The 72,089-nt window shown below is 46.0% G+C and overlaps 2 protein-coding genes and 1 long non-coding RNA gene across 3 annotated transcripts; 1 reads left to right on the forward strand and 2 right to left on the reverse strand.

Moving 5' to 3' along the window:
- Window positions 1-33,699: 33,699 nt before the first annotated feature.
- Window positions 33,700-35,455, reverse strand: LOC109786124 (UDP-glucose:p-hydroxymandelonitrile O-glucosyltransferase). The gene has a single exon (XM_020344698.4). The coding sequence runs from the start codon at window positions 35,245-35,247 to the stop codon at window positions 33,835-33,837; it is 1,413 nt and encodes a 470-aa protein (XP_020200287.1). The 5' UTR covers window positions 35,248-35,455; the 3' UTR covers window positions 33,700-33,834.
- Window positions 35,456-37,979: 2,524 nt separating this feature from the next.
- Window positions 37,980-55,093, forward strand: LOC109786089 (uncharacterized). The gene is made up of 5 exons (XM_045228656.1): window positions 37,980-38,070; window positions 38,157-38,257; window positions 38,327-38,540; window positions 39,021-39,244; window positions 54,440-55,093. The coding sequence occupies exons 1-5, from the start codon at window positions 37,980-37,982 to the stop codon at window positions 55,091-55,093; spliced, it is 1,284 nt and encodes a 427-aa protein (XP_045084591.1).
- Window positions 41,269-43,402, reverse strand: LOC141022402 (uncharacterized). Its single transcript, XR_012183700.1, has 3 exons — window positions 42,486-43,402; window positions 42,191-42,394; window positions 41,269-42,098 (listed from the first exon to the last, which is right to left on the reverse strand). It is a non-coding gene; the product is annotated as an uncharacterized lncRNA (long non-coding RNA).
- Window positions 55,094-72,089: the final 16,996 nt, after the last annotated feature.

The following is a 72,089-nucleotide window of genomic DNA, read 5'->3' on the forward strand; positions in this document are numbered from 1 at the left end:
ATGTAGGCATGAGGAATTTGCACACGCTTGTGAAGAAGAAGCATGTCATTGGCATTGAGAATGTCAAATTCCTCAAGGATCACCTATGTGGAGCTTGTGAAGCTGGAAAGATGACCAAGGCTAAGCATCCAGAGAACACTATCATGACCACTACTCGACCATTCGAATTGCTTCACATGGACCTCTTTGGTCCTAACCATTACTCAGCTGTCACTAATGCCGCATCTCTCTATGGGCTTGTTATTGTTGATGATTAGTCTCGTTACACATGGGTACACATTGTTACTTACAAACATGAAGTGCAGGAAGTCTTCAAACGATTTTCCTCGAGGGCTTCAACCAACTTTGGTGTAAAGATCAAGCACATCAGAAGAGACAATGGAACTGAGTTCAAGAACTCTGGTCTTGATGACTATCTTGATGAACTTGGTATTACTCATGAGTTATCTGCTCCTTACACTCCCCAGCAAAATGGCGTCGTGGAGCGCAAGAACAGAACTCTTGTTGAGATGGCTCGCACTATGCTTGATGAGTACAAGACGCCTCGTCACTTCTGGATTGAGGCAATTTATACTGCGTGCCACATCATCAACAGGGTATATCTTCACAAATTCTTCAAGAAGACTGCCTATGAACTCCTCACTGACAAGAAACCCAATGTGAGTTATTTCAAAGTCTTCGGTGCTAAATGTTGGATTAGAGATCCTCATCACAATGCTAAATTTGCACCGAAAGCACATGAAGGTTTTATGCTTGGTTACGGAAAGGACTCGCACACCTACAGAGTCTTCAACACCGTTCTTCACAAGGTTGTTGAAACTGTAGATGTGCGGTTCGATGAAACTAATGGCTCGCAAAGAGAGCACCTACCCTCTGTGATAGATGAACCAGCACCTGAGGAAACTATCAAGTTCAAGGCTACTGAGGATGTCATTCCTACCGAAGAATCTGCTGAAGAATTCATTCCAGAACATGAAGAACGTCGAGCTAATGCACCTGAAGAAATTGCTGAAGAAAATGCTGATCAAATTCCTCGACGACAACCTACTCATCCTCGCGTTGCAAAAGAAGTGCAAGTTGAGAAGATCATCGGTGACATTGAAGCACCAGGTCCTCTCACACGCTCAAAAGCTTCACATTTATCTAACTTTTGTGGGCACTATGCTTTTGTCTCTATCTCAGAGCCCACTAAGGTAGATGAAGCATTTCTGGAACCTGAGTGGATTCAGGCCATGCAAGAAGAATTACATTTGTTCGAGCTCGACAACGTTTGGGAACTGGTCAATCGTCCAGATCCTCGCAAACACAATATCATTGGCACAAAGTGGATCTACCGCAACAAGCAAGATGAAAATGGCCATGTGGTGAGGAATAAGGCACGGCTAGTAGCTCAAGGCTACACACAGTTTGAAGGAATTGATTTCGATGAAACTTTTGCACCTATTGCTAGACTTGAAGCTATTCGCATATTACTTGCTTATGCTAACCATCATGATATCACTTTATATCAAATGGATGTGAAAAGTGCATTCCTCAATGGTAAGCTTGAGGAAGAAGTATATGTTGCTCAACCCCCAGGTTTTGAAGTTCCCAAGCATCCTGACAAAGTCTTCAGACTAAAAAGGCCCTCTATGGCCTCAAGCAGGCCCCTCGGGCGTGGTACGATACTTTGAAGGAATTCCTCATGAAGAAAGGCTTCAAACCCGGTTCACTCGACCCTACTCTTTTCACTAAATCATATGATGATGAATTGTTTGTATGCCAAATATATGTTGATGACATCATCTTTGGCTGTACTGACCAACGTTATAGTGATGAATTTGCCTATATGATGAGTGAAGAATATCAAATGTCTATGATGGGAGAGTTGAAATTCTTCTTAGGTCTTCAAATTCGTCAACAGCACAATGGCATATTCATATCTCAGGAGAAATACCTTAAGGATGTACTGAGGAAATTCGGCATACAAGATTGCAAAGGCGTCAAAATTCCTATGCCCACAAATGGCCATCTGTGCACTGATGAAAATGGTATTGACTTCGATCAAAAGGTATACCGCTCCATGATTGGTTCTTTATTGTACTTATGTGCATCTAGGCCAGATATTATGCTTAGTGTTTGCATGTGTGCCCGATTTCAAGCTACACCGAAGGAATCACACCATAAGGCTGTGAAGCATATTCTTCGATATCTAGTTCACACACCAACACTAGGATTATGGTACCCCAAGGGCTCGGCTTTCGATCTCGTTGGATATTCTGACTCTGACTATGTTGGTGATCGTGTAGATCGCAAGTCAACATCTGGTACATGTCATTTCCTCGGACGATCTTTGGTCTGTTGGTCCTCGAAGAAACAGAATTGCGTATCACTGTCTACTGCTGAAGCTGAGTACATTACTGTTGGTTCTTGCTGTGCTCAATTGCTGTGGATGAAGCAAACTCTCAAGGACTACGGCGTCAACGTGAAGAATGTGCCTCTCTTCTGTGACAATGAGAGTGCCATCAAGATTGCTCACAACCCAGTTCAGCACTCAAAGACAAAGCACATTCAGATTCGTCATCATTTTCTTCGCGATCATGTGTTGAAGGGCGACATTTCTATTGAGCATGTGAAGACTGAAGAACAGCTAGCTGATATCTTCACAAAGCCTTTGGATGAGAAGAGATTTAGCAAGTTGCGGTGTGAGCTAAATATCTTAGAATCTTCGAATGTTCTTTGAAAAGGACACTCATCCTAACACTTATGCAAAATTGATGACTTAGATGTGCAACACATGAAGAAACGTTTTTCTTCAATCAATGAAGAATAACACTCTAAGTGTGAAGAAATTAATGAAGAATTTGATTCTCACAACCCTACGACAATTGTACGCGGTGTCTGAAATCATCATTCTTATACGGTGGGTCACGCCACCACAAAAGTTGAAAATCTTCAATTTGAGTTTTTCCTCAGTTTTGAAATTCCTCAGTTGTTCATATTCTTCAACTTTGCAAAATCTTCACTGTTTCCATCATTTCTCTTCATTGGCTATATATATATATATATATATATATATATATATATATATATATATATATATATATATGAGTTTATGTCCTCTACAGCATTCACTTATGGCTAATTCTCCAAGTTGGTTTTTCTGCTAAGTGAATGTGATCGGACCCTTCCCCCTCTATACTATACTCAACCCAATCTATTCACAAATTCTTCATGTGTGTTCTATTTGAAACTCATTCAAAATCTTCACTGCGTCCTTGTCAGCTGAAGAATTTGCGAACGGAACTTTTAACTTATCTTATCCAAATTTTCGGCTTTGCCGCTCAAACCGTTCCGCTTCCCATGATATACTTATCTATTCACCCACGATCTAACACGATCTCCACTTCTCAGTACGTGGGTGACACATGTCATGCGAATGAGAAGGGTCAGGGGCACGTTCGTCCAATTTCTTCGGGCGAACCGTTTTTCACCGTGGCTATAAATACCCCCTCTCCCCTTCCTCACTTCTTTTACTCCGCTCGACCTCTCTCCAAGCTCGAGCTTCTCAAACCCTAGCGCCGCCGCTACATCATCGTCGCCGGTGAGGAAGAGCTTCACTGCCTCGACCTCGTCGCCGCCGTACTCACGCCGGCCGCGGAAATCTTCACTCCACCGCCGCCGTAGCCATCTTCCTCCGCCAAGTTAGGGCGTGGAAGATCTGCACAGACGAGCTTCACTTCTCCACATCCCAGTTCATCGTGTTCTTCGTTCAGGGTAATTAAAAGTTACTTTTACTGCCCACTTTGATTCAAATGTTTACTACAAAATCTTCAAAGGTGTTTTTCTTCAAATCTTCACACACTAAACACCTCACATGTCATTTGCTCTTGATTCGTTTCTCTAAGCATCACTTTTCTTCAAGATTCCTCAATTGTGTGGATCTTCGATCTATACAACTCTGGAACCTAAGACAAAGAATGCTTAGTGAAATTCTTCAAGACTCATCTGGTCAAATTCCTCAAACTTGTTCTTATTGAAAAACCTTCTGAGAACGCATATGACCTCTCCAAATTCCTCGCAACTATACTCTGTTCACAGGTACTCATGTCCGCTGCTGAATCACTAGGTTCTCATCAACTTAACTCATTTGCAGCGTTCCTTGAAGAAAAGTTGCATACTTCTTCAGAGAGTTCAATTGTTCAAATTCCTCAACTAAAGAAAATGGCTAATGAAAAGAGGCCACAGAAAGGAGGAAAGAGGCCTGAGTTCAATACTGCCTTTGAAATCCCTGAGGACATTTATGCTGGGTACTGCACACCCCCTGAGGAAGATAAAAATCAGCGCAAGGTGCGCATTCAGAGGATAGAAAGGAGATGGGCAAAAGAGTGGAGGGAGTACAGGTATGTGACTCCAAAATACATGAAGAAATTCGCTGTTACTCCTCCATGCTCAAGACCTCCATTGGCACCTGGCCAAGAGGCAGATCCCACTAGCATCAAGCATTGTGAGGATTTTCCTGAAGAATGGCCCAAGCGCCAGGCCAAGTTGGCCAAACAGGCAAAAGATGCAGTGAGGAAATTCAACAAAGATTCCACTGCTGCTGCTGCTGAGGCCTCTGTAAGGCCGAAGAAATCCATGGCAAAGAAGCCTGCGCACAAGCCAAGTGCCTCTTCTTCAATGCCCTCACAGCCAATTTCCTCAGCTAAGCCCTCATGGCCAATTCTGCAAGCCGCTCCTGCTCCTCCAAAGTCCTCAGCTGCTCCGACAAAATCCTCAGCACCTGTGCATCTTGCCACGTGCCAAAGGACTACATGCATCTCCATTGCCTCAGGAGCTTCAGCTAGTTCCTCAGCTGCACCATATTCTTCAACAGGACCCTCTCTGCTGAAGACTAAGACCACTGCAGGACGAGGCTCTCGCCCAAGTCCTTAGAAGAAGCAGGTCGCCTTCCAAGTACCGTCTGAAGATGATGAAGGTGATGATGAAGAACTTGCTAAGATCATCAGAGACAGGCAAGTCAGGGCCGCTAGAGCCAAGGGCACAGAAGTGCCACTGCTTTTGGATCCAAAGCTGACCCTCGACTATACTGATCTCTGGCACAAGGACCCAAACACTCCTATGCCTGATTTCAAGTTGACACCTGGCCAAAGTCACATGCTGACCCATTTCATCAGTGAAGAAAAATGGAAATATGAGAAGGCCAGGCAACTCAAGAAAGCACAATACAGGAAGGAGAAGTTTTTGAAGAACAACGTTGTCTCTATGACAACTGATGAACTCGTAAAGCTCCAGTCTGAAATCAAAGTCCTCAGCGATGATTTCAACGCTTACTATGCTGATTGGAAAGGAGCCAAGGTCAGGTTCGTCAATTTGATGAAGACACTCACTTCAAGTGCCGCTGCCCCTGTGCATATTGAAGTCACTCCGGCTGATGCATCTGCTCAGCAAACTGAAGAACATGCCAGCACCGCTGATGACAATCAGGCTGCTGAAGATAATGTGAGTTCCAGGGCTGATGACTGCATTCCAGCCGCTGATGAAATTCCCAGGGCACCCACTTGTGGTGCGCCTGAAGAAAATGAAGAGGTCAGGGCAACTGCATCAGTTGTGCCTGAAGAAACTGCACCAAATCCCTCTGCTCCACCTGCGCCTACTCCAACTCCAATCCTTCCATCTGCATCAGATGTGAAGAAGACCAAGGCTGCAGAGCGTGCAACAGTGAAGAAAAGGAAAGCATCAGCTTCTTCAGATTCTTCTGCTCCGAAGAAAATGAAGCCTATGACCAGCTCTTTTGCAAACCCGATTGATGTTGTTCCAATCTCAACCATGCCATCAAAGGACCTTGTTCCTTTTGATGAAGAATATGTGATCCCTAGCGGATCTGATGAAGAAACTCCTTCTGCTGCTATGTCAGAGCAGATGGATGAAGAAATTGAAGTGGATGAAATCCCTTCAACCCTAGTTGTTTCCTCGCCTGTGCCTCAGTTTACTGCTGAAGAGGCCGGCGTTGAAGAAATTGAAGATGAAGATGTGGACATTGGCTGTACCACACCTGTGATGAATGATGACTTTTGGGAAAGTCAGCACCCCAATTCTCCACTCTTCACTCCACTGCAGCAAATTCCTCAGTCCCCGGTCACTACAGTTCAAATGGGATCTGATGAAGCTCATGAAGACATTCCAGCCGCTAGTGCTGAAGAAACTGAAAATGAAGAATTCAAGAACCAGGCTGCCACTGAAGAGGAACCAGAAATTCCTCAGCCTGAAGAACCTGAGATTGCGATTCCTGAGGTTGTGATGCGACTCACTGACACACCTCTGCCCAAACCAAAGGATCCATTCTCCAGGAAGCAAAAATTCAACACTGATGCCTTCTTTGGCGAGCATGTATTCTTCACTGATTACAACCCTTATGACTCTACTCGCATAAGGAAGAGGCATTTCTGGACTGCCAGCCAGGCAAATTTCTATTCCTCAGTGCTGTTTGACAAAGACAAAGTCTTCGATCATGAGCACATTCCTCACGTGGACATGGAATCTCTGCCGTGCTTCGAGCCAGTCCTCAGTGTTCTTCACGACGCTGGACTGTTAAATTTCTGCACTGACATCTGTGATTGGAATGAAGAACTTATTCTTCAATTCTATGCAACGCTACACATCACCGGAAATTCTGAAGATGTGAATTCATGGGTGCTGGACTGGATGTCTGAAAACACTCACTACAAGGCACCAGCTACTGAATTGCTTCGCGCCTTACCTCTCAGTCTGCCCCTTGAAGGTGCTTGTTGCGTCTACAATGAACCTGAGCTAACCGATCACTACATGCAAGTGCTGATGAAGCCTTTGAAGCCAGGTCAGACCTCAAGAACAAAATTCCTTGTGAAGGAATTGCTGTATGTGCCTCGGACTGTCTATCGCATTCTGACGAAGACATTGAGTCCAATCAAGGGCCACTACTCAAATGAAGAAGAAGTCGTTGGGATCATGAAGAATCTGCTTTTCAATATCATTCATGGCATTCCCATCAACTTCCATGATTTCTTCATGAGGACTCTGGCTAATGTCGCCATGTCACCATTCGAGTTGAAGCCTTATGCACCTTGGATTATGAGATTCATCAGGACAAGGTCTTCACTCAACTATAAAGCTGATACACTGAACCATTGCAGCTACTTGCCCCCAATTGAAGTCCTCAAACGGACATTTTCCTCAGTTGATGAAAAGGGCAAGGCTACTGCTGTAATTGATGAAGGCATTCATCCATTGGATGGACAATTTCGCAAGGCTGCATCCTACTCCACCAATGATGACTCTGCCGCCAACGCACCCAAGCAAAATCCTCAAGGCACAGCACCCAGGGTGATGACTGACCGTGAGCTTCTCCTCAGTCTTCACCAGAAGGTTGATCGCAATCATAAAAGGGTCAAGCATCAGTTTGATTCAATTCTTCACAACATGACTGCTACCCACAATGCAGTGAAGAAAAACCACTACTACCTTCATGAAATCCTCAACCGCACCTGGGCTGTTCTGTCTCAAGTCTATAGTGAAGAAGATCTGAAGACAATGGGTCTCAAGGACGATCTTGACTGGGCTGCACCTCCTCCGAAGAAGTACAAGAAGGTCAAGGTTCCTTCCTTGGTGGCCAGCTCCTATTCTTCATCACGTGACACTGATGAACATGAAGATTTGGACGACACTGCGGCAGGCCCTACTCCAACAACCGACCCCAACAACGCTGACGCTCCTTCATCACCTTGATATTCTTCAGGGGCGTTAGTCCTCATTTTCAACCCTTTTGGTCATTTGATGACAAAGGGGGAGAAATTTGAGTTAGTCTTCAAGCGGGTCTATCTTAAATGGGCGTTTTTTTAATTTGCAACTCTCGTTCTTTTGAAGACTTTGCTAGATCGAGTTGTAAACTTAAACTCTATGGTGACCTGATACTTTTGCTGTTTCTTCTGCATTCCTCGTTAATGTTATTGCACGCATGCTGAATTACATCAGTCACCATATTTCATCATGCAGTTCAAATTCTTCATATATTATGTCAAATGCGTGTATGAATTACAAGATATATTGGGAGATCTCCATGATTCAACTCTTCAAGTGTGCATTGCTTCAAAAGCAAATTCCTCACCATGCACATCTTCAGGGGGAGTTCTTCTATATCTTGCAATCAAATTCCTTAATATCAGTATTTACACTTCATATGTTTATCCACTGAAAACTTAACCTATATTGTCATCAATCACCAAAAAGGGGGAGATTGTAAGTGCATCTAGCGCCCCTTAGTGATTTTGGTGTATTGAAGACTTATAGGTTAAGGGACTAATGCATTTGTGAGTGTACACAGATCTATAAGTCTATGAGGAGTTTGATAATTACAGAGAAAGTCGACCCCTAAAAATGAAGTTCTTCGACTGAAGACTTTGGATTTCTGAAGACGTTGAAGGTGAAGAAATTGGTGTGACCTTGAAGACTTGGTATTAATTTGAGGAATATGAAGCGTGAAGACTTTTGTTTTAGTAGTTTCATTTTCTCTTTCTTGAGTCATAGGAAACACCATACTGTTAAAGGGGGTCGAGGAAATACTAGGGAAAAATTTCCATGTGATGCTCAACTCAAAATCCTACACCTACCAATCCCTTCGAGTGAAACCATTGGAAATCTCATACAGTTCAGTCATATTCTTCAGTGACAGAGACGAAGTTCTTCTGGTCTCTAAGGAATTTGTTCTGACTGAGGAGTTAGGAATTCGCCAGTGCGGATTGCCTACACAGTGAGGAACATGATAGCCCTGAGGAATTTGAACCTCAAATTTCCGACCGTTGCTGTGCTATGCGCCAGCTGTCACAAAATATCTACCCACCTAACGGTCATATCATTGAAGGGCATTTATGTCTTATCATGCGGGCTGCTCCCTAGGCTATAAATAGCCGCCCCCTACAACCACTAGCTGGTTGGCTGCTCCGAGAGAAACTGACACTTGTCATTTGAGAGCATCCCATCCTCCGAGGACTTTGAGCGAAAATCATCATGTGAGGAAAAACCCCAAACCCAAACACCTACAAACCCAAAGTGATTGAGCATCACTGAAGAGATTGATCCTGCGTGGATCCGACGCTTGTTACCTTTGAAGACTGTGCTTCTTCCAGACGGTTAGGCGTCATGGTCTAGAGCATCAGAGAGGAAATTGTGGATCGCCGAGTGACCGAGTTTGTGAAGGTTCGGAAGTCACCTGAAGACTTACCACGAGTGATTGGACGAGGTCTGTGTGACCTTAGTTCAAGGATAATACGGTGAGGACCGTGTGTCCGGGACTGGGTGTCCTCAGATTTAAATACCTAGCCACTCCAACCAGACGTACAACTGAGACAACAGTTGGAACTGGTCTACCAAATCATTGTCTTCACCAAGCCAACTGGTTCTATTTCCTCAACTCTTTCATTTCCTCATTCCTGTGTTGTGCAATTGTTCATATCTGTGTTTGAAGACTTTGACTGAAGACTTTCTCAATTTCCTCAGTTCAATTTCCTCAGTCTGTTTGTCTTCATCCTGTGTTATCCTGTGTTTACGCTTTCTGTACTCTGTGCTTGTCTTCATTTCATCATGATGACTATGCTTGTGTTCTGCTATGCATACTTTTGAGTGCTTATTCCACTGCAAGTAGTTCTTCGCTAAGGAATTTCCTCACCCACAAATTCCTCAGTGAAGAATTTATAAAAATCGCCTATTCACCCCCCCTCTAGTCGATATAGCGCACTTTCAGAAGATGATCCAAGTAGAACACTTTAAGTGGATCCATACCAATAGATTTTTAGCAAGCAAATAGAAGGCACATGGTAACACAAGCAAATAATAGATCTGGCGAAAAAAGGCAAACGAAAAAGAAGGCGAATAAAACGGCAAAGGTGAAGTGGGGGAGAGGAAAACGAGAGGCAAACGGCATATAATGTAATGCGAGGGATAAGGGTTTGTGATGGGTACTTGGTATGTCTTGACTTGACTTGACTTGGCGCGAATCTCCCCGGCAACGGCGCCAGAAATGGCTCGTTGTCGGGAGTCCAAATCTTGACCTTGCGTAAGCCTCCCCGGCAACGGCGCCAGAAATCCTTCTTGCTACCTCTTGAGCACTGCGTTGGTTTTCGCTTGAAGAGGAAAGGGTGATGCAGTAAAGTAGCATAAGTATTTCCCTCAGTTTTTGAGAACCAAGGTATCAATCCAGTAGGAGATCACGCACGAGTCCCTCGTACCTACACAAATAAATAAGAACCTCGCAACCAACGCGATAAAGGGGTTGTCAATCCCTCAACGGTCACTTACGAGAGTGAGATCTGATAGATATGATAAGATAATATTTTTTGTATTTTTATGATAAAGATGCCAAGTAAAATAAAAGGCAAAAGCAATAACTAAGTGTTGGAAGATTAATATGATGGAGAATAGACCCGGGGGGCATAGGTTTCACTAGTGGCTTCTCTCGAGAGCATAAGTATTACGGTGGGTGAACAAATTACTGTTGAGCAATTGATAGAATTCAGCATAGTTATGAGAATATCTAGGTATGATCATGTATATAGGCATCACGTCCGCGACAAGTAGACCGACTCCTGCCTGCATCTACTACTATTACTCCACACATCGACCGCTATCCAACATGCATCTAGATTATTAAGTTCATAAGAACAGAGTAACGCTTTAAGCAACATGACATGATGTAGTGGGATAAACTCATGCAATATGAAATAAACCCCATCTTGTTATCCTCGATGGAAACAATACAATACATGCCTTGCTGCCCCTGCTGTCACTGGGAAAGGACACCGCAAGATTGAACCCAAAGCTAAGCACTTCTCCCATTGCAAGAAAGATCAATCTAGTAGGCCAAACCAAACTGATAATTCGAAGAGACTTACAAAGCTAACCAATCATACATAAAAGAATTCAGAGATGATTCAAATATTGTTCATAGATAAACTTGATCATAAACCCACAATTCATCGGTCTCAACAAACACACCGCAAAAGAAGATTACATCGAATAGATCTCCACGAGAATCGTGGAGAACTTTGTATTGAGATCCAAAGAGAGAGAAGAAGCCATCTAGCTAATAACTATGGACCCGAAGGTCTGAGGTAAACTACTCACACATCATCGGAGAGGCTATGGTGTTGATGTAGAATCCCTCCGTGATCAATGCCCCCTCCGGCGGAGCGCCGGAAAAGGCCCCAAGATGGGATCTCACGGGTACAGAAGGTTGCGGTGGTGGAATTAGGTTGTTGGCTCCGTATCTGGTAGTTTGGGGGTACGTAGGTATATATAGGAGGAAGAAGTACATCGGTGGAGCAATGTGGGCCCCACGAGGGTGGAGGGCGCGCCCAGGGGTGATACGTCTCCAACGTATCTACAATTTTTTATTGTTCCATGCTATATTATATTCTGTTTTGGATGTTTAAAGGGCTTTATTATACACTTCTATATTATTTTTGGGACTAACCTATTAACCGGAGGCCCAACCTAAATTGCTGTTTTTTTCCCTATTTCAGAGTTTCGCAGAAAAAGAATATCAAACGGAGTCCAAACGTAATGAAACCTTCGGGAACGTGATTTTTGGAACGAACGTGATCCAGAGGACTTGGACCCTACGTCAAGAAAGCAACCAGGAGGGCACGAGGTAGGGGGCATGCCTACCACCCTAAGCGCGCCCTACACCCTCGTGGGGCCCATGTTGCTCCACCGACGTACTTCTTCCTCCTATATATACCTACGTACCCCCAAACTACCAGATACGGAGCCAAAAACCTAATTCCACCGCCGCAACCTTCTGTACCCGTGAGATCCCATCTTGGGGCCTTTTCCCGCGCTCCGCCGGAGGGGGCATTGATCACGGAGGGCTTCTACATCAACACCATAGCCTCTCCGATGATGTGTGAGTAGTTTACCTCAGACCTTCGGGTCCATAGTTATTAGCTAGATGGCTTCTTCTCTCTCTTTGGATCTCAATACAAAGTTCTCCACGATTCTCGTGGAGATCTATTCGATGTAATCTTCTTTTGCGGTGTGTTTGTGAGACCGATGAATTGTGGGTTTATGATCAAGTTTATCTATGAACAATATTTGAATCATCTCTGAATTCTTTTATGTATGATTGGTTATCTTTGCAAGTCTCTTCGAATTATCAGTTTGGTTTGGCCTACTAGATTGATCTTTCTTGCAATGGGAGAAGTGCTTAGCTTTGGGTTCAATCTTGCGGTGTCCTTTCCCAGTGACAGCAGGGGCAGCAAGGCACGTATTGTATTGTTGCCATCGAGGAGAAGAAGATGGGGTTTATTTCATATTGCATGAGTTTATTCCTCTACATCATGTCATCATACTTAAAGCATTACTCTGTTCTTATGAACTTAATACTCTAGATGCATGCTGGATAGCGGTCGATGTGTGGAGTAATAGTAGTAGATGCAGGCAGGAGTCGGTCTACTTGTCACAGACGTGATGCCTATATACATGATCATACCTAGATATTCTCATAACTATGCTCAATTCTATCAATTGCTCAACAGTAATTTGTTCACCCACCGTAATACTTATGCTCTTGAGAGAAGCCACTAGTGAAACCTATGGCCCTCGGGTCTATTTTCCATCATATTAATCTTCCAACACTTAGCTATTTTTATTGCCTTTTATTTTACTTTGCATCTCTATCATAAAAATACCAAAAATATTATCTTATCATATCTATCAGATCTCACTTTCGTAAGTGACCGTGAAGGGATTGACAACCCCTTTATTGCGTTGGTTGCGAGGTTTTTATTTGTTTGTGTAGGAGCAAGGGACTCGTGCGTGGCCTCCTACTGGATTGATACCTTGGTTCACAAAAACTGAGGGAAATACTTACGCTACTTTGCTGCATCACCCTTTCCTCTTCAAGGGAAAACCAACGCAGTGCTCAAGAGGTAGCAAGAAGGATTTCTGGCGTCGTTGCCGGGGAGTCTACGCAAAAGTCAACATACCAAGTACCCATCACAAACTCTTATCTCTCGCATTACATTATGGGACATTTACACCTGTGCGCCTAACTCGAACCCACTACTCAGATTTGCCCCTAATTTTCAGGTATGCTCAAATTTGCCCCTCCGCCGTTAGTTCATCTTATAAAAATAGCCTTTTGTGCCGTTACCGTTCGGTCAAAGGGCTTTGACCGTCTAAGGGGCGTTTATCAGACATTTTGCCCCTGCCTCCATGTGTCACTTACACGTGGGACCCACTCAGAAAAAAATAAAAAGGAAAAATTGTTTCCCCCACCCACTCTATCCCTTTCACTTACATGTGGGCCCCTCATGGCCTCTCTCTCTCACCTCCCACCTCTCTCCCTCTACCTCACAGCCTCTCTCTCTCTCAACTCTGGCGACCGCCGGCTGCTCAGAGACCGTGCGCTGCCGCCGCCAGCTCCAAGAGCGCCGCAACCCTCCCTCCATCCATCCCTCCCTCTTCCTCCCCCCCCCCCCGCGGTGTAACACCCCGGATGTAACTTTCCATATTTGTAACTCCAACTCTTGCCATTTCCGGCTATGTGTTATGATATTCCCTTCGTGGTCGGGGTTTGTCTTTCGTTTTGCATTTTGTTCATGTCATGCATTTCATATCATGTCATCATGTGCATCGCATTTGCATACGTGTTCGTCTCATGCATCCGAGCATTTTCCCCGTTGTCCGTTTTGCAATCCGGCACTCCCACCTCCTCCGGCGCACCCCTCTTGTTTCTGTTCGTGAGCGGGTGTTGGACGTTCTTAGAATGGACCGAGTCTTGTCAAATGGCCTTGGTATACCACCGGTAGACCACCGGTCAAGTTTCGTTCCATTTGGAGGTCGTTTGGTGCTCCAACGGTTAACCGGGCAAACGGAAAGTCCGTTTGTGTGTTGCGGCAAAACCCCTCTCTAAACAGCCCAAAACCCCTCTAATTCACCTCCATGCTCTCGGTCATTTGATCACGATCGTGTGGGCGAAAACCGTGCTCCATTTGGAGTCTCCTAGCTACCTTTAGCTATAAATATGTGAGACTCCCCGAAATTTCCGGATCCCCGAAACCCTAAATATCGCCCTCTCCGCGGCCGGACGCGTCCGCCGCCGCCGGACGAACCAGCGCCGCCGCCGGACGAACCAGCGCCGCCGCGCCCGGCCAATCAGGGGCTGCCACGTGGCCCCCGGCCACCGCGCACGCCGCCGGCCCGCCTGGCCCGCAGCAGGCCCCCCGAGCCCGAGGCTCCCCCGCCGCCGCGCACCTCCTTCTTCCTCCGACCGCGCCGCCTCGCGCCTCCACCGCGCCGCCGCCTCGCCGCCACCGCAGGTCGCCGCCGGACCTCGCCGGCGCCGCCTCCGCCCGCGGTCCCACCCGCCGGACCCGAGCGCCGCCGTCCCCGACCGCCGCCGCTAGGTCGCCGCCGGCCCCGTGCGCCCCCATGCCGGATCCGGCCGCCTCCCTCCTCTCCGGACCGAACCCCGGCGACCTTCCCTGTCCCTCCGGCGAACAGCTCCGGCCGTCCTCATTTTCCGCGCCCCGGATCTGGATCTGAGAGATAAAGGGTTGACCTCGTTTTTCCTCCAAGTCTTTTCTGTCACATTATCTTGCTCTGTTCATCGCATCATAACTCTCTGCATATAGCTCCGTTTCATGCGTGTAATATATCAAAATGTTCGCCTCAAGATGCTCTTCATTTTGTTCCATGGCATGATGTTCATTTGAGTCCATTTTTATGCCCAAATCTCTGGTGCAAGAGTGCTAGTTGCTGTTATCTGCTGTTACTTATCAGAACTTGAGGATTTGTTATTTTTTTTGCTGTTGATGTGTGCATCTTATAGGCATGAGCTCTACATGTGTTTTGATGTATGCCATGCCATCTTTACAGAGATTTATGCCATGTATTTTTTGTGACATCTGTGGTGACTAGCACAAGCATGCAAACTAGGCTCCGTAATGTTTCTGATTTCAGGGACTTAGTAATTTACTAAGTCTGTGACTGCTGTTATTTTATTGCTATGTATCCATGTGGTTACAGAGAGATCCATGCTCCTTTTGGAGATGTTCAGTAAGGATGTTTTGTAGATATTGTTGTAGTTGATTCATTAATGCCTTTTTTTGCAATTATGGAGTGCCCTAGTATGACTCAATCTTGCTCTACTTTTGCTATAAAATATTTCTGGCAGATTTTTAACATGATATTCAATTTTGCCAAGCTTGTTGTAGTTCTTTCATACATGCTATGTATTTTCTCTTGCCATGGATAGCTTCATAAACTTGCCATATTGCTGTAGGTATGCTTGTTTTGTCATGCATTGCTTTGTGGTGAGTGCATCAAGCTCACCAAGATGCCTTCATATTATTGTTTCTGCCATGCTCTGTTTTCTGCTAAGTCTGGAACCTGTTAACGAAACTTGCTATGTTTACATGGTTGCCATCATATCTTCTGGTCCTTTTTGTCTTAGGGTCACTAAGGGACGTTTGTCATATGCATTTAGTAGAATAATTCCATGCCTTGTTTTACCATGTTAAGTTCCTGTAGAATGTTGATTTTGTGCTCTGAACATTGCTACCTGATGCTGTTTCAGTCATGTCCAGTAATTTCACTAGGTCTATGAACCTGATATCTTTTGTACTTTTGCCATGCTTGTTTGAACCTGTTGTGTTGTGATCTAGCCGTAGCTCAGTGTTTATCTTTTGTCAAGCATCTCCTGTAGATTACTGCCATATGCTTTGTTGCTATGTTGGAGTGCTGTAGCATTGTTACTTGTTGCATTCTAAGTGCTATCATGCTGTTAATCGCAGATTCGTGTCATTCTTGTTTTGCTTGCCATTTACAAACCGTGCATCCGTTTCCGGTGATCTTTATATCGATTTCGACCGAAATCATCTCATCTTTCCAGTGGCATGCTTGGTTTGCCAAGTTACTGCCTTGTTCATCATTTTTCGTCCGGAGCACGCACATGCATCGCATATCATATCTTGCATATCATTCATGTATTGCATCATGTTGCTTGTGCATTCCCCGTGATTGATTGTGGTTCCGTTGCTTGTGTCCTTGTTTTGGGTAGAGCCGGAAGACGAGTTCGTGAACGAGGAACCTGTTGAGTACGCTTACGAGGATCAAGCTTTCGACAACTCTGAGAACCTTGCAGGCAAGATGACCATACCCTCGAAATCACTTCTATCTTTGCTTTGCTAGTTGTTCGTTCTATTGCCATGCTGCGCTACCTACCACTTGCTATATCATGCCTCTCATATTGCCATGTCAATCCTCTAACCATCTTTTCCTAGCAAACCGTTGTTTGGCTAAGTTACCGCTTTTGCCCGGCCCTTCTTATAGCATTGCTAGTTGCAGGTGAAGTTGAAGTTGGTTCCATGTTGGAACATGGATATGTTGGGATATCACAATATCTCTTATTATATTAATGCATCTATATATATTTGGTAAAGGGTGGAAGGCTCGGCCTTATGCCTGGTGTTTTGTTCCACTCTTGCCGCCCTAGTTTCTGTCATACCGGTATTATGTTCCTTGAGTTTGCGTTCCTTACGCGGTTGGGTGATTTATGGGACCCCTTGACAGTTCGCCTTGAATAAAACTCCTCCAGCAAGGCCCAACTTCGGTTTTACCATTTGCCACCTAAGCCTTTTCCCCCTGGTTTTCGCAAGCCCGAGGGTCATCTTTATTTAAACCCCTGGACCAGTGCTCCTTCGAGTGTTGGCCCAAACCGAGCGATGTCCGGCGCCCCCTGGGCAACCAGGGTCTATGCCAACCCGACGTCTGGCTCATCCGTTGTGCCCTGAGAACGAGATATGTGCAGCTCCTATCGGGATTTGTCGGCACATTCGGGTGGCTTTGCTGGTCTTGTTTTACCATTGTCGAAACGTCTTGTAAACCGGGATTCCGAGACTGATCGGGTCTTTCCGGGAGAAGGTTTATCCTTCGTTGACCGTGAGAGCTTATGATGGGCTAAGTTGGGACACCCCTGCAGGGTTTTATCTTTCAAAAGCCGTGCCCGCGGTTATGAGGCAGATGGGAATTTGTTAATGTCCGGTTGTAGAGAACTTGTCACTTGACCCAATTAAAATACATCAACTGTGTGTGTAGCCGTGATGGTCTCTTCTCGGCGGAGTCTGGGAAGTGAACACGGTTTGAGTTATTCATGAACGTAAGTAGTTTTAGGATCACTTCTTGATCATTGCTAGTTGACGACCGTTCCGTTGCTTCTCTTCTCGCTCTCTTTTGCGTATGTTAGCCACCATAGATGCTTAGTGGCTGCTGCAGTTCCACCTCATTACACCATCCTTTCCTATAAGCTTAAATAGTCTTGATCTCGCGGGTGTGAGATTGCTGAGTCCTCGTGACTCACAGATTCTACCAAAACAGTTGCAGGTGCCGACGATGCCAGTGCAGATGATGCAATCGACCTCAAGTGGGAGTTTGACGAGGAACGTGGTCGTTACTATGTGTCTTTTCCTGATGATCAGTAGTGGAGCCCAGTTGGGACGATCGGGGATCTAGCATTTGGGGTTATCTTATTTTCATTTGGTTTTTGACCGTAGTCGGTCTATGTGTGTATTTTGGATGATGTATGAATTATATTTATGTATTGTGTGAAGTGGCGCTTGTAAGCCAACTCTCATTATCCCATTCTTGTTCATTACATGGGATTGTGTGAAGATGACCCTTCTTGCGACAAAACCACAATGCGGTTATGCCTCTAAGTCGTGCCTCGACACGTGGGAGATATAGCCGCATCGTGGGCGTTACACGCGGCCTCTCCCTCTCTCACCTCTGAAGAGCGGCATCATCGCCGCTGCCTTCGTCTCCGCGCGGCCAACGGCAACCCCAAGCACCTCCACCTCGCCATGAGCACCGCAGGCCAGCTCTCGTCCAGCCCATGCAGTGAATCAGGCAGGGGACACCCATAGACGACGCCCAGGATCCCATCCGCTGCCACGGTCATCGCCGTTGACCTCCTAGATTCGACCGCCCCAAGCCACCATAGACCTCCCTGACATCCGGTCCGCCATCGCTGTAAGGTAGCGCCCCTAACGCCCTCTTCCCCCTCTCGATTCGGCACCCGTAGCTCCCAGCATGAAACCGCCCGCCATGACCGACCTCGGATGGTCGCGCGCGCGTTACCACCTATCACCTATCGCTGCGGCGCCCAACTCGCTTGGCGTGCGTTGCGCAGATACACTGCGCGCCTCGGGCCCTCCTCTCGCGGTCGTCTGGCCACCAACGGCGAGCCGCAGGCAAGCGAGCCACTCACGGCCAGGCATGTCTCACCGTGGACCAATTTTGACCTTGACGGTGTGTCCCGTGGACCAATTTTATTTTTTAATTTCTGTTTTATTTTTTCCAGGGGCAAAAATGTCCAGTAGACGCCCAGAAAACAGTCAACGCCCTTTGACTGGACGGTAACGGCTCGGATGGGTATTTCTATAAGTGGCACTAACGACAGAGGGGCAAAACTGAGCATACCCGAAAATTAGGGGCAAAACTGAGTGGTGGGTTCGAGTTAGGGGGAGAACTGGAATTGGCCCTTACATTATTTGCCATTTGCCTCTCGTTTTCCTCTCCCCCACTTCACCCTTGTCGTTTTATTCGCCCTCTCTTTCCGTTCACTTCCTTTTTGCTTGCTTCTTGTTTGCTCGTGTGTTGGATTGCTTGCTTGTCACTATGGCTCAAGACAATACTAAATTGTGTGACTTTACCAATACCAACAACAATGATTTTCTTAGCACTCCGATTGCTCCTCTTACCGATACTGAATCTTGTGAAAAAAATGCTGCTTTATTGAATCTTGTCATGAAAGATCAATTCGCCGGTCTTCCTAGTGAAGATGCCGCTACCCATCTAAATAGCTTCGTTGATTTGTGTGATATGCAAAAGAAGAAAGATGTGGACACTGATATTGTTAAATTGAAGCTATTTCCTTTTTCGCTTAGAGATCGTGCTAAAGCTTGGTTTTTGTCTTTGCCTAAAAATAGTATTGATTCTTGGAATAAGTGCAAAGATGCTTTTATCTCTAAGTATTTTCCTCCCGCTAAGATCATCTCTCTTAGAAACGATATTATGAATTTTAAGCAACTTGATCATGAACATCTTGCACAAGCTTGGGAGAGGATGAAATTAATGATACGTAATTGCCTTACACATGGTTTGAATTTGTGGATGATTATACAAAAAATTTATGCCGGATTGAATTTTGCTTCTAGAAATCTTTTAGATTCGGCCGCGGGAGGCACTTTTATGGAAATCACTTTAGGATAAGCTACTAAACTCCTAGATAATATTATGGTTAATTATTTTCAATGGCACACTGAAAAATCTACTAATAAAAAAGTGCATGCGATAGAAGAAATTAATGTTTTGAGTGGAAAGATGGATGAACTTATGAAATTGTTTGCTACTAAGAGTGTTTCTTCTGATCCTAATGATATGCCTTTGTCTACTTTGATTGAGAATAATAATGAATCTATGGATGTGAATTTTTTTGGTAGGAATAATTTTGGTAACAACGCGTATAGAGGAAACTTTAATCCTAGGCCATACCCTAGTAATTCCTCTAATAATTATGGTAATTCCTACAAGAATCCTTATGGAAATTATAATAAGATGCCCTCTGAATTTGAGACTAGTATTAAAGAATTTATGAATTCGCAAAAGAATTTCAATGCTTTGCTTGAAGAAAAATTGCTTAAGGTTGACGAATTGGCTAGGAACGTTGATAGAATTTCTCTTTATGTTGATTCTTTGAAACTTAGATCTATTCCACCTAAGCATGATATCAATGAGTCTCGCAAGGCCATGAGAATTTCCATTGATGAGTGCAAAGAAAGAACCGCTAGGATGCGTGCTAAGAAAGATTGCTTTGTGAAGGCATGTTCTTCTAGTTTCTATGAAAATAAAGATGAAGATCTAAAAGTTATTGATGTGTCCCCTATTAAATCTTTGTTTTTCAATATGAATCTTGATAATGATGGGACTGAATATGATCCACCTTTACCTAGAAGGCGTTCCAAAAAATCGGAGTTTTTAGATCTTGATGCTAAAATTGATAAAAGTGAGATTGAAGAAGTTAAAAATTTAGATATCAATAATAATTGCTCTTCGATAGATTGTATTTCCTTGTTGCAATCCGTACTAAATTTTCCTCATGCTTATAGCCAAAATAAAGCTTTTACCAAACATATCGTTGATGCTTTGATGCAATCTTATGAAGAAAAACTTGAGTTGGAAGTTTCTATTCCTAGAAAACTTTATGATGAGTGGGAACCTACTATTAAAATTAAAATTAAAGATCATGAATGCTATGCTTTGTGTGATTTGGGTGCTAGTGTTTCCACGATTCCAAAAACTTTGTGTGATTTGTTAGGTTTCCGCGAATTTGATGATTGCTCTTTAAACTTGCACCTTGCGGATTCCACCATTAAGAAACCTATGGGAAAAATTAATGATGTTCTTATTGTTGCAATAGGAACTATGTGCCCGTAGATTTTATCGTTCTTGACATAGATTGCAATCCTTCATGTCCTATTATTCTTGGTAGACCTTTCCTTAGAACGATTGGTGCAATTATTGATATGAAGGAATGGAATATTAGATTCCAATTTCCCTTAAAGAAAGGCATGGGACACTTTCCTAGAAAGAAAATCAAACTACCATATGAATCTATTATGAGAGCCACTTATGGATTGCCTACCAAAGATGGCAATACCTAGATCTATCCTTGCTTTTATGCCTAGATAGGGGCGTTAAACGATAGCGCTTGTTGGGAGGCAACCCAATTTTATTTTAGTTTTTTTTTGCTTTTTGCTTCTGTTTAGGAATAAATATTTGATCTAGCCTCTGGTTAGGTTTGTTTTTATGTTGTAATTAGTGTTTGTGCCAAGTTAAACCTATAGGAACTTCTTGGATGTTAGTTATTTGATCTTGCTGAAAATTCCAGAAACTTTCTGTTCACGAAAACAATTGTTAAAAATCACCAGAACGTGATAAAATATTGATTCCAATTGCAGAAGATCAATAAACAAATTTTCTAGGTCTTCCTATTTTGTCCTAATTTTTGGAGTTCAGAAGATTGCGTTAGTTACAGATTACTACAGTCTGTTCTGTTTTTGACAGATTCTATTTTTCATGTGTTGTTTGCTTATTTTGATGAATCTATGGCTAGTAAAATAGTTTATAAACCATAGAGAAGTTGGAATACAGTAGGTTTAACACCAATTTAAATAAAGAATGAGTTCATTACAGTACCTTGAAGTGGTGTTTTGCTTTCTTTCACTAACGGAGCTCACGAGATTTTCTGCTAAGTTTTGTGTTGTGAAGTTTTCAAGTTTTGGGTAAAAGATTTGATGGATTATGGAACAAGGAGTGGCAAGAGCCTAAGCTTGGGGATGCCCATGGCACCCCAAGATAATCTAAGGACACCAAAAAGCCAAAGCTTGGGGATGCCCCGGAAGGCATCCCCTCTTTCGTCTACTTCCATCGGTAACTTTACTTGGAGCTATATTTTTATTCATCACATGATATGTGTTTTGCTTGGAGCGTCTTGTATTATTTGAGTCTTTATTTGTTATTTTGCCACAATCATCCTTGCTTTACACACCTTTTGAGAGAGACACACATAAATTGGAATTTATTAGAATACTCTATGTGCTTCACTTATATTTTTTGAGGTATATAGTTTCGCTCTAGTGCTTCACTTATATGTTTTAGAGCACGGTGGTGGATTTGTTTTATAGAAACTATTGTTCTATCATGCTTCACTTATATTATTTTGAGAGTCTTAAAACAGCACGACAATTTGCTTTAATTATAATATCATGAAGAAATTTGATGCTTGATAATTGTTTTGAGATATAAAGGTGGTAATATCATGGTTGTGCTAGTTGAGTAATTGTGGAATTGAAAAATACTTGTGTTGGAGTTTGCGATTCTCGTAGCATGCACGTATGGTAACCCGTTATGTAATGAAGTCGGAGCATGAGGTATTTGTTGATTGTCATCCTTTGTGTGGCGGTCGGGATCGCGCGATGGTTAACTCCTACCAACCCTTTCCCTAGGAGCATGCGTAGTAGTACTTTGCTTCGAGGGCTAATAAATTTTTGCAATAAGTATATGAGTTCTTTATGACTAATGTGAGTCCATGGATTATACCCACACGTACCTTTCCGCAATTTTCTAGCCTCTTCGGTACCGTGCATTGCCCTTTCTCACCTTGAGAGTTGGTGCAAACTTCGCCGGTGCATCCAAACCCCGTGATATGATACGCTCTATCAGACATAAACCTCCTTATATCTTCCTCAAAACAGCCACCATAACTACCTATTATGGCATTTTCATCGCCATTCCGAGATACATTGCCATGCAACTTTCCACCGTTTCGTTTATCATGACACGCTCCATCATTGTCATTTTGCTTTGCATGATCATGTAGTTAACATTGTATTTGTGGCAAAGCCACCGTTCATAATTCTTTCATAAATGTCGCTCTTGATTCATTGCATATCCCGGTATTCTGCCGGAGGCATCCACATAGAGTCATATATTGTTCTAAGTATTGAGTTGTAATTCATGAGTTGTAAGTAAATAAAAGTGTGATGATCATCATTTTTAGAGCATTGTCCCAAGTGAGGAAAGGATGATGGAGACTATGATTCCCTCACAAGTCGGGATGAGACTCCGGACTAAATAAAAAAAGGCCATAAAAAAAGAGAAAAGGCCCAAACAAAAAAATGAGAGAAAAAGAGAGAAGGGAAAATGTTACTATCCTTTTACCACACTTGTGCTTCAAAGTAGCACCATGATCTTCATGATAGAGAGTCTCTCATTTTGTCACTTTAAAATACTAGTGGGAAATTTCATTATAGAACTTCGCTTGTACTCCAATGATGGGCTTCCTCAAATGCCCGAGGTCTTCATGAGCAAGCAAGTTGGATGCACACCCACTTAGTTTATTTTGTTTGAGCTTTCATACACTTATAGCTCTAAGTGCATCCGTTGCATGGCAATCCCTACTCCTTGCATTGACATCAATTGATGGGCATCTCCATAGCCCGTTGATTAGCCTCGTTGATGTGAGACTTTCTCCTTTTCTGTCTTCCCACATAACCCCTATCATTATACCTTATTCCACCATAGTGCTATATCCATGGCTTGCGCTCATGTATTGCGTAAAAGTTGAAAAGGCTGAAGCGCGTTAAAAAGTATGAACCAATTGCTTGACTCAAACCGGGGTTGTACATGATATGAATATTTTGTGTGGGGAAGATGGAGCATAGCCAGACTATATGATTTTGTAGGGATAACTTGCTTTGGCTATGTTATTTTGATAATACATAATTGCTTGGTTAGTATGCTTGAAGTATTATTGCTTTTATGTCAACATCAAACTTTTATCTTGAATCATATCAAATCTGAACATTCGTGCCACAATAAGAAGAATTACATAGAAATTATGCTAAGTAGCATTCCACATCAAAAATTCTGTTTTTATCATTTACCTACTCGAGGACGAGCAGGAATTAAGCTTGGGGATGCTTCATACGTCTCCAACGTATCTATAATTTTTGATTGTTCCATGCTACATTATATTCTATTTTGGATGTTTAAAGGGCTTTATTATACACTTTTATATTATTTTTGGGACTAACCTATTAACTGGAGGCCAGCCCAAATTGCTGTTTTTTGCCTATTTCAGAGTTACACAGAAAAAGAATATCAAACGGAGTCCAAACGGAATGAAACCATCGGGAATGTGATTTTTGGAACGAACGTGATCCAGAGGACTTGGACCCTACGTCAAGAAAGCAACCAGGAGGGCCCGAGGTACGGGCGCGCGCCTACCCCCCTGGGCGCGCCCTCCACCCTCGTGGGGCCCACGTTGCTCCACCGACGTACTTCTTCCTCCTATATATACCTACGTACCCCAAACTACCAGATACGGAGCCTAAACCTAATTCCACCGCCGCAACCTTCTGTACCCGTGAGATCACATCTTGGAGCCTTTTCCGGCGTCTTGCCGGAGGGGGCATTGATCACAGAGGGCTTCTACATCAACACCATAGCCTCTCCGATGATGTGTGAGTAGTTTACCTCAGAGCTTCAGGTCCATAGTTATTAGTTAGATGGCTTCTTCTCTCTCTTTGAATCTCAATACAAAGTTCTCCACGATTCTCATGGAGATCTATTCAATGTAATCTTCTTTCGCGGTGTGTTTGTTGAGACCGATGAATTATGGGTTTATGATCAAGTTTATCTTTGAACAATATTTGAATCTTCTCTGAATTCTTTTATGTATGATTGGTTATCTTTGCAAGTCTCTTCGAATTATCAGTTTGGTTTGGCCTACTAGATTGATCTTTCTTGCAATGGGAGAAGTGCTTAGCTTTGGGTTCAATCGTGCGGTGTCCTTTCCCAGTGACAGCAGGGGCAGCAAGGCACGTATTGTATTGTTGCCATCGAGGATAACAAGATGGGGTTTATTTCATATTGCATGAGTTTATCCCTCTACATCATGTCATCATACTTAAAGCATTACTCTGTTCTTATGAACTTAATACTCTAGATGCATGCTAGATAGCGGTCGATGTGTGGAGTAATAGTAGTAGATGCAGGCAGGAGTCGGTCTACTTGTCACGGACGTGATGCCTATATACATGATCATACTTAGATATTCACATAACTATGCTCAATTCTATCAATTGCTCAACAGTAATTTTTTCACCCACCGTAATACTTATGCTCTTGAGAGAAGCCACTAGTGAAACCTATGGCCCCCGGGTCTATTTTCCATCATATTAATCTTCCAACACTTAGCTATTTTTATTGTCTTTTATTTTACTTTGCATCTCTATCATAAAAATACCAAAAATATTATCTTATCATATCTATCAGATCTCACTTTCGTAAGTGACCGTGAAGGGATTGACAACCCCTTTATTGCGTTGGTTGCGAGGTTTTTATTTGTTTGTGTAGGTGCGAGGGACTCGTGCGTGGCCTCCTACTGGATTGATACCTTGGTTCTCAAAAACTGAGGGAAATACTTACGCTACTTTGCTGCATCACCCTTTCCTCTTCAAGGGAAAACCAATGAAGTGCTCAAGAGGTAGCAAGGGGGGGTAGGCGCGCCCCCCTACCTCGTGCCCTCCTGGTTGCTTTCTTGACGTAGGGTCCAAGTCCTCTGGATCACGTTTGTTCCAAAAATCACGTTCCCGAAGGTTTCATTCCGTGTGGACTCCTTTTGATATTACTTTTCTGCGAAACACTGAAATAGGCAAAAAACAGCAATTCTGGGCTGGGCCTCCGGTTAATAGGTTAGTCCCAAAATAATATAAAAGTGTAAAATAAAGCTCGTTAACATCCAAAACAGAATATAATATAGCATGGAACAATCAAAAATTATAGATACGTTGGAGACGTATCAGTCACCCACAAGCACCAATCTATAGTTCCGGTAACAAGATTGAACACAAGAGATGAACTAGGGTTTGAGATGAGATGGTGTTGTTGAAGATGTTGATGGAGATTTCCCTCCCCAAGATGGGAGAGTTGTTGGTGATGATGATGACGATGATTTCCCCCTTCGGGAGGGAAGTTCCCTCGGCGAAATCGCTCCACCGGAGGGCAAAAGTGCTCCTGCCCAAGTTCCGCCTCAAGAGGGCGGTGCTCCGTGCCGAAAGTCCTCTCCTTATTTTTTTTCTAGGTCAAAATGACCTATATACCAGAAGATGCGCACCGAAGGTGGGCCGAGGAGGGCACAACCCACCAGGGCGCCTGGGCTCCCTGGCGCCCAGGTGGGTTGTGCCCACCTGGTGGGCCCCCTCTGGTAGTTATTTGCTCCATTAATTCTGATATATTCCATAAAAATTCCTTGTGAAGTTTCAGCTTGTTTGGAGTTGTGCAGAATAGGTAGCCTGACGTAGCTTTTTCAGGTCCAGATTTCCAGCTTCCGGAATTCTCCCTCTTCGTGTGTACCTTGCAAATTATGAGAGAGAAGGCATTAGAATTACTCCAAAAAGCATTATTATGGATAAAAACATTATAAATAACAGTAAGAAAACATGATGCAAAATGGACGTATCGGTCCAATGAAAATCTTTTGTGACAATACTGGAGCAATAGCCTTGGCGAAGGAATCCAGATTTCACAAGAGAACCAAACACATCGAGAGACGCTTCAATTCCATCCGTGATCAAGTCAAGGAGGGAGACATAGAGATTTGCAAAATAGATACAGATCTGAATGTTGCAGACCCGTTGACTAAGCCGCTTCCACGAGCAAAACATGATCAGCACCAAGACTCCATGGGTGGTAGAATCATTACTATGTAACCTAGATTATTGACTCTAGTGCAAGTGGGAGACTGAAGGAAATATGCCCTAGAGGCAATAATAAAGATGTTATTTATATTTCCTTATATCAAGATAAATGTTTATTATTCATGCTAGAATTGTATTAACCGGAAACTTAGTACATGTGTGAATACATAGACAAAAAGAGTGTCCCTAGTATGCCTCTACTTGACTAGCTCGTTAATCAAAGATGGTTAAGTTTCCTAACCATAGACATGTTTGTCATTTGATGAACGGGATCAGATCATTAGAGAATGATGTGATGGACAAGACCCATCTGTTAGCTTAGCATAATGATCATTTAGTTTTATTGCTATTGCTCTCTTCATGACTTATACATATTCCTCTGACTATGAGATTATGCAACTCCCGAATACCGGAGGAACACTTTGTGTGCTATCAAATGTCACAACGTAACTTGGTGAATATAAAGATGCTCTACAGGTGTCTCTGAAGGTGTTTGTTGAGTTGGCATAGATCAAGATTAGGATTTGTCATTCTGTGTATCGGAGAGGTATCTCTGGGCCCTCTCGGTAATGCACATCACTATAAGCCTTGCAAGCAATGTGACTAATGAGTTAGTTGCGGGATGATGTATTACAGAACGAGTAAAGAGACTTGCCGGTAACAAGATTGAACTAGGTATGAGGATACCGATGATCGAATCTCGGGCAAGTAACATACCGGTGACAAAGGGAATGACGTATGTTGTTATGCGGTTTGACTGATAAAGATCTTCGTAGAATATGTAGGAGCCAATATGAGCATCCAGGTTCCGCTATTGGTTATTGACCGGAGATGTGTCTCGGTCATGTCTACATAGTTCTTGAACCCGTAGGGTCCGCACGCTTAATGTTCGATGACGATTTGTATTATGAGTTATGTGTTTTGGTGACCGAAGTTGTTCGGAGTCCCGGATGATATCACGGACATGACGAGGAGTCTCAAAATGGTCGAGAGGTAAAGATTGATATATTGGAAGGTTATATACGGACACCAGAATGGTTCCGAAGAAGATCGAGGATGTTTCGGAGTACCGGGAGGTTACCGGAACCCCCCCCCCCTCCCGGGAAAGTTATTGGGCCTATTGAGCCATAGTGGAGGAGATGAGGCAGGCCACCGGAGGTGGCGCGCGCCCCCCTTGCCCCAATCCGAATTGGAGAAGGGGAGGAGGCGCGGCCCCCTCTTTCCTTCTCCCTCTCTCTCCCTTCCCCTTTCCCTCTTCGTTGGAAGGAAGGAGGGGGGGCGAATCATACTTGGACTAGGAGTCCAAGTAGGACTCCCCCCTTGCCGCGCCCTCCTTGACCGCCGGCCTCCTCCTCCCCCTCCTTTATATACGTGGCCAGGGGGCACCCCAAAGACGCAACAGTTGTTTCTTAGCCGTGTGCTGTGCCCCCCTCAACAGTTTACCACCTCGGTCATATTGTCGTAGTGCTTAGGCGAAGCCCTGCGCGGATCACATCACCAACACCGTCGCCACACCGTCGTGCTGACGGAACTCTCCCTCGATCCTCTACTGGATCAAGGGCTCGAGGGACGTCATCGTGCTGAACGTGTGCTGAACACGGAGGTGCTGTACGTTCGGTACTAGGATCGGTTGGATCATGAAGCCGTTCGACTACATCAACCGCATTAACTAAACACTTCCACTTTCGGTCTACGAGGGTACGTGGACACACTCTCCCGTCTCGTTGCTATGCATCTCCTAGATAGATCTTGCGTGATCGCAAGAATTTTTTTGAATTACTACATTCCCCAACATTTTCTTGGACCAGAAGACACCCATGAGACTTGGAGTACAAGTCAGAGAAGCTTCGAGGCGGGCACAAGGGTGGAGGGCGCGCCCAGGGGGGTGGGGCGCGCCCCCAACCTTGTGGGCCCCTCAAGGGTCTCCTGATCTAATTCTTCCTCCTATATATACTCTTATACCCCAAAAACATCCAGGAGAGCCACGAAACCACTTTTCCACCGCTGCAACCGTCTGTACCCGTGAGATCCCATCTTGGGGCCTTTTCCGGCGTCCTGTCGGAGGGGGAATCGATCACGGAGGGCTTCTACATCAACACCATTGCCTCTTCGATGAAGCGTGAGTAGTTTACCACAGACCTACAGGTCCATAGCTAGTAGCTAGATGGCTTCTTCTCTCTCTTTGATTCTCAATACAAAATTCTCCTCGATGTTCTTGGAGATCTATTCGATGTAATACTCTTTTGCGGTGTGTTTGCCGAGGTCTGATGAATTGTGGATTTATGATCAATTTTATCTATGAATATTATTTGAATCTTGGGCCATTTGCATTTCTGCCCCTAACTCGAACCACCTACTCACATTTGCCCCTAATTTCAAAGCATGCTCAAATTTGCCCCTCTTCCATTAAGTCACTACTCAGAAATACCCTTCCGTCCAGTCAAAGGCCTTTGACCGTCAAAGGCTCATGTGTATTGTAGCAGACGGAAAGTTCTACAATATTGGACGGAAAGTGCTACAGTACTGTACGGAAGGGCATTTCTGAGTAGTGACTTAACGGCGGAGGGGCAAATTTGAGCATGCTTCAAAATTAGGGGCAAATTTGAGTAGTGGGTTCGAGTTAGGGGCACAGATGTAAATGTCCCTTGAATCTTCTCTGAATTCTTATATGCATGATTTGATATCTTTGCAAGTCTCTTCAAACTATCGATTTGGTTTGGCCAACTAGATTGGTTTTTCTTGCAATGGGAGAAGTGCTTAGCTTTGGGTTCAATCTTGCAGTGTCCTTTCTCAGTGACAGTAGGGGCAGCAAGGCACATATTGTATTGTTGCCATCGTGGATAAAAAGATGGGGTTTTCATCATATTTCTTGAGTTAATTCCTCTACATCATGTCATCTTGCCTAATGCGTTACTCCGTTCTTTATGAACTTAATACTCTAGATGCATGTTGGATAGCGGTCGATGTGTGGGCAATAGTAGTAGATGCAGAATCGTTTTGGTCTACTTGACACGGACGTGATGCCTATATTCATGATCATTGCCTTAGATATCGTCATAACTTTGCACTTTTCTATCAATTGCTCGGCAGTAATTCGTTCACCCACCATAATAATTTCTATCTCGAGAGAAGCCTCTAGTGAAAACTATGGCCCCCGGGTCTATTTTACATCATATAAGTTTCCGATCTATATTTTCAGTTTCCTATTTCTTTTACTTTGCAATCTTTACTTTTCGTTCCATGTACCAAAAATATTACTATACTGTTTATCATCTCTATCAGATCTCACATTGAAAATAACCGTGAAGGGATTGACAACCCCTTATCGCGTTGGGTGCAAGGTTTGTGTTTGTTTGTGCAGGTATTCGGTGACTTGAGTGTAATCTCCTACTGGATTGATACCTTGGTTCTCAAAAACTGAGGGAAATACTTACTCTACTTTGCTGCATCACCCTTTCCTCTTCAAGGGAAAAACCAACGCAAGCTCAAGAGGTAGCAGGCCTCTATGTTGTACACTTCCCAGAGCACGCGCTTTCGTTGATTCTTCGAGGTATGCGTATCGTAGATCATGTACATGTCCTTTACGTCAGTTGGGGCAATGTCCCTCGTCATCATCATGTGGGTTGGGCTTCCCTGAATGGATGCTCCCGGCCTTAGTGACACACCTGAACACCCAGCAATTCTGCTTTGTATGGGTAGTGGGTCACTCCTCCGTCCTGGGGTGTATGGCACACGACTGGCTAAGGATTATGTTCAGCTTATAGATGCCATCATTCAAATCATCCCTGGACACCCACGGGGGGTCTTCCCGTCTTGTGTACTTGTACATGGGGACGACCGGCCCTGTAGAGGGAGCACACGGCGCGGCGCCCCACCCACGTCCCAATGATGTGGCCACCCCTCAGGCTGCGCTTCTTCAGGCGGGCGGTGGACTCCGCCGGGATCTTGGCGTCTCGTGACAACTTCTTCAGCGGAGCCCAGGACCACAACTTCTGCAGGGCTTATTCACAAATGCGGGAAGGTAATCTCCAAGCCCCTTCACGTAGAACCAAATCTTGTGCCACTCCTGAAAGGACGTCGAGAGGTTCGTGGCAACAAACTTGGTGTCGGGCGGAGCTGCAGGATGGCTTCTCCAAGGTCGCAGACGGTGTCCCCATTGGTCTGAACACAAACCCGAAAGAAGTACCAGAACATCTAAAAAAGGGGATGTCCCGAGAAAGCACTTGCAAAAAGGTGATGAAATTTGCGATGTGAAGAACCCCGCTTAGCGGAATGCGGTGCAGCTGGCAGCCGTAGAAGTGCAAAAACCCACGAACGAAGCCATGGAGGGGAAACCCCAGCCCCCTCCCGAAATACTTAATGCAGAGAATATGTTCGCCATCGCGAGGATTTGGCGGAGCGTTGTTCCCCGGGAGACGGCATTCCAGATCCGCCGGCATCAACCATGTTTCCATGAGGGCCTGAAGTTCTAAGATGGGGGCCGAGGAAGGGACCACTTTCCCGTGGTCTTAGGGGCTTTCGGTTGTCGTTTCTCGCCGCCCTTGGAGGCAGCCCTCCTTCTCTTCAGCCTCACCCAGCGGCGGGCGGATCCTGGCTGGGAGCCCGAGGAACCTTCTCGCTCCTGGTTTTGTCCATCTTGATGGCAAGGATGGGGCCAACTAGGGTTACGCAAGCGGGCAGTGAATAGTACGTGACGACGGAGCGCTTTCGGGAGCTGGAGACAGGAAGGCAGAAATGGATGGAGACAAAGGAAGAGGAAAACCCTTCATGTTTTTCCCTCCTTATAGCTAGCTTGAAACCGAATCACTTGACCTTTGCAGCGTGACATGTGCTCTGCACCTTCTGAAGTTCCCAGTTTTGTGAGGTAAGGCGCGTGGAACCAGGAGCCATCATCATCACATCCCTCAATTGGCAGGATACGCGCCAAGCGACCCTTCAATAGACTCTGGATCAGCCAGGTGGGCCGAGTTGACGGCCGTTGAGATTCGTGGAGGTCAGTCAGTACCACCCTAACATGGAGATGCGGCTCGCGGAGGCCTCAGAAATAAATTTCCCGAAGAAGAATCACAAGGACAAGCTCTATTGAGAGAGGAGCCCCCCGGAGGTCTCAAAGACCTGCTCCTATGATCTCCGCCACCCTCGCGGTCTACTGACTGTGTCATACACTGAGGGAGGCTCACCGAGGGGAGCCCGCATAAGGCCTCTTGAAAGGCCCATGAGGCCTAGTGACAAGGAGGAACCCGAATAAGAAGATAAGCATCGTGCGGCCAACTTGATCCCCGAGTTGGTGCCGCGACAACCCTAGATTTATTTCCTCCCTCTGTAAAACCCTAGCCTCCTTGAGTATATAAGGGGAGTCTAGGGAACTTTCATTCCCATCTACTCCTGTAGAAACAACTCTCGACAGTCATCTCATACACACCATTGTAACCCCTCGCACGAGTTATCCCTCCACCATGAATACCAGACATGAGCAGGATGTAGGGTATTACTCTCCGGAGGTCCAAACCTGTGTAAAACTCCCATGCAACCTCCGCTCCGAGACTTCCAGCCACGTCAAGACCCCTACCGAGGGATCTGACAGTTCTCTGCATCATCGGTACCCATCTACAAGATTCAAAGACCACCCGCTGTGCTCTTGTGGGATCGATACTCTTACTTCAAAATAGCTACAACTAAACTATGTACATTTTCAGAACATCAAAATTTTTCTAGCACCGTTGTCGGAGAGCTAAGCACTTTTGGTTTATTTTGTGTACTAAGTTATTTTGCAGATTCTGAGCAACCATGAACGAGTATGAGCATTTGTATCAACTCACCGCAATTAAGATCTTGGGACTGCATACCAAAGATTCCTTCATATCTATAGGCCTGAAACCTAATGGTGAAACTTATGAAATCGACCCAAATTTACTCAACATGCTGCAGAGTAAGCAATTCATAGGGGATGGTACAGAGGATCCGTATCAACATGTGCAACTTTTTTTATGAAATATACGAGCATTTAAATTGAATGCGTTCACTTATGATGAAATGAAATTTAAGTTATTTGGCCAGATCTCCATAATAGTTTGTCAAGTCGGCACACTGAAAGAATATATGCTGGAACAACTCATCTTTATCACAAAAGAAACACTTAATTAGTGCATCGTTGCCAAATTCTTTTTTTCAGATTATCTTTTGCCAGGATTCCCTTGCGATCTAAGTACCACATGAAGATTTATATTTTCATCAGGACTTCCATTTTTCAAATATATTTGTGGTGGAAAATTTTCCCATCATTGATGAGGTCTGAATATATGGATTTGACCGTGAAGGCACCAGAAGTAGTCAACTTTCAAAAGAATGTGTTTGAATCATGTGAAAGGTTAACCGCCATCAACCTTTCAACAAGATTTAACCTGTTGGTCCATTTGTCCCCAATCAGTGGTCTTCGCGAGGCAACACTCAATGGTACCTAGCCCATCACAAAAGCAATAGAGACATCTCCCCCCTACACAATACGATAGAGCCGTGTGTATTGCAAGCCTAGTGGCGATCACTTAGCCATGTATATTGCCAAAACCTATTAGTTAGACCATTGCCTACTACAACGTCCCTGAGTGGAAAATTTCTTTCTGGACCCCATGCGACCTTTCAGAAAGGCGAGTCCGTTTGTTTGGCCTCAACCTCCGCGAGGGTTTTATAACATAGGTACTTATTCCAAAGTAATTCTTGATAACGCCCTCCTCAGTGAGTACCTTGTATAGTCATTTTGTCGACACACACTTATTTTTAATCTCAATGTCTTCCACACCTAGACCTCCTTGGTCTTTAGGGACACATATCGCATCCTATCTCGCGAGACGGTATTTATGTCTATGTTCATTAGACTGCCAGAAAAACCTGGATCTGTAGTAATCCAATCATTTCCTTACCCCTTTAGGTATTTCAAAGAAAGATACCATGAACATAGGTAAACTTGTGAGAAGAACATTGATTAGGATGAGCCTTGCCTCGCTTACTAATTCAACAACCCATTTTTTTCTCAACGCGATCCTCAATACCTTTCCATTCCTTATTAAGAAGTTTACGGAAATGCATTGGAATACCAAGGTATCTAAAAGGAAAAGAGTCAAACTCAGAACCAAATAGTTGTTTGTACTGATTCTTTTTTTTTTGGCCTTTCCAAAGTAGAAGAATTTGCTCTCGTGGAAGTTGATCTTGAAACTAGATAACTGCTCGAAGTATAGTACAGTTGATCTTGGCACGGTAGGGTTTCTTTTATTAGAGAATTAATCCATTGTTAGAGGCACTGATCAACCCCATTAGCCAGTAGACTTCCTTATCAGCTTATTCAGCATTTATATATGTGCAAGTAAAAAAATGAAGCTCAATTTCTCTTCAAATTGCAGATTATTAGAAGCTCATTCATCAGTAGTTCATGCTACTGACTTGTGCTACTTCACTTTATAGGTACAAAACGAATTGATAGAATGAACTATAAACAAGTAAAATAAAATCATAACCCTTTGAGCAGCACATCCTCAACGAACCTATCAAGGTTAGCACAGGACGAGCCCCCTTCTTTGGTAGCATCTTCAGCCAGCCTCTTCCACTCCAACGTCTTCTCCCTCGCCTCAATTCCCTTCTCCCCGACCATCATCTCCCTCACCAGTGCAGCTATTTCATCGCCCCTCGCCTCCTGCGGCAGCTCCGCTCCGATGTTCCACGCCGTGCTTACCTGCCGGCAGTTGGTCGTCTGCTCGGAAACCATCGGCCAACCGAGCACCGGCACCCCCCCGATCACGGTCTCCAAGATGGAGTTCCACCCACAGTGCGTAACAAAAAGCCCCACGGCTGGGTGGGCAAGGACCGCCTCCTGGGCGCACCAAGGCACGACGAGCCCGTTCTTCCCGACCTCAACGCCGGCCGCCAAGTCGGACCGCAGAACCCACAGGTAGGGAGAGCCGCACCTCGCCAGCCCGGACGCGAACTCCTTTATCTTGTCGGCGCCCGCGGCGGCGTGGCTCCCGTAGCTCACGTACACGACGGAGCGAGCCTCTTTCCCGTCCAGCCACGCCATGCACTCCGTGTCCTCCTGAAAGAGGCTCGGCGTGTCCGTGGAGCTCGAGAGGTCGTCGCTTCCCGCCGGGAGCGACGATACGATGCTGGAGAGAGGGCCGACAGTGTAGACGGGCGGGAGGAAGGCAGCGAGCGCGTCGACGACGTCCTTCTCCATGTCGTGGAACGTGTTAATGACGACGGCCTTGGATCCGGCGACGACGCGCATCTGGTGGAGGTGGATGCGCATCAGCGCGCTGTCGGCGTCCGTGGTGTGGCAGAAGGTCGGCATGTCCCCGAGCCGCATGCCCTTCATCCCGGGCACCCAGTCCACCGGGGCGTCGAGGCTGCCGTTGGTCTTGTACCCGGCTCCTTTCAGCGGGACGAGGCCCCTCTTCACCAGCTCCTCGAACTGCATGTACCCCATGAGCCCGGCCGCGGACGCCGTGAAGAACACCACGTCGGGGACGCCGACGTTCCGCGCCCCCGTGGAGGCGAACGACATGGGCGCGTCCACCACGACGCAGCTCACGGGGGGCACGCCGGGCCTGCGCGCCATCGCGCGCAGCAGCTCCTTGAACGGCTCGAGGCAGTTCTGCTCGAGCGCGTCGTGGTGCGCCTCCAGCGACCGCGGCGGCGACTCCAGCGACAGCCCGTCCGGGATGACCTCGACGCCGAGCCACGGCGCGGCGACCGCGGCCGCCTCGGCGCCCTTGGCGAGCACGAGGCGGCGGTGGTGCAGCTCGGTGTGCACGAGCGTGACGCGGAAGCCGCGGGCGTGGAGGAGGCGCGCGAGCTGCGTGTGCGGCGCGACGTGGCCGTGCGCCGGGAACGGCACGAACACCACGTGCGGCTTCTGCTCCGAACCCATGCGACGACGCGAGCGCGCGACGGCCCCGGGAGCTAGCTAGCTAGCTTGATCGTGTATAGTTTGCCTTGGCTTCGCCGACTGATGTGCTGATGGCTTCTCGACGACGTTCCTAGCTACCTTCGTGCGCGAGCATATAAAGGATACTTTTACCGGGGTGGTTTTGCAGGGGTAGCTGCAGCGTGCGGTCGGGCGGGAGCGGAGACAAAAGTGGCACGACAACGCCTGTGAGGTCCATAGGCCGTTCACAAGACCGATCGAACACGTTCACAAGACCCAGATGATTCGAGACCACCCGATCTGCTGGAACGTCCAAAGCCCAAGGTACTGTAGTACGTGGGAGCACACGGTGCATGCAAGCCAACAACTACCTTCCTTTTCGAGGCCTGTCGGACCACTAGGCAACCGCCTATAACTACACTCAAACCAGTCATGTCAAGTTGCCGATTATTCTGGCGAGCAAGTGGCCAGGAGATACCGCTCCTCTTCCGCATGCGCGACCGAAGAAAAACGAGTGAAGTGCATGGCATCTCCAAAACCGTCGGCGACGATCCGGACCGCGGAAGGTATTATCCGGACTGTGCTGTCCGGACCGCGGAATGTATTCAACGTGGTCATGTATGGTTTTTAGTATGTGTTTAACATGGTCATGTATCATTTTACGGGGCGGCCCAGACGTGTTTTTTTTCGACAAATATGGAAAGTTTTACAGGAGTCTGGACAACAGATACGTAGGACTCCGACATCTCCGACCCACCCAAAACCCTTCCCGGACCCACGCTTTCGTCCTCCACATTTTCTCTCCTTCCTTCTTTCTCTATTGCCTTCACCGCCGCTCCATCACCCCAGCCACCACACCACATCCCTGCCAGAACTCCACATCTTCGTCACTTCCAGCATTCCAGCCGGGCTCCACCCCGCTTCTTCTCTGTCGCCGTTCAACCCCTCTCCTCCGATCGCCCCGCCAGGTACCATTTGCTATGCCATACTCACCATGCCCAACACTTGTTCGATGAATTGCCGGAGCTAAAAAAAGTTGTCCCTTCTTTCTACCAATGGATTCTGATTTGGAGTACATATACGAGCACTATGTTGAGTCTCCGACGGCTCATCCGACGAGGAGGAGTACTCGGATGAGACGGCGATGATGCAGGCGGTCCTTGAAGACGTGGAGCGTGCGAAGGAGCATGCCCTTAATTTCAAGGGCTCGATCAAGGGTCATCGAGTGCTCAACCGCAACAGGGTGTGCGGCCATTTGACACTGATGGCTGACTACTTTGCCTCGGATGTACTCTTCGCTACCATTTTTGCCGGTGTTTTCAGATGCGCAAGACTGTCTTCGATCGTTTGTACCATGGCATCCGATCCTATCATAACTACTTCGTCTTAAAGGACGTCATGGGAACGATCACCGTTGTTTTGTGAGGCTAACTGAAGGAAAATCTTCTCCTTGCCACTATGCTGTCAATGGACATGAGTACAACATGGGCTACTATTTGGTTGACGATATCTATCCTTAGTGGGCTACCTTTGTCAGCACCATCTCTAACCCAATTGGCCAGAAAAAGGCTCATTTTGCCCAAAGACAAGAAACAACTAGAAGTGCAGTTACAAAGAAGCGGTTGCCGATAGTGCAACAGACAAAAGCAGGGATTCATCCTTTAATGAAACTAATTAATTAATTCTAAGACCTCCCCCTAATCTATGCTTGTCTTTGTGAATATAAATCATCTTGATAAAGACTCCTCTTTTGTATGTGTTTGCCTTTGAGAATGCTCATCATCTTCATCTTGAGAAATATTCCTCCAAAAATCTCCGTGGGAAAAAATGAGGAGAATAGTACGTGATATGTTGTTAAAACTCTTTTAAACCCAGCAGGGAAAATAAGGAAAAAAATGATACATCATATAATGATTATTGTCTCTTGATAACTCATAAGGAAAAACTTTGAAGAAGAATAAAACTCGTTGAAGAGTTTAAAGGACAATAAATATGCTTTGTATACTTTCAATTAAAAGCACCGATCGGGAAAACCTTTAAAGTATGACACATGATGTTAAAAAGATACTGCCTCACTAAAAACTGTTATGAGGAACTTTGAGAGAAACTCATAAGGAAAATGAGTGGAATCTGATATGTCAGTGAAAACTCCTTTAAATCCCGTAAAAAAATGAAAACTCCTTTAAAACTCAGTGAAGAAAATGATATGACATATGTGAACATTTGTATCTATGTTGTCTCATTATTAAATTTAAATTTATATGGTGACAACTTGTTGTATATTGACTGATTAGGCATGTGAATAAACGAAAAAAGGAAAAAAAGGAAATTCGAACATGAAAAAAAAAGAAAAAAGAAAATGAAAAAAAATAAAAGAAAAAGGAAAACCGAAACAAAGAAAAATGAGTCTGTACCTTTTTTTGAAACTAAAATCAGTCTGTACCTTCCTAAAACCAGAAAAGGGGAACAAGTTGGGCCGGGCCAAGTGATGAAACGGGCTGTAGTACCAACGCCGCCTAATGGGCATGAACACATTTCCGACTCGATCCTCAAAAAAAACACACATTTCCGACTCCTGTCCCGGCTTATTGATTCGATTCCCCAATCGAATCGCCGCCCCCCTCAAACCCTAGCTTAGCTTAGTTTCAAAAAAAAAACCTAGCTTAACTTCTGCCGCCGGCGACGTCGATCGCCGTTGATCATCTCACGCCTTCTTCTTCTTCCTGGGTGGCAAGATGTTGGGCGAGACCCAGCTGCCCGTGACGGCGCTGATCGGTCGGAAGCGGCGCTGGGACAAGGACGACGCCGCCGCCAGCTACGAAGAAGGTTCCCGTCTCCTTCCTCCACCCCCTTTCTCTTTTCTACCTAGTTACCTTCTTCGGTTCACCATGGATTTCTTGATTGTTGTACAGCCAGCGATGGTACCCCGAAGGAGCAAGCCCCTATGGCTATGGAGATCGCGGCCAGCCCAACAACCCGCGACGAGGAGAAGCGGGAGGACGAGGATATGGCTGTTCCGGCCTGCAAGATGGGTGAGCAACCCCTTACGGAAATTGGAAGTTCGACCGTCTCGACTGTGTAGGAGAAGGAAGTGACCGAGGAGCTTGAGATTCCAATGTGGGAGTGGGACAGCGATGATGATGATGGTGAGTTTATGCTCAAGGCAAAGGCAGAGCTCGAGGAGCTTCACATTGCCTGTGTCAAAAGCATCACCGAATTGGATCCTAAGTCGAAACTCTTGGTCCCTACCCGCTTCTGCAGCTTCAATATAGCCGGCTTCGACCTCGATAAAGAGTGTGAGTATGCTTGCAATTGTTTTATCAGCAGTCTGGGTATTGATTGATTGATTGACTGAACATGCAGAGACTGATGAGTGTGGATTTCGCTTCTGTCTCTTCCCTTGGTTAGCTCTGCCACGTGGCATTCCGTGAATCGTTAGCGCTTTTGACGGCGCTGCCCGTTGCCGTCAGGCGAAAAACACGGCCGACGGCTAAACTATGCCGACGGCTGACGCCCGGCCGTCGGCATAGGCCCCTATGCCGACGGCTATACTACGCCGACGGTCTGACAAGACTACGCTGACGTGATCTACGCCGACGGGGATATGCCGACGGCAGCCGTAGGCATAGATCTATGCCGACGGCAAAGGACCTATGCCGACGGCCCTGGGCTGTAGGCATAGTGCCCGAGTCCGGTAGTGTGTATCTATGTGAACAATAAACTAGGCATCTTTTCTTGGCTGGTTCTGACTTGTGTCTCTTGCCCTTGATTTACAGCTAAGTTTGGCCTTGGGCCGCCGCTTGATAGCAATATAACTCCTGAGTTGGAGAGGTACATGGTGACGTCAGCCGTCAACGTCATTTCCGTCAAAGTAATCGAATCTGACCGGGGTTATCCAATAAGCGTATATGGTACTGTTCTTGCAAGGGATAGGATTGACTACAGATGTATCTATCTGTTCAGACGTGGAAGGGAAGACCCCCAGATGATCAGCTCCAAGGTGTGCACTAGTCCATCCCTTTGCTTCGTTAGCTTTTACTTACTCATATATACTAATCAAATCCTAATATTTTTATCCTCTTGATAATAAATCTATTGTGTATACAAGGTGTGTATGCTGAATTTCACCATAATATTATATTATATAATCGCTGGTGCCCTAGTGAGTAGTTTCACAGGTCTGGTATCTGAGCCGAACTTTTTGGACTCAATACAAACTGAAATGCAAGCAGCTCCATACTTCAATATGGTCTGCTAAAATTTGCTAGGTTTATGCCATGTACTCTTCGGCATTTCTTCTATATGTACTTGTTTCCCTATAAGAACAGGTCCTGCTCTGCAATGTTAACTGAAAAATGTCTCTTGTCATTCTGGAAGCTTAGCGTCATACCAGATACACGAATTTCAGTAAAAATAGTTTGTGAGTTACTGAGTTAACATTTTGACTGAAAACATTGATAGCTGTTGCAGCTTACTGTCGGTTCACGTTGTAGCAATCTGAGCTTACTGTCTGTTCACGATGTAGCTATCTGAGCTTACTGTTATGTTACGATGTAGCTATCGTAGCATACTGTTCACTCATGATATAGCTATCTTAGCTTACTGTTCTGTTGTGACCTCCAAGCTATTATTTTTCAATGTAGTTCCCTAGCAACTTGATTGTTATTTTCATACACCACTATTTCATCAGATTTCTCCATTTAGTTCTGGTCACTTGTTCAAAACTTGTTGCCTTTTAACTTCATGTGAGGTTTAGTTGCTTATTTTGTACACTGTGGTCTGATTACTTGTTTAACATGCCCGGTTGTAAAAAGTGGCTCTTCTAATGCTGACATGTTTGTTCCGCGAATAAAATAAGTGTACCTTCTGTTTAACATGCAAGCCACAACACTACCGGAATCGCACCATACGCCGACGGCGAGGGCCGTCGGCATAGCCCTGATATGCCGTCGGGACATGCCTATGCCGACGGCCCCCGTCGGCAACATATCCGTCGGCGCAGCCCGGGAGGCCGTCGGCATAGGATCTATCTCGACGGTGTCCGTACATCTATGCCGACGGCCCTGGCCGTCGGCAACGTTCCCGTCTAACGGCGGCCGCCGTCAAGTGACGACCACCCGCTGCTCGCCACGTGGCTCATTTATGCCGACGGCCTAGCCGTCGGCTTAGTTTAAATCTATGCCGACGGCGAGGCCGTCGGCATAGGCTTACCCATGGAGCGCCCAGTTGCTGACACGTGGCATCTATGCCGATGGCCTGGCCGTCGGCTTAGTTTAAATCTATGCCGACGGCTAAGCCGTCGGCATAGATGCCACGCGTCAGCAACTGGGCACTCAGGCCAGCCCTATGCCGACGCCCTAGCCGTCGGCATAGTTTGTATTTGATTTTTTTTCTTTTTTCTGTTTGTTTTCAAATCAATTCAATTCAGATATACAACACATATCAGCAGATATATATGATGGAAATAGACATATAGAACATATTTAAGTATCATCCGTCACCATCACAACAATATATGCATAAGCATCATCATAATCAGCATAAAGATAAGCATAAGCATATAAAGAAGCACGCAAGTCATCTAAAGGACCATCAAAGACCACAAGTTTATCAACCACACCACACACAAGTCATCTAAAGATACATAAGCATAAGCACACAAGTAACCAAAAGGCTTAAGCGCCAGGACGTCGAGGACCGCGGAGGTTGTCACCGCCAAGACCGCTGAAGCCCAGGTCGTCACTGATAGCGGCAGCGGTACCGCCAAGACCGCCTCCGCCTCCATGGATCGGAGTGGTCGGGCTCCGTGACTCGGGAGTGCTGCGAAGACCACCGTTGATCCACCGGTTACCTGGATGTTGAAAAGACATATTAACGGGATATATGACTGTGTTGAAAGGCATGATATGCTTTGAGTGAATAGATTGGGGATGAACTAACCGGCGAGGGGCCAGCGTTCTGTGCCACAAACTTCTCAAAGGTCAGCAACGTTGGTTGTGCTAGAGGACCCTCTGCTGATGGCCATTGAGGACACCTGCCGGCCGCCATTTCCTGAAAAGCGTGCTGCATCTGGCGATCCCTCTGCTGATGGTATGCATGAAGGCGGTCGTGCCACGCCATGGTCTCCTGGCGTGTGTACTCCATGTAGGCCTACAGTATGACATGATGAAACTCATAAAACTACTAAATGCGGAAAATAAAGTGAGCAATGAAGATAAAAGGGAAAATACTTACAGTTGCTCCTGAAAGAAGGACAGTGACGGTGCACTGCTCATGGGCGTGCTCGTGCGCTGGCTCAGGGTCGGGTCGATCCGACGAAGCTGTGTGTAGGAGATAGTAGGAGTGATCACAGCATCGAGAACCGCCTCCCGACCGTGCTCCTTCGGCCCCATGCCCACCACCACCCTTTCGTCCAGATCCGCCGCAATGGGGTCAGGTGTGTCAGGATGTAACGCCAGATACCCATCGGAGTAGGCCTTCTTCCTATGCGCGGTCTTCTTGCCGTAGTACTTGGGCTCGCCAGGCTTCGGGTCCTTCCGCGTATGGGCGATCTCCCACGCCTGCATGTGTGAGAGCGGCCGCTTCAGTTTCTCCTCCTGCACCACCAAACAGAGGTTAGTCATACATAAGAAAGTAATGGTAAATAGAAGAAGAAGAATGTTTAATGGGGTTAGTCATACATTAACTGCCTTGTGGAGATAGTGGTTTCGGTTTCCCTGAGCATGTACTCCCTCCTTCCCTCGGTTAGCCTTGTTTTTGACTCTCATAGCCGCCCAGGCTCCAGCCTCATCACACCAAAGATCCACCAATGCCGCCCAGGACTCGTCTTTTCCATAACACCAATTTGGTAACACCTACATAATGAAAGCATAATGGCATGTCAACACGAAACGATGAAATGTACCACAAGGTAATGAAAGCATAATGAAAAATCTTTTATACTTACCTTCAAGAACTCGTCCCTCTCCAAGGTAATGCCCATCCTCCGCGCGTCTTCCTTGGTCATCTTCACACCAAGATAGTCGTGATGGTATGTCGAGATGGCCACATAGCGCACCTCGTACTGCATCTGGCGGGCCTTCTTCTTGCATTGGCGCAGCACGATCTGGTCCGCTCTGGCCCTGTGCTCCGGGAGAACTCGATAGAATTTCTACAATCATGCACGAAACAAGAATGAAAGAAGCCATGAGTTAAATCATTCATGAAACTGGAATGGACTTGTGCTTCTAAAGAGAACTCACCCAGAAAGTGGTGATCACGGCCTTGGCATGGGTCCCATGGTCCGCGTGGAGGGCCGCTTCCCAGTGCTCCCAGCTCGTGGCCAAGACCCGATGGTTCGGGTGCCTGACTGGATCCGGACAGTACAACCCCGGCCAGTGTAACTTCAGCAAGACGGTGATGAGGCCGTTGGGAATACGGACCCCTTTAGAATATATCCAGTTGCTGCAAAAGAATGAACTATTAGCATGTGACAAGCAAAATAAATAACAACCGGAATGAGCATGTGACAAGCAAAATAATGAAATTATTATAAAGTGGCACTTACTCTTTCCCCGTAGTCTACTGAATTTTGACCGGGGGTGTACACTCCGGTATTTATAGTTTTGGGATCAGGCCGGATGTTAGGGTGCTCCTCTGTATGGAAGCGATACCCATTCACATCATACTTTTACATGTCATGACGGCAGGGTCAAAACCCATGGAAACCCATCTCAATTCATCATCCATAGATATGTTCGGATCTTTTCCCTACAAGTATAATTGAAATTGTTGCGTGCATTAGTTAACTAATAAATGTTGAACTAGGTATTTAATAGGGGAGTGTGGAAAATTACTTTCTCCATGAACCAAGCAACAAAATTTTTACGTCCAGGGTTTCCATGACGGAGAAGAGTAAGTGCCTCCGCCTCAGTAGGAGGATTCATTCCCGTCCATTCCTCTTGAACGAAATCACTAAAAAAAGAAAAGCGGTGTTAGACCGGGACTAAGTGAACATAAAACATGATGATGTGGAAGACATAAAGGAATGGTGTAGTGGTATTACCTCATCCACACTTCCTCAACTTCCCTGATGTTGTGCAAGATATAGAACATGAGGTCCTCCCACTCTTGTCGTGGCATGTTATAAGGTTTCGAGGCCCCAGCCCTCCCACCTTGCGCGTTGAATAGATGGAGCCTGGGTTTATACTTCGGCTCTTCTATGTTGTATCGAGGCACCTTGTTATGCAGATGGGGAACGTGGTCTGGATAGTATGATGTCCTGAGGTCTGACACCTCCTCTAGGATAACTGCCTCAGCTATGGAAGCATCAATCTTAGCTTTGTTTCCACATTTCTGTCGGAGATGCTTGTTCTGTCTCTCAGGGCCGTACTGCCAGCGATTCTGCACAGGCCCCCCCCAACAATACCTCGTTCGCGAGGTGCAGAATGAGATGTGTCATCGGTGTAAAGAAGCCTGGCGGAAAGATCTTCTCTAGCTTGACTATCAACTCCGGTGCCTTCTTATGCAATTTTTCAATCACGTCTTTACTTACTTCTTTAGCACAGAGCGTGCGGAAGAAATGGCTTAGCTCGGCAAGCACTCGCCAGACATGCTCGGGGACATAACCTCAAACCATCACCGACATTATCCGCTCAATCCATACATGGTAGTCATGACTCTTCAGGCCGGTCACTTTGCCCGTTGAAAGATTGACTCCCTTACTTATATTCGATGCATAACCATCGGTGAACTTCAAAATGTGTTTCAGCCAGATAAGTACTTCCTTTTTTTCTGGCTGTTTAAGGACAAAGTCAGCATCTGGCTTGAACCAGTTTTTTCGACCGCCTGTGGGAGGCTTCATGTTCAGACGTGGTCTATCACAAATTCTCTGTTGATCGGCTCTAGCTTTAACGTTATCCTTCGTCTTATCAGGAATATTGAGGATCGTGTGGAAAAGGGACTCTGCCACATTCTTTTCGGTGTGCATCACATTGATATTGTAAGGAAGTTTGAGGTCCTTGAAATAGGGAAGCTGCGAGAAGGGGGTAATGTGAGTCCAGTTGTGCGTCTCACCATATCCCTCGAAGCCTTTGGCTTTGGCTTTGCCTTTGCCTTCGACTTTAAGCTGCAGAGCTTTTAGCTGAGCAAGAACATCTGCCCCCGAAAATGTTGGAATCTCGGTTACTTCATGAACAACCCGGCCTTTCGTGAAGTTCTTCTTGTCTTCCCTGTCTGGATGGTCTGGAGGGAGGAACTGTCGATGCAGGTCAAAGGCTACATACTTGCCACCCTTACTCAGCCAAATCATTCGCAGAGCCTGCATGCACACTGGGCATGGCATCTTCCCACTTGTACACCATCCGCAGAATAAGCATAGCCGGGAAATTCATGCATGCAATAGTGCAACCAAACTTTCATCAAGAAATTTCTCTGCAGATCCCGGTCGTATGTCAACGTCGGAAAGTACCAAGAATGGTGGAAAGCATCCACCAGCGGCTGCATAAACACACCCAATTGCTTCCCCGGATAATCAGGCCCCGGAATGATGAGCGACAAGAACATGGTCTTGCGTTGCATTAGGGCACCGGGAGGAAGATTGAGCGGAATTACAAACAGGGGCCAGCAGCTGTATGGATTGGACGACATACCATATGGATTCAACCCATCACCTGATATGGCTATTCTGACATTCCCAGCCTCGGCTGCTTCCTCGGGGTATTCTTCATCGAACGACTTCCATGCTTCCCCTTCCGATGGATGTACGATTTTTTTTGGATTGTACCTTATACCTTCCTTGTGCCACTTCATCATTTTGGCAGACTCCTTCGTGATGAAAAGGCGCTGCAGTATTTTTATAAAATCAAGATACCGAAGAACCTTAACGGGGATGGTTAGCTGCTTTTTCTCACCATCCTCACCGACCACCTCAATGTACCGAGACGAATCGCACTGCCTACAGTACTTGTCATCCGCATACTCGTGCCTAAACAAAAGGCAATTCTTCGGGCAAACATCTATTTTCTCATAATCCATAGAGAGTGCCTTCATGATTTTCGTTGTATCGTACATGCTTTTCGGCAGTTCATGACCCTCAGGGAGGCTGTTAGCCCATACTCCCAAGAATGCTTCGAAGCATTTCTGGCTACAGCCGTACTCAGCCTTGACTGCAATCAGTTGCGAGATGGCATCCAGCTGAGATATTTTCGCACCCGCATAAAGAGGTTTCTTCGACGAGGCCAAGACCTCCAAGAAGGCCTTTGCGGTTGCCTCCGGCTCCTCCGGTTCATTCTCTGAAGGTGTCGCATTCGCCGTTTCTGCAACAATGACATCATCTAGCATGTCCCTGACCCCGTCGTCCTCATATCCATCGATGCGTTGTCGCATCACCTCCTCTCTACCACGGTCCTGCTCGGCTATGTTTATCGGCGGCCTGTCAAAGTTTGGCATATATCCGTGCGTGCGAAGGTGCTCAGTCATGTCCATCTGATTTCTACGGTGACGTCTGGCACATCTCGCACAGGGGCATGGTGGGATAATTCTCATTGGACGACGGAATATCTCCTTCAAATACACATCGGTTTTCGCGATCCACTATGATGTTACTCGATTCCGACGGATAAAACCACTGTACATCCACTGATTATCTGCCATCCTCTGCTTTTTTGCAAGCTACACAACATAATTAAGGATTCACTTAAATTAATCACATCAAATTTTCAGTTTCTACCGCGTTGAATCCACCTACATCTCTAATAGGTAAAGATGGGTCCTAATCCCACCCGAGGATGTGTAGATTGGTTATGTTCTCCATGTTCTACCCTGTTCCGAGACAGGATTTCGGAAGCACCTCCCCGTTGTTCTCCAGATACACGTCTCGGCAAATGGCCGTGAGAATGTGCTCCGGAGAACAATGGGGAGGCGCCGCCGAAATCCTGTCTCGGAACAGGGTAGAACATGGAGAACATAACCAATCTACACATCCTCGGGCTGTCCGTGGAAAACGCTGGACAATCCGAAAGAGCTGCGGTGATAAATATGCAATTGAATGCATATTTATCGATGCAACCCTTTCGGATGGGAGACCTAGGTTACGCCAGGTGACTTGAGAATGAAATCTAGTGATATGAAAAAAGGGAGGAGATGGACTTATAGCTCACCCTCGGCTGTAGAGGAAGTAGTCGAACAGCAGAGGGGTGCTCAGGGGGACCAACGCGTCGAACAACGGTCACTCCGATGAAATGCGACACCACAAAGCCTGCAAATTCCATCGCGACAAAAAATTAGAACAACACAACTAATAGAACATCACAATATCATCATCATCGTCTAACAATCGTCGAATCATAAAAAAACATCATCATCATCCAAAAATTATCGAAGCATAGAAAAACATCAGCATCTATCATCAACATCATCATCTACCATCTGTCATCTATCATCATCATCATCTCAAAATCATCGAAGCATAAAAAATCATCATTATCACTTCTCATCTAACAATCATCATCATCATCATCATCATCATCTCAAAACAATCCGTATGAACAAGTTATCTATCTAACTACCATCTATGTGTCTAACTATCACATTTAGCCCTCTTATCCTCTGCAAAATCATGAAAAAAACAAAAAAAAATGTTCTTGGGAGGGAATGGGACCGGACCTAACGGAGAGGAGGTCGAGGCGGCAGCTGCTCCGGGGAGGGAGTGCGGCGACTCCGGGCAGGAGGCCCTCGCCTCACCACCGAGCGGCGGCGGTGTTGGGTGGGGATGAGGTCGACTCGGGGCGGGGTGGCGGCGTTGGGCGGGGACGAGGTCGGGGCGGGGCGGCGGCCAGGTGCCGGCGGTGGCGCCGTCCGTGAGGGGGGCCACACCCTGGAGACGCGTGCCGCCTCTTCGGACATGCCACGACACCACCCTGCATGTATATATGAGGGTCCGGTGCGACGCTCCGGTGGCATTGCTATCCCCCCAGGGCCCCCGTCCCGCCTAACCATGTAGCGTTAGACCACGAGATCTAGCCCTTTGACTTTACACGGACGGGCTTTGACCAGTGGAACTCTCCACCCGGTTGTGTTAGGTCAGCCCATAGGAACACTTTGGAGCAACATCCGGGCCAGACCCACAGCAAGATCCCCTTCGTGTAGACCCTACGCGTCCGTTTATCCCCTCCAGGTGCCGGCGGCGCCGCCGTCCGTGAGGGGGGCACACCCCAGAGACGCGTGTCGCCTCTTCGGACATGGCACCATACCACCCTGCATGTATATATGAGGGCCCGGTGCGACGCTCCGGTGGCATTGCTATCCCCCCAGGGCCCCCGTCCCGCCTAACGATGTAGCGTTAGACCACGGGATCTAGCCCTTTGACTTTACACGGACGGGCTTTGACCAGTGGAACTCTCCACCCGGTTGTGTTAGGTCAGCCCATAGGAACACTTTGGAGCAACATCCGGGCCAGACCCACAGCAAGATCCCCTCCGTGTAGACCCGACGCGTCCGTTTCCCCCCTCCAGGTGTCGGCGGCGCTGCTATTCGTGAGGGAGGGCACACCGCGGAGATGCGCGCCGCCTCTTTGGACATGGCACCACACCACCCCGCATGTATGAGGGCCCGGTGCAACGCTCCGGTGGTATTGCTATCCCCCCAGGGCCCCCGTCCCGCCTCTTTAGACATGGCACCACACCGCCCCGCATGTATGAGGGCCCGGTTAGACGGGACGGTGTACCTGGGGGGGGTAGCAATGCTGCTAGGTGTTGCTTTGGGCCCTCCTACGGTTGTGGAAGCGTGTGGCTGGCGCAGGCACCCGCCACGCAGCTCCGGGGTGTGCCCCCCTCACCGGCGTCGCTGTGGGGCACGGCGGCAGCAACATCCGTGAGGGGGGCAATCGATATACCATCGGGGTATGTTTTTTTGTTAGATAAGGCACATTTATGTTGTGAAAAAAACAGGAAAAAGTAAATAATATAAATATAAAAAATAGAGGTATGCCGACGGTCGGCATACCTGCGCACACGACCACGGATCGATGACGTGGCAAAGGGCGGGGATCGATGACGTGGCAAAGGGCGGGGATCGATGACGTGGCAACATCCATGGGCCAGGCCTATGCCGACGGCCAGGCCGTCGGCATAGATTTGCCACCCCACGGACCGGCGAGCGACGCGGATCGATGATGTGGCGGGCGACGCGGATCGATGACGTGGGGGCTATGCCGACGGCCGCCGTTAGCCCGTCGGCGTAGACTAACGCCGTCAAAAGGCCGTTTCCGCCCGGGTAGCCGGGCCCACGTTCTATGCCGACGGGCTTACCTATGCCGATGGCCGTCGTAGGCATATTTCTCGCGACGCCGACGGGTGAGCTTTGCCGACGGGGGCCGTCGGCATAGATGGATATACGCCGACGACTTTTCTATGCCGACGGCTTGGGCTGGGCCGTCGGGATAGGCTAATCTATGCCGACGGTGGCCGTCGGCATAGGTTCGGCCGTCGGCATCGCCAGTTATTCTGGTAGTGCAAATGCATGGCTATTGGTAGCAATTTATATCATAGGTGATGGATGCTCCCCAGGCTAGTTATACAAGATAATTTTGAAAATTGGTTTGAGTTTATGTGACTAGTCAGTTTGGTTTGGTTAGCATGTCCAGCTACACAGCTTGCTCTACTTACTACGCAGAGACATATTTTGACATTTCCTAAATTACTGTGCGCACCCCCTCTGGCGGCGGATGCGGCGGTCATCTCGGCGGCGCTTGGCCTGCTTTCGGTCCCCATCTTGGAGGCGGAACTCCCCCATCTCTTCGAGGGGGAGTGGGACTGGCAAGTGACGGCGATCGGCGAGAACCTTTTCTCCGTCGTCTTCCCCAACAAGGCCTTGCTGCGGATGGCGACCTGCAGCGGCAAGCTGTTTCTGTCCCTCAACAACATCTTGGCGGAAATAAAGGAATCCCTCCCGGAGGTGCCCAAGGCCGAGATCATGCCAGATGTCTGGGTCAAGCTGTGGGGTGTGCCGCCCAAGAACCGCCGCGAGGATCATCTCTTGGCAGGGACTATGATGATTGGGCGCCCCATGGAGGTGGACAAGGCGTCGCTGGTTGGGCTCGGTCCGGTGCGGATGCGGTTCGCTTGTCGCTCCCCGGCTAAGCTCCGTGGGTACGTCCAATTGTGGTTCAACAGTGAGGGCTTCACAATTCGGATGGAGGCCGAGGCGGACGGTCTGCAGGGTGCTGCGCCCCCTCCCCCTCCACCAACTAGCGTGGACAAGGGCCCAGATGGCAAGGATCAGGAGCGGGACACGAGCATGGGTGATGACTCGATCGATACCGCGACTTGGGACAAGCTGGGGATCAAGGACAAGGAGCCCGAGAATGGACCTTCCGCCGGGGAGGCGGCAAAGGACCAGGAGGAGCGTCAAGGTGTTGTGGGCAGCAATGAAACGGGCTTCGATCAATACGGCTCCAACCTGTCGCTCGGCCTCGACATCGACAAGGGCGTCTCTGCTTCCTGTGTCTCGGAGGGGCGCTCGTTGCTCGTCTCCCCTGCGGCTGCGGGGATGGGTGGGGCACGCGTGGTGGTGCGATCTCCTCCGCCAGCGCTTGGTCAAGGTGGCGGTGGGATTCGGTCCCACAAGAAGACGGCGGGACGCAAGGCAACCCCGGTGGCGCCGGTGAGTCCTCCATCCGTTCGTGCGGGCACGCCTGCCTCGCTTCGGCCGGTGGTGATGGCGCTGGCCTCCCCTGGGGGCTCGGCTGGCGGGTCTTCGATGGCCGTCCCGCCTCCTTCCTCTGACGCGATGCGCGCGGAGGTGTCCAAGACGGCGCCCATCTCCAAGGCCAAGCGCTCCAAGGCGGTGGTGGTGGCCCCGGTGTCGCAGGAGAGGGCCAGCTCGCGCCCAAAAGGCGCCAAGGGCAATCTTCCTGCGATGCAACGCGCTCAACTCCTGGTGGCTCAAAAGAACATGGAAATCGAAGGTAATCCCCTGCCTCGTTTTACAATCTTCGACGATTATTCTGATGCGCGTCTAGGGGGTATCTTAGAAGATAGTGGTGTTGATATGTCCGATGTGGGTGAGTCTCGTGAACTTTTGTCGCTCATTCACTCGAAGGAAATCGCACAGGCCGCGCTCGCTCAGGCAGCGGCGGCACGCGCTGTGCCGGCAGCAGACGAAGTAGGGGCTTCTCTGTTGGCCATTGCGCGGCCCGACCAGGAGGACACAGCAGCAGGGGCTGCGCAGTCCCCCTCAACCTGTCGTCCTGTTAAGACACGGCGTGTGGCCAAAGTGGTTACCGCTCGCGGTATCCGCCTCCGCAATCGTGTTATCTAATGCGTTTTATTTTCTGGAACATTCGCGGCTTCGGCCACGCTGGGAGGCGGACCCAGTTGAAAGAATTCATGCATGAGGAGGGGATCGACGTAGTTGGCTTGCAGGAAACCATCAAGACAGATTTTTCCCATTGGGACCTGCTAGCCGTCGATCCGCTCGAGCGCTTTGCGTGGCACTGGGTGCCTGCGGTGGGTCACTCGGGGGGCCTGCTACTTGGCATCAACCAAGTTTGCTGCGAGGTGGTGGCGTGGGATGCCGGTAGATTCTTCCTATCGGCACACGTTCGTCAGCGCGCGACTCTAAACGAGTGGGAGGTCATTGTGGTGTATGGCCCGGCCGACCACTCACACTCGCAAGAGTTTTTGGGTGAACTACAGGCAAAGGTTGCGGCCCTGAGCGTGCGTAACCTACCAGTGCTGGTGGGTGGCGATTTTAACTTAATCCGCTCGGGAGCGGATAAGAACAATGGTATCATTAACTGGACAAGGGTGTCCCTGTTTAATAACGCGATAGCTTCTATGGCCCTTAGGGAAGTGGCCCGCGTGGGCGCACGCTACACTTGGACCAACAAACAGTTAACACCGGTGCGGTCTGTGCTGGATCGGGTTTTCATGTCCGCCGAGTGGGAAATGCTTTTCCCCATGTGCTCACTCCATGCGGAAACAAGGATTGGTTCGGATCACATTCCCTTAATCCTGTCCTCAGGGGAGGACAAGTTAAAGCGTAGCCCTCGTTTCTATTTTGAAACGGCGTGGTTTGAGGTCCCGGATTTTGAGCAAATTTTCCTCTCCAAATGGGAGACATGCGTAGCTCGGATCAGACAACCGCGCGGGCCAATGGAATTTTGGATTGCCGCAGGGGCGGGAATGCGTGCGGCCCTCAAAGGCTGGGAGGCCAACCAAGCCGAGAGGATAAGCAGCTTCGAGTGCGTCTGACCGCGGACCTCGCCCGTATGGACGCGGTTGCAGATACGCAGAGCTTCTCGGAACTTGAATGGGCCCAGCGCTATGCGGTTGAAGCACAAGTTGAGTCCCTCCTAAGGGCCGAGGAGGAGTACTGGCGTAGACGCGGGGGCATTAAGTGGACGCTCAAGGGTGACGCGAACACTAAGTACTTCCACGCGTACGCTAACGGTAGACGCCGTAAGTGCGCCATCCTGTGTCTGCAATCCGAGCCTTTGCGCCAACAGGACATCGTTCGTCACATTTACGACTTCTATATCCAGCTGATGGGCTCCAGGGAGGAGTCGCGTGCCCGGCTGAGGGCGGACGTTTGGGACCCTGCGCTGCGGGTCACGGACATGGAGAATGAGGGCCTGGGGCTGGCCTTCCTCCCCCAGGAGATTGATGCTGCGGCTCTTGGGATGAAATCGGACACTGCTCCGGGTCCGGATGGGTGGCCGGTGGCGATGTTCAAACGCTTTTGGCAAGTGCTTAAAGGGCCAATTTCGATGTCTGCAATGGGTTCATGCGCGGTACTGTAGATATCTCTCGCCTAAACTTTGGGGTTCTATCTTTGATCCCCAAAGTACAGGGAGCGGACCGTATTAGTTTATTTCGTCCGATCGCGCTCATTAATGTCCCTTTTAAAATTTGCGCTAAGGCTTGTTCCACTCGTTTGTCTCCGATAGCTCAACGAATTATTAGTAGGAACCAATCGGCCTTCATTCGTGGTCGAAACATTCTGGAGGGGCCGTTGGCCCTTCAGGAGATCATTCACTCGCTTAAACGCTCTCGACAACCTGCCGTTCTTTTGAAATTAGACTTGGAGAAGGCGTACGATAGAGTGAACAGGGAGTTTCTCCGACAAGTCCTTCTGGACAGAGGATTTTCGTCGGTCTGGGTTCACCGCATGATGCAATTGGTCTCGGGGGGCCAAACGGTGATTGCGGTGAATGGAGAAGTAGGGAACTTCTTCCGCAACAAGCGTGGGCTGCGTCAAAGGGACCCGGCTTCGCCGTTGCTTTTTAACTTTGTGGCAGACGCCCTGGGCGCCATGCTAGACAAAGCTCGGACTGCGGGCCATATCAGGGGAGTGGTTGGTAATCTGAGCCCGGGAGGCGTGTCACACCTTCAGTACGCTGATGACACCCGTCTCCTCTTCGAGCCGGACCTTCAAAGCATCACAACAATAAAGGCCATTCTGCTTTGTTTCGAGCTCATGTTCGGGCTAAAAATAAATTTTCACAAATGTGAAGTGGTGTCCATAGGGATGGATGCGGCCAAAAGCGTGCGGGTAGCCAATTTGCTTAACTGCAAATTGGGAAAACTGCCTTTCACCTACCTCGGCCTCCTGATCGCTGAGAAAAAATGCTCGATTGCCGATTGGGAACCTCTCAGCACTAAGGTGGCGGGCAGGGTTTGCCCATGGAGAGGTCGGTTTATGTCTTCTGGGGCTAGACTCATCCTAACTAATTCCAGCCTATCGTCCCTGCCCATGTTTGCCATGGGCCTGTTCCTGCTGGCTGACGGGGTCCACACCAAAATGGACACCCCGCGGGCCCGTTTCTTTTGGGAAGGAGCGGGACCAAAGCGTAAATATCACATGGTTAAATGGCAGGCCGTGTGTAGACCTAAAGCCCAGGGGGGCCTCGGGATCATCAACTCTAAGTTGATGAATATTGCACTTATGTGCAAGTGGATTTGGAAGCTGTCTCAGGGAGAGACTGGCCTCTGGATGGATCTCCTGCGTGCCAAATACTTTCCGGAGGGGAATTTCTTCGAGGCAGCGGCACATGGATCGCCGTTCTGGAACTCCATCCAATCCCTAAAACCGTTCTTCGCCAGGGGTGCGAGGTTTTCGGTAAATAACGGACGCTCCACGCGTTTCTGGCTCGACACTTGGATAGGCCAACAACCTCTTTGGTCGGAATTCCGCCAACTATACTCCATCGTTGTCCAGCCCAACCAATTGGTTGCTTCGGCTCTTTGCTCCTCCCCGCCCCTTATCCACTTTAGACGGGAGCTCTCGGGGCCAGAGCGGGAGGATTGGGACCGCCTTCGGGCTATGATTGCCGACGTTCGCTTGTCGAACAGCGCGGAGACGGTGTCCTGGAGACTTTCGGGCTCAGGCAAATTTACTGTCAAGTCCCTTTACAGTGAGTTATCCCGGGGCCATGTCCCTATGGCTGCTGCGGGGCTTTGGAAGGCTCGAATTCCTCTCAAGATCAAGATGTTCCTCTGGCAACTTTGTCAAGACCGCCTTCCTACTTCCATCAATATTGCCAAACGCAATGGCCCGGCCGCTGGGCCTTGTGCGTTGTGTGGCGTTCCGGAAGACGCTGACCATGTGTTCTTCCGTTGCTCCTTGGCGCGCTTTGCCTGGAGCGCGGTCCGGGAGGCCGCGGGGGTGGATTGGGATCCACACTCCCGCCCAGAGCTAGTGTCGTCTTTGTCCTCAGTCCAGGGTTCTTCGCGTCGTGTTATGTGGACAAATGCGGCGGCCATGTTGTGGGCTTTGTGGCACATTCGTAACAAGTTTACTATTGAGGGTGTGTTCCCCTCTCACCCTGCTGACGTAATCTACAAATGCATCTTGTTCTTGCAGCAATGGGCCCCGCTGGGAAGGCAACAGGACTCTGATCTACATCTTCTCGCTCTAGCTCGCCTGCGTTCTGTCTACTCCACGTCGCGAGCCCCGGCGCCTCCTTCCGCTGTCTCATAGGGATGGGTGCCCCTTTTGGAAGTATTTCCTCCGAGCCTGCGTGCTCTTAAGTTGGTTGGACATGCCATGTAATGCTCCTTTCGTTTTGTTTCGGGTATGTCTAAGACTCCGAGAGACTAGGTCTCCTTTTGTTCGTTTGGTTGTTTGGTTGTGCACGCTGCCTGAGTTGAGGGCTTTATTAATTTAAAGCCGGACGTCCCTGACGTCTACGTTCTAAAAAAAAATTACTGTGCAGGATGATATGCTAACATTGACAGGTCCACAACGGGCATTAGTTCCGCCGGATAATATTTACTTTGAGTTCAATATGAGGGTGAAGGGTGATGCCAGCGACGAAGATTTTAGCAAAGGTGTAATACAGCTCCATGTCGTCCCCTATGACCCTGAACCAATCACAAGGGTGCTTAGTAGTTGGCTGAGCAGACTGGAGTTGGTGCTCGCACCTGTTGATGGTCCAGTGGCAGCTAGCCTTGAAGTCAAGATTTTGAAAGGAGCACCACCTTTGATTGACAAAATATGTGCTGGGACTAGTGAAGACCCTGAGACTCAGATGATTGTGTATGATAGTAGAGAGATGAAGAGCGGTTCCTCTGTTGTGTTAAGTCGTAACTTGGTAGCTGTCCCTGACCCGGATGATGAAGAAGATGAAATTATTGCCCATGTTCGCTTCCTTGATGATGGCGATGATGTCGATGACGAGGATGCAGGCACCTTGGTCAGCGTAGCATACCCTGCTGAAGAGCAAGTCTGCAGTCACGGCGCCTGGGAGCTGCAAGTGAACGTTGCCTGGACTGCCATCCTGTGCAAGCCGAGGGCAAAATATATCATGAGAAGAGGGAGGAGTACGCCCAGGGCTTTTACTTGCCCTCAGTATGAGCCTCTCTTCTGATTATTGGTCTCTAGTAGCTTGTTCAGAATTTCTGTCCCCGTCCCTATTACATGTAAGAAGAATGCACGACATCAGTCCTGAGTCTGGGTTCCATATAGGAGGCATCCACAGCTGTGTCCCTCGACTAGGGCACAACTCTGAGATTGTCGAGGCCGCCGGCGAGCCAGCCCCGAGCCATTGCCAGGCAAGCTCACATGACGCTTTGTCCGTGGTCACCAGCGCCCATCCACGCACTGATGAAACGCTAACACGACCACTACCACCGAGCACCATGAAACGCTAACACGACCACTACCACTGAGCACCATACCCATGAGTAGAGCACGAGCACATCTCGGGCCAAGCCTGACCTCTCCTACCTGAAGCACAAGCTTCGGTCCGCCCCGGGCCCTGACCTAGCCCGCCCGAGCACAAACCCTAGCTTTGAACCTGTCGTCGGCATACATCCAAGAGAAAGAGGTCGCCACCGGCACCCCTTGCCGCTTGAAGAACCACAACAGCCACGTCGCTGCAACACATCAAGGCACGCCTCGCTTCCCTGCCCCAACCAAGACCCAGCAGCACGGCATGGCAGAGCCACCCTGCCTGCGAAGACCGAGCCGAGGCAGCCAGCCAAGGCCACCTAGGCATGCGCCACCTGTCGGCCACGACGGTCGCTGTGGCCAGGTGCACACCACCTGGCGTGTTGTCCTCGGCCCGCACCGTGAGCAGCCACCGCCGCTCAGGTCTGGCTCGCCGCCGCAGTCGCCACCGCATGCCCCACCACCAATAGCGCCGCCTAAAGCCTGGCAGAAGCACCGGCGCCCACCATGGCGACAAAGGGGCCGCGCCGCGCCAACCCCGACCACCATGGGAACGAGAAGGCCCCGCCACTGCCGGCTCCGTTGGGCTTTGCCCGGGCGAGCCTCGGGGCGGCGGCGGGAGATGTGGGATAAGGTGGGAAGAGGGCTGGCTGCGGCGGATTTGCCCCCTCCCCCTCCCTCCCGCGTGGAGGGAGAAAGGGGACCTTCAATGTTGTTTTCTCATAAAAAAAACTTGCGAAGAAAAACAGCAGGTGCACCCGTACCAAAAGCAGCACATATTGTTTTAGCTCTAAATCTTAAAACTGCCATGAAATCTGCAACTTAAATACGTTTCAGCTAGAACACTACTTGCAATTTATTTATTTATACTATAAATGACGCCAGGCTACCTGCCATTCTGTGGCAACCGCATGTGCCAAGCCTGTTGGACTGCACGATTCTTTTACTATCGCTCTGTTTTGACCGCTGGCGCTTGGTCAGGCGTTAGTTCATTTTTACATTCATAGCTGCTTCAAGAGTGGATGACGCCGATAGAACTAGTGGTTTCATTTCGAGTTTGCGTACGTGAGAAGTTTTACCGGAGTGGGGTAGATGGAAACGTGGGGTGAATTTCGCGTGCGTTAGCAGTGAAACCCTACAACCAATCCCCACGCACCTCGAGCCCCACATCCAACTCCTCCTTCCCTGCTCTCCACTCCTGAGCGCAGGGAGAATTCAGGTGCTCCCGCACCTCACGTTATACACTGATACGAGAGTTTGTGATCTGTCAGACCAAAGATCCAACGGTTAGTGTTTCAGCCTATGGACCTGCACAAAATTACGGGACTTCTCGGGTTTTTTTTTTGCAAGTTTGCACAAGCTCTTCCTGTGACCACTGGATCTTTGATCCGACGGACCATGAGCTCTCGTATCACCGTATCACGGGAGGTGCGGGAGAGCACAAGAAATTCTCCCTGGCTACATCGTCGTACTCTTCCTCCTAAACCCACTGTTGTCAACTAATAAGGTACACGTGCATTGCACGCATGAGATTTGGCAACCAAATTATGAATAAATACCACTTTATAGCTTGTAAGCTTTGAGTCATATATGCATGATGTAGATGTTCGTTTAATCCTTATAGTTCATCTCATTCAAAATCAATTAGTTTTTATAAAAAAGCTAATCCATTTTAAGATTCATGGAATTGTGCGTCGTAAAGCATAAAGTAAAAAAGAAATAATGGCAATTCATGTAGAAAAAAAATTGAGCAATTATGATACGGAAGATTCAAGAACAAAGGAGAAGTGCTTGTGTTTTAAGGTTTGTGCATTATGCTTAATTTCAACCATGGAGTCTTCTAGATCGTACATGTGGCAAAATCTGATGAAATATAGATAATATCCAACGGCCAGTAGTGCTCCGATTTGCCATCTCTGCACCGTCGGATTGGCTTCATCCAATGACCATCTTTCAAAGTTATTCGCACACTATATAGGGGTATAGATGTAGCAATGGAGATGGTTGCCTACACTTACATACATGGACTTAATCCGCCTGTGGCTGATCGGTCATTAGCCGTGTGAGCTCTAATGACCGATACCATAAACGCCACACATCGGTATCATGTACCACGAACCATACGCAACGCCGTTCTTCTCCAATGGATTTAGCTTCATCGTACCGTATGGACCGCGCGTGGCCACAACCAGGTCGTCTTTTTCGTTTTTCCTCTCCTGAAGAGACCTGGATCGGAGTGGCGGTAGACAACAGAGGAAAGGGAGTGAACCTTGAAGGTGGAGAAAAGGAGCCCCAACGACAACGCCGGTACCACGGGCATATTCCGAAGAGCAAGGAGAGGTTTCTGAACCAGAGAACACGTTGCCCACGCCATCGCTGAAGGGAGACTAACTACGCTGCCGTGCAGTCCTTCCATAATACATAGCGGAGCAGGAATCAATCAGTCCGAGAACACGAGCCAAGATAATAGCTTCACAGCCCAGTTAACAAGAGTGCTCCCAAATCGGTCTCCGGAGCAGCAGCCCGGAAACGTTTGGGTCTGCTGGGTGACGCGTCAGGTGGCAAGTGGAAAGTGCAGTTGTGTTACGGTTGAGCTATCCAGGTCACAAGTGAGTGAATCCGACGGCTGACGAGCTGAAGTCACTGATGACCCACAAGTATAGGGGATCTATCGTAGTCCTTTCGATAAGTAAGAGTGTCGAACCCAACGTGGAGCAGAAGGAAATGACAAGCGGTTTTCAGTAAGGTATTTTCTGCAAGCACTGAAATTATCGGTAACAGATAGTTTTGTGATAAGCTAATTTGTAACGGGTAACAAGTAACAAGAGTAAATAAAGTGCAGCAAGGTGGCCCAATCCTTTTTGTAGCAAAGGACAAGCCTGGACAAACTCTTATATAAAGGAAAACGCTCCCGAGGACACATGGGAATTATCGTCAAGCTAGTTTTCATCACGCTCATATGATTTGCGTTCATTACTTTGATAATTTGATATGTGGGTGGACCGGTGCTTGGGTGCTTCCCTTCCTTGGACAAGCATCCCACTTATGATTAACTCCTATTGCAAGCATCTGCAACTACAAAAGAAGTTTTAAGGTAAACCTAACCATAGCATGAAACATATGGATCCAAATCAGCCCCTTACGAAGCAACGCATAAACTAGGGTTTAAGCTTCTGTCACTCTAGCAACCCATCATCTACTTATTACTTCCCAATGCCTTCCTCTAGGCCCAAATACGTTCACATAACACCAATAGAGGAAAGACAACATACATCTCATCAAAATATCGAACGAATACCAAATTCACAGTACTACTTATAGCAAGACTTCTCCCATGTCCTCAGGAACAAATGTAACTACTCACAAATCATATTCATGTTCATAATCAGAGGGGTATTAATATGCATAAAGGATATGAACATATGATTTTCCACCGAATAAACCAAGTAGCATCAACTACAACGAGTAATCACTACTAGCAACCCACAGGTACCAATATGAGGTTTTGAGACAAAGATGGGATACAAGAGATGAACTAGGGTTTGAGATGAGATGGTGCTGGTGAAGATGTTGATGGAGATTGACCCCCTCCTGATGAGAGGATCGATGGTGATGACGATGGTGATGATTTCCCCCTCCCGGAGGGAAGTTTCCCCGGCAGAACAGCTCCGCCGGAGCCCTAGATTGGTTCCGCCAAGGTTCCGCCTCGAGACGGCGGCGCTTCGTCTCGAAAGCTTCCTGCTTATTTTTTCCAGGACGAAAGAATTCATATAGCCAAAGATGGGCACCGAAGGCCTGCCAGGGGGCCCACGAGACAGGGGGGCGCGCCCAGGGGGTAGGGCTGGGCGCCCGCCACCCTCGTGGCCAGGGTGTGGGCCCCTCTGGTTGATTCTTTCGCCAGTATTTTTTATTAATTCCAAAAAGTGCTCCCGTGAAGTTTCAGGACTTTTGGAGTTGTGCAGAATAGGTCTCTAATATTTGCTCCCTTTCTAGCCCAGAATTCCAGCTGCCGGCATTCTCCCTCTTCGTGTAAACCTTGAAAAATAAGAGAGAATAGGCATAAGTATTGTGACATAAGGTGTAATAACAACCCGTGATGCAATAAATATCGATTTAAAAGCATGATGCAAAATGGACGTATCAACTCCCCCAAGCTTAGACCTCGCTTGTCCTCAAGCGGAAGCCGATAACGAAAAATATGTCCACATGTTTAGAGATAGAGGTGTCGATAAAATAAAATACGGACATGAGGGCATCATGATCATTCTTAAAACAACATATATATATATATATATATATATTGTCATGTGATTTCATATGCTAAAGTAACAACCTATTCACAATGTCAAGTATGAATCAGAAACTTCATTGAAACCTAACAAACTATAATCTCGGTCATTGAAGCAATTGCAATTTATCATAACATTGGAAAGAGTCAATATAAGAGCTTTTCAGCAAGTCCACATACTCAACTATCATTTAGTCTTTCACAATTGCTAACACTCACGCAATACTTATGGGTATGGAGTTTTAATCGGACACAGAGAAAGATAGGGGCTTATAGTGTTGCCTCCCAACCTTTTACCTCAAGGGTAATGTCAACAATAATAGTTCATGATGACTTACATCCAATTGGATATATATATATATATATCAGGATCTTTCCAACACAATGTGCTTGCCAAAGGATAAAATGTAAAAAGGAAAGGTGAAGGTCACCATGACTCTTGTATAAGGCATGAGACAAGAATAAAAGATAGGCCCTTCGCAGAGGGAAGCAGAGGTTGTCGTGTGCTTTTATGGTTGGATGCACAAAATCTTAATGCGAAAGAACGTCACTTTATATTGCCACTTGTGATATGGACCTTTATTATGCAGTCTGTCGCTTTTATTTCTTCCACATCACAAGATCGTATAAAGCTTATTTTCTCCACATGAATAAATCATACATATTTAGAGAGCAATTTTTATTGCATGCAACAATGACAACTTACTTTAAGGATCTTACTCAATCCATAGGTAGATATGGTGGACTCTCATGGCAAAACTGGGTTAAAGGATATTCGGAAGCACAAGTAGTATCTCTACTTGGTGCAAAGAGTTTGGCTAGCATGAGGGGGAAAAGGCAAGCTCAACATGTTGGATGATCCATGACAATATACTTTATTTCGGATATAAGAAAACATAACCCATTACGTTGTCTTCCTTGTCCAACATCAACTTTTAGCATGTCATATTTTAATGAGTGCTCACAATCATAAAAGATGTCCAAGATAGTATATTTATATGTGAAAACCTCTCTTTCTTTATTACTTCCTATTAATTGCAACGATGACCAAAACTATGTTTGTCAACTCTCAACAACTTTTATTCATCATACTCTTTATATGTGAAGTCATTACTCTTCATAAGATCAATATGGTCTCTTTATTTCTTTTTATTCTTTCTTTTTCTTTTATTCCCTCAAGATCATAGCAAGATAATCAAGCCCTTGACTCAAAACTAATCTTTATTATCTATAGCTCACGGACCCGATTACATAGAGGGATCATAAAGCAAAACTCAAAACTAGATCATACTAAAACTTTATTCTACTAGCTGAAGATATTACCAAAAGGATCGAACTAAGAAAAACAATAAAGATAGGAGTGTGATGGTGATACGATACCGGGGCACCTCCCCCAAGCTTGGCAGTTGCCAAGGAGAGTGCCCATACCCATGTGATTAGGTCTCTTTCTTCGGAAGTAGTGATGTGATATTCTTGGTGATGATGCCCTTCAGGATACGATTCTCCTCCTCGAGCTTATTGACTTGCTGCTTGAGGTCCATTATTTCCTTACGCAGCTTACCCGTGACGGCTAAAGCTCCTTTCACCCATGGATGTTGCATAGCTACGGGAGAACAAGTGACACTCTTTTTCATATTTTCATAAGAAAGAAATCTAACATTGGAAGGGATGACCGAGTTTGGAATAGCTGAGCTCTGTAGCTCCCCCATCGTGAATCCGGCTCGGAAACGAGAAGTAACTTCTTGATCCTCCTCCATGGCATCTATCCTTTTCAAGTCGGCCTCCATCTCTTCCTCCGTTGATGGCCCAAAGTGGCCAGCATCGCTGTTTGCTCCTGGTCCCGGTGTCGGATGAGACACCCGACTCTCCCCGACTGACTCTTGAGAAGACATCTTGCTCTAATCTGCGACAGAAACAGCTCAAAACAAAAATAGAGGATATTTGCGTGATACGGTGGTCAAAAACTTTGGGAGATTATATAATGAATTTTTACCGACCAAAAGAAGTATCGTGCAAGAAAACGGAGTCCGGAGAGCACACGAGGTGCCTATGAGGCAGGGGGCGTGCCCAGGGGGTTAGGGCGTGCCCTCCACCCTTGTGGACGCCCAAAACGGAGAAAAATTACAATTAGAACTGTTCCTTATACCTATTCCTTTTCGGAGTCTGAAACGTTCTGGAAAGTGTCCCTTATGTATTCCTCCGGGGTTATGGTTTCAATAACATTAGTTTCAACATTTATGGGATTACCTGAGATATAATGTTTGATTCTTTGACCGTTCACCACCTTCGGATTTGTGCCTTCGAAGTTGTTGATTTTTATGGCACCGGAACGATAGACCTCCTCGATAACGTAAGGTCCTTCCCATTTAGACAGAAGTTTTCCTGCAAAAAATCTTAAACGAGAGTTGAATAGCAACACATAATCACCTACATTAAACTCACGCTTTTGTATCGTTTTGTCATGCCATCTTTTAACTTTTTCTTTAAACGGTTTGGCATTCACATAAGTTTGGGTTCTCCATTCATCAAGTGAGCTAATGTCAAATAGTCTCTTCTCACCGGCAAGTTTGAAATCATAATTGAGCTCTTTAATGGCCCAATGTGCCTTATGTTCTAGTTCGAGAGGTAAGTGACATGCTTTTCCATAAACCATTTTATACGGAGACATACCCGTAGGATTTTTATATGCAGTTCTATAGGCCCATAATGCATCATCAAGTTTCTTGGACCAATTCTTCCTAGATCTATTACCAGTCTTTTGCAAAATTAATTTAATCTCTCTATTGCTCAATTCTACCTTACCACTAGACTGTGGGTGGTATGGAGATGCAATTCTATGATTAACGTCATACTTAGCAAGCATTTTACGGAAGGCACCATGAATAAAATGTGAACCACCATCAGTCATTAAGTATCTAGGGACTCCAAACCTCGGAAAAATAACTTCTTTAAGCATCTTAATAGAGGTGTTATGATCAGCACTACTAGTTCGAATAGCTTCTACCCACTTAGTAACGTAATCAACAGCAACTAAAATATGCGTATGCCCATTAGAGGAAGGAAACGGTCCCATATAGTCAAAGCCCCAAACATCAAATGGTCCAATAACAAGTGAATAATTCATAGGCATTTCTTGACGTCTACTAATATTACCAATTCTTTGACATTCATCACAAGACAAGAAAAACTTACGGGCATCTTTGAAGAGAGTAGGCCAATAAAAACTGGATTGCAATACCTTATGTGCAGTTCTATCTCCAGCGAGGTGTCCTCCATAAGCCTCGGAGTGACACTTGTGTAGGATATGTTCATGTTCATGCTCAGGTACATAACATCTAATAACACCATCTACTCCTTTATAAAGGTGTGGGTCATCCCAGAAGTAATGTCTTAAATCATAGATTTTTTTCTTCTGCTGGTATGTGAAACTAGGTGGTATAAATTTAGCAACAATGTAATTAGCATAATCAGCATACCATGTAGCAGTACGAGAAGCATTTATGACAGCTAATTGTTCATCAGGAAAGCTATCATCAATAGGTAGTGGGTCATCAAGAACATTCTCTAACCTAGACAGGTTGTCTGCAACGGGGTTCTCAGCTCCCTTTCTATCAATAATATGCAAATCAAATTCTTGTAGTAAGAGAACCCATCTAATAAGTCTAGGTTTAGCATCTTTCTTTTCCATAAGATATTTAATAGCAGGATGATCAGTGTGAACAGTTACATTAGAATCAACAATATAAGGTCTGAACTTATCACAAGCAAATACAACTGTTAAAAATTCTTTTTCAGTAGTGGCATAATTTCTCTGGGCACTGCCTAGAGTTTTACTAGCATATTGGATCACATTTAATTTCTTATCAACTCTTTGTCCTAGAACAGCACCTACAGCATAATCACTAGCATCGCACATAATGTCAAAGGATAAATTCCAATCAGGTGGCTAAACAATAGGTGCAGAGATCAAGGCTTTCTTAAGTATTTCAAATGCTTCTACACAATCATCATCAAAGACAAAAGGAACATCTTTTTGTAAGAGATTAGTCAGAGGCCTAGAAATTTTTGAGAAGTCTTTAATGAACCTCCTATAAAAACCGACATAACCAAGGAAACTTCTTATTCCTTTGATGTCCTTAGGACACGGCATCTTTTCAATAGCATCAACTTTAGCTTTATCAACTTCAATACCTCTTTCAGAAATTTTATGCCCCAAGACAATACCTTCATTAAGCATGAAGTGGCACTTCTCCCAATTCAAGACAAGATTAGTTTCTTCACATCTTTGCAAAACTCGATCAAGGTTGCTCAAGCAATCATCAAAAGAAGTTCCATATACGAAAAAATCATCCATGAAAACCTCAACAATCTTTTCACAAAAGTCAGAGAATATAGCCATCATGCATCTTTGAAAGGTAGCAGGTGCATTGCATAAACCAAAAGGCATACGTCTATAAGCAAAGGTACCAAAAGGGCAAGTAAAAGTGGTCTTTTCTTGATCCTCTTTTGACATAGGTATTCGAGAGAAACCAGAATAACCGTCTAGAAAGCAAAAATGGGTATGTTTGGATAATCTTCCTAGAATTTGATCAATAAAAGGTAAAGGGTAATGATCCTTTTTAGTAGCTTTATTTAGTTTGCGGAAATCAATTATCATTCTATAACCTGTAACAATTCTTTGTGGGATCAATTCATCTTTATCATTAGGAACAACAGTAATACCTCCCTTCTTAGGGACACAATGGACAGGACTTACCCACTGACTATCAGCAACGGGATAAATTATACCTGCCTCCAGAAGCTTTAGTATTTCTTTTCTTACCACTTCTTTCATCTTAGGATTTAACCGTCGTTGGTGATCAACAGCCGGTTTAGCGTCTTTCTCCAATTTTATTTTGTGTTGGCATAGAGTGGGACTAATGCCCTTAAGATCATCCAGAGTATATCCAATAGTAGCACGGTGCTTCTTCAGAGTTTTCAATAATTTCTTTTCTTCCTGCTCTGAAAGGTTAGCACTAATAATAACAGGATATATCTTTTTATCATCAAGATAAGTGATACGTCTCCAACGTATCTATAATTTTTGATTGTTCCATGCTATATTATATTCTGTTTTGGATGTTTAATGGGCTTTATTATACACTTTTATATTATTTTTGGGACTAACCTATTAACCGGAGGCCCAGCCCAAATTGCTGTTTTTTGCCTATTTCAGAGTTTCGCAGAAAAAGAATATCAAACGGAGTCCAAACGGAATGAAACCTTCGGGAACGTGATTTTTGGAACGAACGTGATCCAGAGGACTTGGACCCTACGTCAAGAAAGCAACCAGGAGAGCACGAGGCAGGGGGGCGCGCCTACCCCCCGGGCGCGCCCTCCACCCTCGTGGGGCCCATGTTGCTCCACCGACGTACTTCTTCCTCCTATGTATATCTACGTACCCCCAAACAAATAGAGGCATCCACGAAAACCTAATTCCACCGCCGCAACCTTCTGTACCCGTGAGATCCCATCTTGGGGCCTTTTCCAGCGTCCTGCCGGAGGGGGCATTGATCACGGAGAGCTTCTACATCAACACCATAGCCTCTCCGATGATGTGTGAGTAGTTTACCTCAGACCTTCGGGTCCATATTTATTAGCTAGATGGCTCCTTCTCTCTCTTTGGATCTCAATACAAAGTTCTCCACGATTCTCGTGGAGATCTATTCGATGTAATCTTCTTTTGCGGTGTGTTTGTTGAGACCGATGAATTGTGGGTTTATGATAAAGTTTATCTATGAACAATATTTGAATCTTCTCTGAATTCTTTTATGTATGATTGGTTATCTTTGCAAGTCTCTTCGAATTATCAGTTTGGTTTGGCCTACTAGATTGATCTTTCTTGCAATGGGATAAGTGCTTAGCTTTGGGTTCAATCTTGCGGTGTCCTTTCCCAGTGACAGCAGGGGCAGCAAGGCACGTATTGTATTGTTGCCATCGAGGATAACAAGATGGGGTTTATATCATATTGCATGAGTTTATCCCTCTACATCATGTCATCTTACTTAAAGTGTTACTCTGTTCTTATGAACTTAATACTCTAGATGCATGCTAGATAGCGGTCGATGTGTGGAGTAATAGTAGTAGATGCAGGCAGGAGTCGGTCTACTTGTCACGGACGTGATGCCTATATACATGATCATACCTAGATATTCTCATAACTATGCTCAATTCTATCAATTGCTCAACAGTAATTTGTTCACCCACCGTAATACTTATGCTCTTGAGAGAAGCCACTAGTGAAACCTATGGCCCCCGGGTCTATTTTCCATCATATTAATCTTCCAACACTTAGCTATTTTTATTGCCTTTTATTTTACTTTGCATCTTTATTATAAAAATACCAAAAATATTATCTTATCATATCTATCAGATCTCACTTTCGTAAGTGACCGTGAAGGGATTGACAACCCTTTATTGCATTGGTTGCGAGGTTTTTATTTGTTTGTGTAGGTGCGAGGGACTTGAGCGTGGCCTCCTACTGGATTGATACCTTGGTTCTCAAAAACTGAGGGAAATACTTACGCTACTTTGTTGCATCACCCTTTCCTCTTCAAGGGAAAACCAACGCAATGCTCAAGAGGTAGCAAGAAGGATTTTTGGCGCCGTTGCCGGGGAGTCTACGCAAAAGTCAACATACCAAGTACCCATCACAAACTCTTATCTCCCGCATTACATTATTTTCCATTTGCCTCTCGTTTTCCTCTCCCCCACTTCACCCTTGACGTTTTATTCGCCCTCTCTTTTCCATTCGTCTCTTTTTCACTTGCTTGCTTGTCATGATGGCTCTACCTAGATTTGGTGATCTTCACCCTAAAACGTTAGAAGAGATCGAAAGCAATGTCAGCAGTTTTATGGTTTTACAATTTGAGCATAATAATTTCTTTAGGAACGAGCTTAAGGAACAAAAAAGCTTTATGGGTTACATGAATAAAGAGCTCGATGATATGTCTAAAGAATTTTATGGTTTGAAATCTTAGATTGCTCATCTTGAGAAGTTAATAGCTGAAGTTTCGGATAAGCAGGCCACCTTAGTTAATAAGATGGCCGCTAAGCCGGAATTATTTTGTGAAAATAAAGATGAAGATCTAAAAGTTATTGATGTGTCCCCTAATAAATCTTTGTTTTGCAATATGAATCTTGATAATGCTGGGACTGGATATGAGTCACCTTTACCTAGAAGGCGTTCCAAAAATTCGGAGTTTTTAGATCTTGATGCAAAAATTGGTAAAAGTAGGATTGAAGAGATCAAAACTCTAGATATTAATGAACCCACTATTTTGGATTTCAAGGAATTTAATTATGATAATTTCTCTTTGATAGATTGTATTTCCTTGTTGCAATCCGTACTAAATTCTCCTCATGCTTATAGCCAAAATAAAGCTTTTACCAAACATATCATTGATGCTTTGATGCAATCTTATGAAGAAAAACTTGAGTTGGAAGTTTCTATCCCTAGAAAACTTTATGATGAGTGGGAACCTACTATTAAAATTAAAATTAAAGATCATGAATGCTATGCTTTGTGTGATTTGGGTGCTAGTGTTTCCACGATTCCAAAAACTTTGTGTGATTTGTTAGGTTTCCGCGAATTTGATGATTGCTCTTTAAACTTGCACCTTGCGGATTCCACCACTAAGAAACCTATGGGAGAATTAATCATGTTCTTATTGTTGCAAATAGGAACTATCTGCCCGTAGATTTTATCGTTCTTGACATAGATTGCAATCCTTCATGTCCTATTATTCTTAGTAGACCTTTCCTTAGAACGATTGGTGCAATTATTGATATGAAGGAAGGGAATATTAGATTCCAATTTCCCTTAAAGAAAGGCATGGAACACTTTCCTAGCAAGAAAATTAAACTACCATATGAATCTATTATGAGAGCCACTTATGGATTGCCTACCAAAGATGGCAATACCTAGATCTATCATTGCTTTTATGCCTAGATAGGGGCGTTAAACGATAGTGCTTGTTGGGAGGCAACCCAATTTTATTTTAGTTTTTTTTTGCTTTTTGCTTCTGTTTAGGAATAAATATTTGATCTAGCCTCTGGTTAGACTTGTTTTTATGTTTTAATTAGTGTTTGTGCCAAGTTTAACCTATAGGAACTTCCTGGATGTTAGTTATTTGATCTTGCTGAAAATTCCAGAAACTTTCTGTTCACGAAAATAATTGTTAAAAATCACCAGAACGTGATAAAATATTGATTCCAATTGCAGAATATCAATAAACAAATTTTCTAGGTCTTCCTATTTTGTTATATTTTTTGTAGTTCCAGAAGTTTGCGTTAGTTACAGATTACTACAGATTGTTCTGTTTTTTGACAGATTCTGTTTTTCGTGTGTTGTTTGCTTATTTTGATGAATCTATGGCTAGTAAAATAGTTTATAAACCATAGAGAAGTTGGAATACAGTAGGTTTAACACCAATATAAATAAAGAATGAGTTCATTACAGTACCTTGAAGTGGTATTTTGTTTTCTTTCACTAACGGAGCTCACGAGATTTTGTGCTTAGTTTTGTGTTGTGAAGTTTTCAAGTTTTGGGTAAAAGATTTGATGGATTATTCGCTCTAGTGCTTCACTTATATCTTTTAGAGCACGGTGGTGGATTTGTTTTATAGAAACTATTGTTCTCTCATGCTTCACTTATATTATTTTGAGAGTCTTAAAACAGCATGGCAATTTGCTTTAATTATAATATCATGAGAAATTTGATGCTTAATAATTGTTTTGAGATATAAAGGTGGTAATATCATGGTTGTGCTAGTTGAGTAATTGTGGAATTGAAAAATACTTGTGTTGGAGTTTGTGATTCCCGTATCATGCACGTATGGTGAACCGTTATGTAACGAAGTCGGAGCATGTGGTATTTGTTGATTGTCATCCTTTGTGTGGCGGTCGGGATCGCGCGATGGTTAACTCCTACCAACCCATCCCCTAGGAGCATGCGTAGTAGTACTTTGCTTCGAGGGCTAATAAATTTTTTCAATAAGTATATGAGTTCTTTATGACTAATGTGAGTCCATGGATTATACGCACACTTACCTTTCCGCAATTTTCTAGCCTCTTCGGTACCGTGCATTGCCCTTTCTCACCTTGAGAGTTGGTGCAAACTTCGCCGGTGCATCCAAACCCCGTGATATGATACACTCTATCACACATAAACCTCCTTATATCTTCCTCAAAACAGCCGCCATACCTACCTATTATGGCATTTCCATAGCCATTCCGAGATATATTGCCATGCAACTTTCCACCGTTTCGTTTATCATGACACGCTCCATCATTGTCATATTGCTTTGCATGATCATGTAGTTGACATTGTATTTGTGGCAAAGCCACCGTTCATAATTCTTTCATACATGTTGCTCTTGATTCATTGCATATCCCGGTACTCCGCCGGAGGCATCCACATAGAGTCATATTTTTTTCTAAGTATTGAGTTGTAATTCATGAGTTGTAAGTAAATAAAAGTGTGATGATCATCATTTTTAGAGCATTGTCCCAAGTGAAGAAAGGATGATGGAGACTATGATTCCCCCACAAGTCAAGATGAGACTCCGGACGAAAAAAAGAGAGAGAGAAAAAGAAGAGAAAAGGCCCAAATAAAAAAATGAGAGAAAAAGAGAGAAGGGACAATGTTACTATCCTTTTACCACACTTGTGCTTCAAAGTAGCACCGTGATCTTCATGATAGAGAATCTCTCATTTTGTCACTTTCATATACTAGTGGGAAATTTCATTATAGAACTTGGCTTGTATATTCCAATGATGGGCTTCCTCAAATGCCCGAGGTCTTCGTGAGCAAGCAAGTTGGATGCACACCCACTTAGTTTCTTTTGTTTGAGCTTTCATACACTTATAGCTCTAGTGCATCCATTGCATGGCAATCCCTACTCCTTGCATTGACATCAATTGATGGGCATCTCCATAGCCCGTTGATTAGCCTCGTTGATGTGAGACTTTCTCCTTTTTTGTCTTCCCACATAACCCCTATCATTATACCTTATTCCACCATAGTCCTATATCCATGGCTTGCGCTCATGTATTGCGTAAGAGTTGAAAAGGCTGAAGCGCGTTAAAAAGTATGAACCAATTTCTTGGCTAAAACCGGGGATGTGCATGATATGAATATTTTGTGTGGGGAAGATGGAGCATAACCAGACTATATGATTTTGTAGGGATAACTTACTTTGGCTATGTTATTTTGATAAGACATAATTGCTTGGTTAGCATGCTTGAAGTATTATTGTTTTTATGTCAACATCAAACTTTTATCTTGAATCATATCGAATCTGAACATTCGTGCCACAATAAGAAGAATTACATTGAAATTACGCTAAGTAGCATTCTACATCAAAAATTCTGTTTTTATCATTTACCTACTCGAGGACGAGCAGGAATTAAGCTTGGGAATGCTTGATACGTCTCCAACGTATCTATAATTTTTTATTGTTCCATGCTATATTATATTCTGTTTTGGATGTTTAATGGGCTTTATTATACACTTTTATATTATTTTTGGGACTAACCTATTAACCGGAGGCCCAGCCCAAATTGCTGTTTTTTGGCCTATTTCAGAGTTTCGCAGAAAAAGAATATCAAACGGAGTCCAAACGGAATGAAACCTTCGGGAACGTGATTTTTGGAACGAACGTGATCCAGAGGACTTGGACCCTACGTCAAGAAAGCAACCAGGAGAGCACGAGGCAGGGGGCGCGCCTACCCCCTAGGCGCGCCCTCCACCCTCATGGGGCCCACGTTGCTCCACCGACGTACTTCTTCCTCCTATATATATCTACGTACCCCCAAACCAACAGAGGCATCCACGAAACCTAATTCCACCGCCGCAACCTTCTGTACCCGTGAGATCCCATCTTGGGGCCTTTTTCGGCGTCCTGCCGGAGGGGGCATTGATCATGGAGGGCTTCTACATCAACACCATAGCCTCTCCGATGATGTGTGAGTAGTTTACCTCAGACCTTTGGGTCCATAGTTATTAGCTAGATGGCTTCTTCTCTCTCTGTGGATCTCAATACAAAGTTCTCCATGATTTTCGTGGAGATCTATTCGATGTAATCTTCTTTTGCGGTGTGTTCGTTGAGACCGATGAATTGTGGGTTTATGATCAAGTTTATCTATGAACAATATTTGAATCTTCTCTGAATTCTTTTATGTATGATTGGTTATCTTTGCAAGTCTCTTCGAATTATCAGTTTGGTTTGGCCTACTAGATTGATCTTTCTTGCAATGGGATAAGTGCTTAGCTTTGGGTTCAATCTTGCGGTGTCCTTTCCCAGTGACAGCAGGGGCAGCAAGGCACGTATTGTATTGTTGCCATCGAGGATAACAAGATGGGGTTTATATCATATTGCATGAGTTTATCCCTCTACATCATGTCATCTTACTTAAAGTGTTACTCTGTTCTTATGAACTTAATACTCTAGATGCATGCTAGATAGCGGTCGATGTGTGGAGTAATAGTAGTAGATGCAGGCAGGAGTCGGTCTACTTGTCACGGACGTGATGCCTATATACATGATCATACCTAGATATTCTCATAACTATGCTCAATTCTATCAATTGCTCAACAGTAATTTGTTCACCCACCGTAATACTTATGCTCTTGAGAGAAGCCACTAGTGAAACCTATGGCCCCCGGGTCTATTTTCCATCATATTAATCTTCCAACACTTAGCTATTTTTATTGCCTTTTATTTTACTTTGCATCTTTATTATAAAAATACCAAAAATATTATCTTATCATATCTATCAGATCTCACTTTCGTAAGTGACCGTGAAGGGATTGACAACCCCTTTATTGCGTTGGTTGCAAGGTTTTTATTTGTTTGTGTAGGTGCGAGGGACTTGAGTGTGGCCTCCTACTGGATTGATACCTTGGTTCTCAAAAACTGAGGGAAATACTTACGCTACTTTGCTGCATCACCCTTTCCTCTTCAAGGGAAAACCAACGCAGTGCTCAAGAGGTAGCAATAAGCATATTTAAGAGTATCAGGTAATGGTTTAAGCTCAAACACGGGATCACCCTTGGGTGGAGGAGGATCCCCTAGAATTTCAACAGGCAAGTTGTGTTTCAAAATAGGACCGCGTCTAAAGAATACTTCATCTATTTCCCTTCTTTCATTCATGAACATATCATTTTCATGGTCTAGAAAATATTGTTCTAAAGGATCATTAGGAGGCACGACAATAGAAGCAAGACCAATAATTTCATCTTTACTAGGCAATTCTTTATCATGGGGTTGTCTACGAAATTTAGCAAAATTAAACTCATGAGACATATCCCCTAAACCAATAGTAACAACATCCTTTTTGCAATCTATCTTAGCATTAATAGTAT

The sequence above is a fragment of the Aegilops tauschii genome, chromosome 5 (genome assembly GCF_002575655.3).
Source record: "Aegilops tauschii subsp. strangulata cultivar AL8/78 chromosome 5, Aet v6.0, whole genome shotgun sequence".
NCBI lineage: Eukaryota > Viridiplantae > Streptophyta > Magnoliopsida > Poales > Poaceae > Aegilops > Aegilops tauschii.

Coding starts and splice junctions, on each gene's coding strand:
- LOC109786124 (XM_020344698.4), bottom strand. CDS start 35,247: ATGGGTTCGGAGCAGAAGCCGCACGTGGTGTTCGTGCCGTTCCCGGCG.
- LOC109786089 (XM_045228656.1), top strand. CDS start 37,980: ATGTTGGGCGAGACCCAGCTGCCCGTGACGGCGCTGATCGGTCGGAAG. Junction 38,071..38,156: donor CGCCGCCAGCTACGAAGAAG/GTTCCCGTCTCC, acceptor ATTGTTGTACAG/CCAGCGATGGTACCCCGAAG. Junction 38,258..38,326: donor GGGAGGACGAGGATATGGCT/GTTCCGGCCTGC, acceptor TCGACTGTGTAG/GAGAAGGAAGTGACCGAGGA.